At 44.5% G+C, this 72089-nt stretch overlaps 6 protein-coding genes across 6 annotated transcripts; all 6 read right to left on the minus strand.

Moving 5' to 3' along the window:
• Positions 1-8191: 8191 nt before the first annotated feature.
• Positions 8192-9487, minus strand: LOC146036806 (beta-1,4-galactosyltransferase galt-1-like). Its single transcript, XM_083160681.1, has one exon. It carries the CDS (start codon positions 9485-9487, stop codon positions 8192-8194), a length of 1296 nt encoding a protein of 431 aa, XP_083016807.1.
• A 5238-nt stretch (positions 9488-14725) lies between these two features.
• Positions 14726-16363, minus strand: LOC146036807 (beta-1,4-galactosyltransferase galt-1-like). Its single transcript, XM_083160682.1, has one exon. The coding sequence runs from the start codon at positions 16361-16363 to the stop codon at positions 15068-15070; it is 1296 nt and encodes a 431-aa protein (XP_083016808.1). The 3' UTR covers positions 14726-15067.
• Positions 16364-21444: 5081 nt separating this feature from the next.
• LOC146036523 (beta-1,4-galactosyltransferase galt-1-like) lies at positions 21445-23162 on the minus strand. The gene has a single exon (XM_083160502.1). It carries the CDS (start codon positions 23080-23082, stop codon positions 21787-21789), a length of 1296 nt encoding a protein of 431 aa, XP_083016628.1. The 5' UTR covers positions 23083-23162; the 3' UTR covers positions 21445-21786.
• A 5086-nt stretch (positions 23163-28248) lies between these two features.
• Positions 28249-30074, minus strand: LOC146036524 (beta-1,4-galactosyltransferase galt-1-like). Its single transcript, XM_083160503.1, has one exon. It carries the CDS (start codon positions 30048-30050, stop codon positions 28788-28790), a length of 1263 nt encoding a protein of 420 aa, XP_083016629.1. The 5' UTR covers positions 30051-30074; the 3' UTR covers positions 28249-28787.
• Positions 30075-36848: 6774 nt separating this feature from the next.
• LOC146036808 (beta-1,4-galactosyltransferase galt-1-like) lies at positions 36849-38601 on the minus strand. The gene has a single exon (XM_083160683.1). It carries the CDS (start codon positions 38154-38156, stop codon positions 36849-36851), a length of 1308 nt encoding a protein of 435 aa, XP_083016809.1. The 5' UTR covers positions 38157-38601.
• A 4580-nt stretch (positions 38602-43181) lies between these two features.
• LOC146036525 (beta-1,4-galactosyltransferase galt-1-like) lies at positions 43182-45268 on the minus strand. The gene has a single exon (XM_083160504.1). It carries the CDS (start codon positions 45169-45171, stop codon positions 43873-43875), a length of 1299 nt encoding a protein of 432 aa, XP_083016630.1. The 5' UTR covers positions 45172-45268; the 3' UTR covers positions 43182-43872.
• Between the last annotated feature and the right edge of the window lie 26821 nt (positions 45269-72089).

Below are 72089 nucleotides of genomic sequence, written 5' to 3' on the forward strand. Positions count from 1 at the left end.
GAGACTTCCCCTTGGTTGTGTTGATGTGTCAATGATCTGTTTTGCCTAGGGTATTGGCATGGACAATTATAACCTGTTGGGAGTAGTTTGTTTTCGTGTTGTCATTGCCTCTGGCCTGCACCATAACTGGACAGTACAGTAGGTCAGCTGGCTTCTACACTTCTTAAGTTATGCAGATCTCTGATTGTGATCTGTAACTTTGCATCTAAACATCCCCCTGCACATACCAGGATCTGTTTACATATTATGTGGCCTAACAACCAGATGACCTGTTGACTTTATTCTTTATTCTACCAGGTTCTAATTATTTATTTGCTGTGAATCAGGCATACAGTAGACATATACCTACATAAAAATCCATAACCTTGCAGTAAGACACAATTGTAGATCTATATACAGACATATAAAAACACTATCCTAAATCATATAAGCATTCACCTAATACATTTATATCTATTCCTCACTATACACTATATCTATCTATCTAGACTATTCACTATGGTTAAAATCACCTTTCATCATTAATATGGAAATGCAAACAATATCTCTGATTCTAAGTTATAATTTATGCAAACAATTACCTATCTGGCAACAGTGGGCAATGTGTTCGACAAGATAACTGCGCCAGTCAGGCATTCAGATGGGAGCTGTGCTCTGATAGATTACTGCGCCAGTCAGGCATTCAGATGGGAGCTGTGCTCTAATAGATTACTGTGCCAGTCAGGCAAGCGCTTACCTGCAGATGGGAGCTGTGCTTTAATAGATTACTGCGCCAGTCAGGCAAGCACTTACCTGCAGATGGGAGCTGTGCTCTGATAGATTACTGCACCAGTCAGGCAAGCGCTTACCTGCAGATGGGAGCTGTGCTCTGCTAGATTACTGCGCCAGTCAGGCAAGTGCTTACCTGCAGATGGGAGCTGTGCTCTAATAGATTACTGCGCCAGTCAGACAAGCACTTACCTGCAGATGGGAGCTGTGCTCTAATAGATTACTGCGCCAGTCAGGCAAGCACTTACCTGCAGATGGGAGCTGTGCTCTAGTAGATTACTGTGCCAGTCAGGCAAGCACTTACCTGCAGATGGGAGCTGTGCCCTGTAAGATTACTGCGCCAGTCAGGCAAGCACTTACCTGCAGATGGGAGCTGTGCTCTAATAGATTACTGCGCCAGTCAGGCAAGCACTTACCTGCAGATGGGAGCTGTGCTCTGATAGATTACTGCACCAGTCAGGCAAGTGCTTACCTGCAGATGGGAGCTGTGCTCTAATAGATTACTGCGCCAGTCAGGCAAGCACTTACCTGCAGATGGGAGCTGTGCTCTAATAGATTACTGTGCCAGTCAGGCATGCGCTTATCTGCAGATGGGAGCTGTGCTCTGTAAGATTACTGCGCCAGTCAGGCAAGCACTTACCTGCAGATGGGAGCTGTGCTCTGATAGATTACTGCGCCAGTCAGGCAAGCACTTACCTGCAGATGGGAGCTGTGCTCTGATAGATTACTGCGCCAGTCAGGCAAGCACTTACCTGCAGATGGGAGCTGTGCTGTAATAGATTACTGCGCCAGTCAGGCAAGTGCTTACCTGCAGATAGGAGCTGTGCTGTAATAGATTACTGTGCCAGTCAGGCATGTGCTTACCTGCAGATGGGAGCTGTGCTCTAATAGATTACTGTGCCAGTCAGGCATGTGCTTACCTGCAGATAGGAGCGGTGCTCTGTAAGATTACTGCACCAGTCAGGCAAGCACTTACCTGCAGATGGGAGCTGTGCTCTAATAGATTACTGCGCCAGTCAGGCAAGTGCTTACCTGCAGATGGGAGCTGTGCTCTGTAAGATTACTGCGCCAGTCAGGCAAGCACTTACCTGCAGATGGGAGCTGTGCTCTGATAGATAACTGTGCCAGTCAGGCATGTGCTTACCTGCAGATGGGAGCTGTGCTCTGTAAGATTACTGCGCCAGTCAGGCAAGTGCTTACCTGCAGATAGGAGCTGTGCTCTAATAGATTACTGTGCCAGTCAGGCATGTGCTTACCTGCAGATAGGAGCGGTGCTCTGTAAGATTACTGCGCCAGTCAGGCAAGCACTTACCTGCAGATGGGAGCTGTACTCTGATAGATTACTGTGCCAGTCAGGCATGTGCTTACCTGCAGATGGGAGCTGTGCTCTGTAAGATTACTATGCCAGTCAGGCAAGCACTTACCTGCAGATAGGAGCGGTGCTCTGCCTTTTACACCAAGAAATAACCCAGGTCGGACCCAGGTCAGCATTGGTGTAAAAGGGGCCAACCCAGGTCCAGTAACACTGGTCTCCTACCCAGGTCCTGACCAGGGTTGAACACTGGTTGGACCTGGGTCGTGGGCGGTGTAAATGGTCCCAACCCAGGTTGGGACATCCGGGTAGTGCGAAAGGATACCAGAAGTGCTGGACGCCTTGCCACAGTGCGCTGCAGTGGCAAAAGACAGCAGCCAGGAAGGATACGGGCAGTGCACACAGAAATCATAATTGATATAATTTATATTATTATTATTTTGGAGGGGGGGGGCTGGGGGGAGCACATGGGAGATTCCGTCTGCTGCTGCAGTGGAAGGGGCTGGGGAGAGCACATGGGTGATGCTGCACTTTTATACCGCTTTGTGTGCTTGAGCACTGAATAAAACTTTTTCGACCAAACAGATTTTACAGAGTTGTCAAGAATGTCAATCATGGTACCGTCCGCCATCTGCTGGACAAACAGATGTCACTACAACCAGAAAGATGTTATCTCTGTTATCCCTGAGGACCAATAATATATCGACATATATAATGATTTATGATGACCAACGCCTACAAACGCCTACAAATGTCTACAATGTATATATCATTAAATAAGTACGCCTTGTTTGTTAAATATTAATTAGTAGATGGCTTTGCTTTTCTTAGTGTATAAAACAGAATGATTACTGGATTAAAGCCAGATATTGAATCAGATATCTCTAAGCGCTTATATTGAATAAATACACTTTACCATCGTCTGACTCAAAGAGCCTTAAATTATTCTTATCAGAGATAAAATGCATCGGGAGGTGGTGCTCAGCTAGCTACAAGAAGTACATCAGGTATGGGAGAACGGAATTGATGCATAGCTAACACCCTGCCTGAGCGGAGGGTCTCCTGTGGTTGGTAATTTTATGTAATTTGTGTGCAGTGGGTCGTTATGAAGGTTTGAGTCATAGGGTGAGGGAAGGTCACGGTAAGGTGGCAGGCTACGGTTCTGAGAACCTAGCGTTGGCGGAAGTACCTGAGGGCCAGCCAAAGTGTGGCGCCAGGAAGCGGAGGCACCCAATAAAGGGGGTGCAGATCTCCGAAGGCCTGGTGTCGGGGTGGGGGCAAGTTGGGGACCCAGGTCGGTTACCGGTTTCAGTTGTGAGAAAGGGTCCATGGCCCCCCCCACGGTCGGCTTGATTCAGTTACGTTCGAGGGCTGGTGGACCGCAGTGCTTTCTTTGCCACCTAAGTGATTAAGATTATATTGTAATCTGATTAATAAATGTGACCTTTAATTCGCCATAAACAAATGACTCTGTTTGGTTATTCCAGGAAAAAGGGGAGCAGGTGGAAAGGGAAGGGGTGGGAGGGAGGATGTTTAAGGGGGTGGGGTTTCTGAATCTCTTTAGGGGTAAAAGTATGGCGGGAGCATCAGACGCTCAGAGGTTTATGTCAGGACTTGTTTATCTATCTTGTTACAATTAGTTTCCTAGTGGTTTCCTATAAGTAGCCGTGAGAAACCTTATATAAAGTCATACTTGCCTACTTTAAGGGGGAAATATACTAAGAATGAATGGGTACGAATGCACACATTCATACCCATTCGATCTGTTATACGGTCGGGAACCCCGCATCGGATGATTTACTATCAGCCAAATGTGGCTGAGCGTCCGTATATAATACGGCATGGTCAACCATATTCAGCTTTTTACGAATGCATACACCATCGATCGAACACGGTCGTTTTCGGCCATAATGTTCTGTCATTTGCAAATTTACTGTAGAACATATTTTTGCGGTGAGTTTTGCAGCCTGTGCGGATCAGATAGATCAGTCAGTGCAGGCTTATCAGTGTAACAATAAATAAATAAAAATAACAGCATGGGGTCCCCCCCCCTCCACCTGGCTATAACCAGCCCCGCCGCATGGCATCATTTTAGCCCCGCCCCCTCCTAAAAACCCCACAAGTTCCGGTATTTGACTGGTGGGGGGAGGGCGTTCAGGGACTGATGCGGGGGCCCTTGTGTAATGAACCGGAAAGTATATTAATTCCCGTTTCCTTTCTTCTAGCAGGTAAGTGTATTAACTGTAGGAATGGCCATGTCAATGTTTCTTTCATTTATATATCAGGTATTTTATTTTACAAGTTAAAACATTAACAGGTATATGCAATAAACATTACATTTATACCGTAACAAAGATAGTTATGATTACGACGGCCACAAAACACAGAACTATAAGACAATTTATGTATAGATATTCAACACAGATATGCTGTTACCATTTTCACATGACATCAAAATGACAATATCTAAAATACTACTTTATTATTGCACAATAATATACCTGCTGCAGCTGTAAACTGTTACTTATGCCCCTTTCACACTGCACTTGTTAAATGGTATATTGCCGTTTTTTCCCCATTTCAACACGTTTAAGGCTGCAGTGGGAAAGCGCCAGAGTTGATTTACCAGTTAAAGATAACCGGTATTTCAAAACATTTAAAAAGCAGAGTCCTACACGTTTCAGAGCCGTTTTTTATGCAGTGAGAATGCCTCTGAAACGGTATTTAGTTCAAACAACAGATTACAGACCTGTGATAGGCTGTCCCCTGCATTCTGCCTTGAAACGTGTTCAGGGGATTAAACGGGTTGACTGATGTGAATGGTACTTAAACAGTATTTAAAACGGTAATCTACTGCAATGTGAAGGCTCAGAACCGTTTTAAATACCGTTTAAAAATACCGGTTCTTAAAACGTTTTGGCAGTGTGAAAGTGGTATTAGTCTCTTTCTATTAAGTACAGTAGTCCCTATAACCAAAGCATCTATTTTTGTTTTGTAGATTGGAGTCCCGCACTGAGTATCCTGGCAATGGGCTTACTGTATTTGTAATCCACAAGTGAGAGTGAATCAGGTAATAAATGCTGGCTTTCTAACAATGTAACAACACTGTAACAACACTGTATATATCCTCTCTCCACTTTGCTTCATATCCTTTGCCTAAGCGTGTCGGTCACTGTAGCATGAAGCCAACTGTATAAAGTCTTTACACCATATTGCTTATTACAGTCACTATTTCTCCATCAAATAATATTAGTTGGGGAAAACGACTTCTCTCCTTCTGATGAGGAACCAAATAAAATTCTGCCTGTTGTACAGTTATCATCTGCGGTAAATGCAGTCTCTGTGTTAACCCTGCATTAGGTTTTTAGCGTCTTTTAACCTTCCTGGGATAGTACATTTTTTAATATATACATTTGCAGTGGCGTAACTTGGGGTCCGCAGCCCTAGCATTGGTGGGGGGGTAGCACCCTTCCCGGGGGTGCAGGGTCACAGCACATAGATCTGCGACTGCCTATGCCTGCTCCAGAAGCCACGGCGCACTGCCCGGCAAAGCGTGCACTATAAATTAGAAGCATTTTCCCCCAGGCGCCAGCAGGGGGAGCTGAGAGGATAAGCTTCTCATTAGTGGCGTGCTGCACATTTTTTCTGTGCTAGGTGAGCTAGTGCTACAGATGCTGAAAATAACGTTTAGCCGCCCTGCCAGAGTTACTGTAAGTCACTGTCATATGTAGGGGGTTGTGCATGCTGCTAAGACTGATTTGGGGGTATATGCAGTTTGTCCTGATATGGAGGTATATGCAGTTATTCAGCATGTGCTGATTGAATATTGCACATTCCTAGAGAGAGGAGAAACATGGCAGCTTTTACTGATTGGAATGGGACAACATGATTTGGTACTTGTTTCCTAGCACGGCGCCCATCGCATGACATCGCATACCCTATTTAGTGGTATGCGATGCGATCTACACGTTAAATTAACAGGAGTGCTTGTACAATGAAAAATCGCATAGGATCGCATGCCATTAAATGGCATGCAATGCGATTTTTCATTGTACAAGCACCCATGCCATGAGATGTGATGGGTGCTTACAATGAGATGTAACCCCCACTTCGATGGAAATCGTAGGCGCCGTGCTAGGAAACAACTACCCATGATTTATTTATTTATTACATGTAAGAGATGGATCATACAAAGAGATAAAAGAAAATGCACATTGGATGGTTTATGGCGGATGTTTCATTTCTTACCATAATTACATGAGAGTATAACAATGGATGGAGGGAAAGAGAGGGAGGAACAAAAGTGCCGGAGATGCGGTTAAGCCGCACAGTCAGTGCTGAGGCCTATTAGCCCCGCTTTGGGAATAGGTGAACTTGGACACATCTGTGCAGTTAAGGTATAGATGATAGATAATGGGCGGTATTCAATGAGAATACCTGCGAGGTGCAGCGAATCCTTTTTAGGATTCGCTGCACATTCGCCACGTTCCGGAGCCTCGCTGGCTCCGGTATTCAACGAGTCAGGGGCTCGCTGCCCCTGACTGGCGAATATGAGCTCCTGCGGCGATTGCCACAGGGAGCCTGAGGACGGTGCCAGGCAGAGAGATGGTAGTCTCTCTGCCTGCCCCAGAACGTTTGTGGGGGGGAGGTGGGCTCCCCGGGTGCCAGGCAGCAGGGGACCAGCAGGGGACCGCGCGTATATTCACTACACCCGATGGTAACAATCGGGTGCAGTGAATATATGAATATCTAATGAGCGGCTCGGCTCCGGCACCCCCTGCTGGCTGCTGTGTAAAAAAAAAATATATATATATTTTTTAAAATTAAATATATATTCATGTGCTTACAGCACATGAATAAAAATAGCATGCCCCTCCTCAGAATAAAATTCCTGATTTTTTTGACACCAAATGTAAAAAACAAAACACTTTATTTTAAAAGTTCACATTCCACTTCACCATAAAAAGATAGCGATTGCTACTCGGTGAATCATGGCGAAAAAAACCTTCAAATGTATTCGCCATGTGGTCATTGAATAGGGTGATTCACCGTTTTAGTCAAAAATTCGCCAAACAGCACAAATTCGCCATAAAAACATGGCGAATCAGGCTCATTGAATACCGCCCAATGTCTAGGTTGACAGTGACTAGGTCAACACCGGAAAATGGTTGACATAGCTTAGGTCGACACAAGCTTATGGTCGACATAGGCAAGGTCGACATGAGTTTTTCATGATTTATTGGTGTCTATGTCATCGTATGTTGACATGGACACTGTGTATATGTGCTACGCCCCCCCGCATGGCTCGCTGTGCTCTATGCTCAAGTATGAAAAACACTTTTTGTGTGTGTGTGAAAAAGTCACAAAAATAGTGTTGAGCTTTTGGCTGTCGACTTTACCTGTGTCGACCATACGCTTATGTCAACCTGTTGGCAGTGTCGACTAAGGTATGTCGACCCATTTTAGGTGTCGACCATTAGTGGTCCACCTAGTGACTGTCGACCTAGACATTGTTTACCCACTGACTGCATACCCATCTGTACATAGATAAAATAATTTGCTCATCGTTGATGCCCACACTGAAGGGGATGCGGTCATTTGGTCTACAGTATGATGGTTGACAGTCATTAGGTCGACACCATTAGGTCGACATTGGAAAAGGTCGACATGAGTCTAGGTCAACATAGGAAAAGGTCGACATGGTTCTAGGTGGACAGGTCATTAGTTCGACAGGTCGTTAGTTCGACACGTCATTAGTTCGACACGTCACTAGTTCGACAATGTCTAGGTCTACAGTCAAAAGGTTGACATGGGGTTTTTCACTACCTAACATACATTTATACATACTTACACACATGCACACATATATTTATATGTTTTTGGGGGGGCACCAATATTTATCTTGCCTCCGGGCAATCAGGGCGAACTTACATCACTGGCTACATGTGTAGACCCCATTAGAACTTTGTATTTGCCCTCATAGAAAACCTGAGAATGTAATGCCTGAAATCCGTTTAATTAACCCCTGATATAAATATGTGACAATGTCAAATCTGGCTGATCCCAAAAGAAAAATCTGACATTAATGACCAGTTTCTTGGGTTCTTATGACTATAATTCTATTCGGCTCAGGACCTTATTAACATTTCGAATCAATGAAGCATTATATCTCCAAATAGTTGTATCTTCTATTAGAGAGGTCTTGGGTAAATTGTTCTGGCGAGGGTCTCTGCAATGGTAAAGCAGGGCTGTCTCCGCAGAGACTTTTTTATGGCCCCCAATTAATTTTGGAACTTTGTGTACACATGTTTGATAGACCTTCCTAGGATCCATAATAATTTTAGGACTGACATAGCCCAGTTTTTCAGGCTCACGAAGAACGTGCTCCAGTATATTGATTCCTGGCAAACTCTTCCAAGATGAAACATTGGGGAAGTTTCCGTTAATGGTGACAGTTTGAGGGAAAATGAAATTTTGAATGATAAAAACCCCAACTCCTGGGTGCTGTTGCTGGAGACTTTCCATTAGGCCGTCCCATGTCTGGTGTTTGATTGGCAGAATGATTTCATCAATATCATTAAGCATCACAAACTTACTCCTATACATGTTCCGATAGATGCAGTCATTGAGCGTTGTCATTTGACCGTAATACCCAATATCCTTGGCTTCAAAGCGATAGTGCCATCCTTGTGATATGCTCAAGTAACGTTGGATTGGCCATGGTACCAGTTCTATGATACCTTCTGCTACATAGTATTGCATAACTTTTTCCACCTGGGTGCTGCAGTTATTAAGGTAGAGTGTGATCCGTTGGGCACCCAGTATCCGGTACATCTCCACCGCCTGTATGAACTGTAAGACGTTACTGTAATTCCCAAACATGGTGGAAATGCAGACCGTGAAGTTGGCGGAGAACGGTTTAATTTCCTGATTTTGTATTTGGAACAGTGGTAACTGCATCATGTTCCCCGTAGGAGACGTATGGACAGATAGGTACTTGGCATAGCAACCTGGTGGCTCCATGCAGATGAGGTACGTAGTACCATAGGGAAAGTCGAACCGATAACCAAGTATGTCTATCTGAGCCTGAGATACCTCCACTGATTTAGATAATGTACAACAAAACCAGCAGTACAGCTCCTTCACCTCTGTATGGTGAATAATGCTGATGATACGGATTGTGCGGTTATTGTGTATTCGGTGTTCGAAATATGGAGCTATGATAAATGTCCGGTTGTCTTCTAGTGGTGTAATAGAATCTGTGGTTAGTCTACGATGACAGCAGGTACATGGAGGTCTTTGGTGATCCAACAGAAGGTTCAAAGGGCCCGCGAAGAATCTCAGGAGAATGGAAGCAGTCAGTAAGACAGACATATATTTCAGGTTCTTCTTTGATATCCTGGCCATTGTATCTGGACGCTAAGGATGAAAAAAACCAAGAGAACTCATGAGAAGGTCAAGTGATAAATACATAGAACATACAGAGATTCCACATATGTGTTATTCTCAGCCAGTGAGTGGCACCACATACTACTGTAACTAGTAGATATATAGTATAGTAGGAGAGTGAGACAGCAGCACATAAAAACACACAGGGTCTTCTTATCTGTGCTGGTGTGCTCTCATCCATAGCATGCTGCTGCTAGTGACTTAGGCTATGAGTTTTTGTTAGTAATGTTTCTTTACTTAGAGTATCCAGTATTGGCGTATCTATAATAGTTGCAGCCTGTGTTGTGAACATAAGCCCTGAGTCTAAGGGGCCCCACACTGCACACCCTTGACCCATTTTTTCAATACTCATCTTCCCTGCAGTTTCCTGATGGCAGCAGCATTTCTGCAGAAATCTCTGTGTAAATGGTGCAGTAGCGATTTTGTCAGAATTTTGGAAATGCTCAGCAAGGAAATCTGCAGAAAATTGTTCCCTGCACTGCTTTATTTCCTCAGAGATTTGCGCAGTCTGTAAGAGCTAAGACTGCATTGTGCTTCCAAGTGCTAACTACAGAGGAGGGTCCCATAAGGAGGAGGTTGCACATGAGCCTTTGGTTATACGCCCCTGGTATCTGGTGTCCATAATGATTTGGCTAAGGCAATGGTATGGAATGGTGGGCCTGATTCTATTCTGATTGGTCACTATCTTAATGAGGTTGGCCCTGCCAACATAAGAAAGTCTTAGGTGTTCCCTGGATGTAGCATTCACTGCCTCTGAGATGTTGGCCCTGGACAGGTCGGAGGGGTGCTTTGGAAGGCGTATTCCCAAATAGTCTATAATACCCGATTCCCATTTAACCGGGATATGTCTGCCCCCATAGGTGCTGATTCTGTGGGTGCTCAAGGGCCTGAGCACCCATGAAAATTGATGAGCACCCACGGGTCCGAGTCCTGCTGCTGGGCCGCCATATTAACTTGGTAATTTGCGGCTGCAGCACTCGCATCGCCGGACCCGCCACCTGGCAAATAGTATGCCAGGATGGCGGGAAGAGTGTATTCCATCCGCGGAGTAATATGCGGACTGGGGCCACACAGCATGTGCATGCTCTCGGTGTACTTTGCGGCTGAGTAGGGCGTTCTGTGCGACTGAGTAGCATTTATGTACCTGCACTGTGGGGGCATTTATGTATTTGGCACTGTGGGGGGCATTTATGTAATTGGCACTGTGGGAGCATTTATGTAATTGGCATTGTGGGGGCATTTACCGTATGTACTTGGCACTATGGGGGCATTTATGTATTTGGCCGTAATGTGCAAAAAGGAGGACTCTGCTGCTGTAATGTGTAAAAAGGGGAACTCTGCTGCCGTAATTTGAATATTGGAGGCAACTGTGCTGCGTAATATAAATTGGTATTCTTTTGAGGCCGTACCCCTTCCCCATGAAGCTACTCCCCTATATTTTTTGCTTGAGCACCCACCAGCAAAAACATAAATCGGCACCTACTGTATGTCTGCCCCAATTTGGTATTAACACATGAGGGTGCAGCAATAGTCCTGAAGATTTGGATAAATTAACTGTGTAGCCCGATATCTCCCCAAAGTCATTGAGTCTGCCCAAGATTTGTTCCAGTGCCTGCTCTGGGTTTCCAATGTATAAAAGTAAGTCGTCCGCAAATGCCGACAATTTTAACTCCGACCATTATGCTCTCAAAGGATTTCCAAGATTGTAAAATCTGAAATAAGGGATCAATACATATATTAAACAACAGAGGGGAGAGAGGGCAACCTTGGCGGGTGCCTCTGAACATCTGAATTTGCTCCCCTCTCTGTCCGTTTATTAATAATGTTGTTGAAGGCATGGAATAAAAATATTCAATTACATCTACATTTACAGGAGTCATCAAAGTTTCTCTTCTCCAAAACTGCGAAGAGGTAAGGCCAGGCAACGGAATCGAAAGCTTTATTTGTGTCTAAGCTCAATAACATTCCCCTAGGGTGCGTCTTTTGAGCCTCTGCCACTACAGCTGCTATAGCCAGTCGTATGGCTTTTACTGAATGGCGACCTCTGACAAATCCAGTTTGATGAGACATGAGCAAAGCTGGTGCCAGTGACTGTCATATATTAGCTATGATTTTGGTGAGCATTTTAAAATCAATGTTCAATAGAGAAATCGGTCTATACGATTCCGCCAGCTGGGGGTCTTTGCCTGGTTTGGGGATCAGAGAAGTATACGCCTCAGTGAAAGATGGAAAGAGGGGCCTGTCTTTCAGTATAGTATTATACATTTCCAACAATGTTGGGGTGACCTCTGTCTCCAACATCCTAAAATATACTCCAGAGAACCCATCCGGGCCAGGAGCCTTGTGGGAATGTAAATCATTTATGACAGAATTAAGGGCCTTATGCTAGTTCCCTCTTTCTGACAAAATCCTTCTTAGATGGACAAAACCATATGCACTGCAGGTGGGGCAGATGTTACTTGTGCAGAGAGAGTTAGATTTGGGTGGGGTTTTACTTCAGAGTGAGATCTGTGTTGCAGTGTAAAAATAAAGCAGCCAGTATTTACCCTGCACAGAAACAAAATAACTCTCCCAAATCTAATTCTCTCTGCACGTTTTACATCTGCCCCCCTGCAGTGCACATGGTTTTGTCCATCTAAGAAGGATTTTGTCAGAAAGAGTGAACTAGAATAAGGCCCTAAGTTCTTCGCCGGTTATTTCCGTCATAAGGCTATTCCTTTGTTCCTGACTTAGGGGAGGCAGGTTAGCAGAGTTTAGGAGAGATTCCTGTTTGGCCCCCTGTACCGGGAAGTCCTTATAAAGGGATCTGTAATATTCCTCAAAGTATGATAATATTTCTTTAGTAGTAAAATAAGTCTTATAGGTGGTAGGGTCTTTAATAGAAGTGATAAAAGAATATTTTCTGTAGGGTTTAGACATAAGGGCCAATAATTTCCCCCCGACTTATTACCCCATTTCTAGTATTTTTGTTTTGAAAAATCTAATTTAAGCCGGGCCTGCGCTGTTAGAAAAGGTTCTAGTCGTTTTTTATTATTCAAGTAAACTTCTAAATTAGTTTGTGTTTGAGTGGACTGGTGCAACCTGAAAGATTGCGACACCGAGAGGTGCAATTCTCAGTGCGAAAGTTAAGGTTGCGGGGGATTGGGGGGGTTTGAATGGGAGGCGGGGTGCTACGCCGCTGCTCCATGTAGACGCATAACTCAGCCAATCAGGGCTGAGCTATGCATCTCCATGGAGACGCATCGCCCATTCACGCTCTTAGCCTCTGTCACGCTGGGACATATATATATATATACACACACACACACACACACACACACATAAAATGTATTAGAAATATTTATTGAATGTATTGATGTTCTATATAATACATTTTTGATTAGTTTATTGATTACTATGAATGACTCAAAAGAAAACGCACATTGGATGGTTTATGGGGGGATGTTTCATAGAGTATAATAATGGGTGGAGGGAAAGAGAGGGAGAAACGGAAGTGCCGGAGAATGGGTTAATCCATGCAGTAATAGTAATGGGGGGGCCCGGACTGAGGGTCAATTCGGGCCCCGTGATTCCTAGTGAGGGCCCTGACTACAGCAGGGATGCTGACCCTCCCGGAATTCCTGGGAGTCTCCCGAAAATCGGGTCCCCCACCTGGCCCCCCGGTAGGGTGGGTAACCCTCCCGGAATCTGGGGGACCCCCTGAGACCCCCGAATCGCAGCATGTAAATGCCGAAATCCAGGGGTCTCAGAGGAGGGGGCGGAGCTAAAATGGCACAATCGTGTCATTTTAGCCCCGCCCCCTCCATGGAGATAAGTAATTTCGGTACTTGTGTAGTTTCACGGCGCCAGCATGGCGCCGTGCTACTTCCGGGTTCTACGCTCGCCACAAACTATGTTAAAAAAAGTAACTTAACTCCATGCCAACATGGATAGTTCATACCCCCACTATCCATGTTGGCATGGAGTTGATTTTAAATAGCGTGGCGAGCGTAGCAAGCCACCGAGCCCGCAGCGCGGGCGAGCGAAGCGTGGGCGAGTGAAGCGAGCCCCGCAAGGGGACTCAGACGCACGGTGCCATGCTGGCGCCGTGAAACTACACAAGTACCGTTATTTCACCTATTTCCCGTAATGGGGGTGGGGCTTAATGACGTCACAGTCAAGCCCCGCCCCCGATCGGATAAGGAAATTCTCTTCTCCGGGCTTCTCCCGGAGAGGAGCATTTAAAAGTCGGCAACCCTGGACTACGGCTGTGCACCAGCTAGGTCATTTGGAAAACATGGACCGTTGGTAGATCTCGAGGACTGATTTGGCCAGCCCTGACCTAGACTGACTTTTATTACCAAAAGTGAGAGATCATTCAATGGTCAGTGTTACCTAGTCTGAATCAGGCCTAAAGCACCATCCAATCATGTGCTAGCTGCCAGGTTTCAAAAATGACATGAGCAGGTTGGTTTGTAGTTTATCTCTGTCTAATTTATCTCTCTACAAGGCATATGGAGCCTACACCAAATCTGGCCATTTTCTGATGCCCCTACATCGCTATGTCTGTAGGGGCCATAGTGATGTGTGGCCCGCATGTTTCTTGCCCGGCAATTCATATTCAGCATGCTGGATAAATCTATAATTGCCAGGTGTCAGGGCCAGTGTTCTCACCGGAGGTCGCTCAGCACACAGCGCTGTGCAGCGCTGTGTGCTGAGCATTCTAGTATCGCTCAGAATGCTCATCTACACAGATTGGCCCTTATTAGGTTCATTCGCAGCGGCCGTTCGTTCGCACGGGGACCGATGTTTTGGGTATGTGCATGCACAGCAGCATTTCTGTGCACGTGTATACACTGTGTGCCTGCGAACTTGGCTAAAGTCTGTTCCCCGGGTGCACGTTCCCAGCCGTGCGAATGTGGGGACTGAGAAGGGCATGGGGTGCAGGGCTGGACCATTAGCATATGTGAATGCCCAGCATTCCCATGAAAACACTGGGCATACACATGCTAATGCCTCCGTGACACACGTGCATGAGGCGGACAGCTGACATAACCAGGTGTCAGTTGCCCACCCAAATCCCTGGAATTCTACACGCATGTGTAATGGTGCTCTGGACCACCCTTACATATTGTGTGCCTTCACCATCATTCGATGGTCGGCGGCCATCGAAAGATGGGGGAGGTTCCCTCTGGCATGCAAATGGATGTTCATGTTAAACATCCATTCGCAAGCCTTGCGAATGAATCCCGCTTGCGAATGGGTGGCGCCGGCTAACCATTCGCAAGGCTGGGGTTAGGGTGACTTGCAAGGATGCAAATTCACATCCGACCTAGTCAACCAGAATAAGGGCCATTGTTACATGTGTATACCCCATTAGTAGATAGACCCCTTAATGGCCACAATCAGAACTTTGTATTTGCCCTCATAGAAAACCTGAGAATGTAATGCCTGAAATCCGTTTAATTAATCCCTATATAAAAAAGGTGACAATGCCAAATCTGGCTGATCCCAAAAGAAAAATCTGACTTTAATGACCAGTTTCTTGGGTTCTTATGACTATAAATCTACTTGGCTCAGGACCTTATTAACATTTCGAATCAACGAAGCATTATATCTCCAAAGAGTTGTATCTTCTATTAGAGATGTCTTGGGTAAATTTTTCTGTCGAGGGTCTCTGCAATGGTAAAGCAGGGCTGTCTCCGCAGAGACTTTTTTATGGTCCCCAATTAATATTGGAACTTTGTGTACACACGTTTGATAGACCTTCCTAGGATCCATAATAATTTTAGGACTGACATAGCCCAGTTTTTCAGGCTCATGAAGAACGTGCTCCAGTATATTGATTCCTGGCAAACTCTTCCAAGATGAAACATTGGGGAAGTTTCCGTTAATGGTGACAGTTCGAGGGAAAATGAAATTTTGAATGATAAAAACCCCAACTCCTGGGTGCTGTTGCTGGAGACTTTCCATTAGGCCGTCCCATGTCTGGTGTTTGATTGGCAGAATGATTTCATCAATATCATTAAGCATCACAAACTTACTCCTATACATGTTTCGATAGATGCAGTCATTAAGCGTTGTCATTTGACCGTAATACCCAATATCCTTGGCTTCAAAGCGATAGTGCCATCCTTGTGATATGCTCAAGTAACGTTGGATTGGCCATGGTACCAGTTCTATGATACCTTCTGCTACATAGTATTGCACAACTTTTTCCACCTGGGTACTGCAGTTATTAAGGTAGAGTGTGATCCGTTGGGCACCCAGTATCCGGTACATCTCCACCGCCTGTATGAACTGTAAGACGTTACTGTAATTCCCAAACATGGTGGAAATGCAGACCGTGAAGTTGGCGGAGAACGGTTTAATTTCCTGATTTTGGATTTGGAACAGGGGTAACTGCATCATGTTCCCCGTAGGAGACGTATGGACAGATAGGTACTTGGCATAGCAACCTGGTGGCTCCATGCAGATGAGGTACGTAGTACCATAGGGAAAGTCGAACCGATAACCAAGTATGTCTATCTGAGCCTGAGATACCTCCACTGATTTAGATAATGTACAACAAAACCAGCAGTACAGCTCCTTCACCTCTGTATGGTGAATAATGCTGATGATACGGACTGTGCGGTTATTGTGTATTCGGTGTTCGAAATATGGAGCTATGATAAATGTCCGGTTGTCTTCTAGTGGTGTAATAGAATCTGTGGTTATTCTACGATGACAGCAGGTACATGGAGGTCTCTGGTGATCCAACAGAAGGTTCAAAGGGCCTGCGAAGAATCTCAGGAGAAAGGAAGCCATCAGTAAGACAGACATATATTTCAGGTTCTTCTTTGATATCCTGCCCATTGTATCTGGAAGCTAAGGATGAAAAAAACCAAGAGAACTCATGAGAAGGTCAAGTGATAAATACATAGAACATACAGAGATTCCACATATGTGTTATTCTCAGCCAGTCAGTGGCGCCACATACTACTGTAACTAGTAGATATATAGTAGCTCCGGAGGGCCAGTAGTGTGCTCTCCATCAATGGTTGCCATCATTGGCGAGTTGGATCCTCTCATTTTACTCCCTTGTAGGAACCCCTGACAGGATAGTGAGACAGCAGCACATAATAACACACAGGGTCTTCTTATCTGTGCTGGTGTGCTCTCATCCATAGCATGCTGCTGTTAGTGAATTAGGCTATGATTTTTTGTTAGTAATGTTTCTTTAATTAGAGTATCCAGTATTGGCGTATCTATAATAGTTGCAGCCTGTGTTGTGAACATAAGCCCTGAGTCTAAGGGGCCCCACACTGCACACCCTTGACCCATTTTTTCAATACTCATCTTCCCTGCAGTTTCCTGATGGCAGCAGCATTTCTGCACAAATCTCTGTGTAAATGGTGCAGTAGCGATTTTGTCAGAATTTTGGAAATGCTCAGCAAGGAAATCTGCAGAAAATTGTTCCCTGCACTGCTTTATTTCCTCAGAGATTTGCGCAAGCACAATACAGTCTGTAAGAGCTAAGACTTCATTGTGCTTCCAAGTGCTAACTACAGAGGAGGGTCCCATAAGGAGGAGGTTGCACATGAGCCTTTGGTTATACGCCCCTGGTATCTGGTGTCCATAATGATTTGGCTAAGGCAATGGTATGGAATGGTGGGCCTGATTCTATTCTGATTGGTCACTAAGAAAGTCATAGGTGTTCCCTGGATGTAGCATTCACCGCCTCTGAGATGTTGGCCCTGGACAGGTCGGAGGGATGCTTTGGAAGGCGTATTCCCAAATAGTCTATCATACCGTATGTACTTGGCACTGTGGGGGCATTTATGTATTTGGCCGTAATGTGCAAAAAGGAGGACTCTGCTGCTGTAATGTGTAAAAAGGGGAACTCTGCTGCCGTAATTTGAATATTGGAGGCAACTGTGCTGCGTAATATAAATTGGTATTATTTTGAGGCCGCACCCCTTCCCCATGAAGCTACTCCCCTATATTTTTTGCTTGAGCACCCACCAGCAAAAAACATAAATCGGCACCTATGTCTGCCCCAATTTGGTATTAACACATGAGGGTGCAGCAATAGTCCTGAAGATTTGGATAAATTAACTGTGTAGCCCGATATCTCCCCAAAGTCATCGAGTCTGCCCAAGATTTGTTCCAGTGCCTGCTCTGGGTTTCCAATGTATAAAAGTAAGTCGTCCGCAAATGCCGACAATTTTAACTCCGACCATTATGCTCTCAAAGGATTTCCAAGATTGTAAAATCCGAAATAAGGGATCAATACATATATTAAACAACAGAGGGGAGAGAGAGCAACCTTGGCGGGTGCCTCTGAACATCTGAATTTGCTCCCCTCTCTGTCCGTTTATTATTAAGGTTGTTGAAGGCATGGAATAAAAATATTTAATTACATCTACATTTAAAGGAGTCATCAAAGTTTCTCTTCTCCAAAACTGCGAAGAGGTAAGGCCAGGCAACGGAATCGAAAGCTTTATTTGTGTCTAAGCTCAATAACATTCCCCTAGGGTGCGTCTTTTGAGCCTCTGCTATTATAGCTGCTATAGCCAGTCGTATGGCTTTTACTGAATGGCGACCTCTGACAAATCCAGTTTGATGAGACGTGAGCAAAGCTGGTGCCAGTGACTGTCATATATTAGCTATAATTTTGGTGAGCATTTTAAAATCAACGTTCAATAGAGAAATCGGTCTATACGATTCCGCCAGCTGGGGGTCTTTGCCTGGTTTGGGGATCAGAGAAGTATACGCCTCAGTGAAAGATGGAAAGAGGGGCCTGTCTTTCAGTATAGTATTATACATTTCCAACAATGTTGGGGTGACCTCTGTCTCCAACATCCTAAAATATACTCCAGAGAACCCATCCGGGCCAGGAGCCTTGTGAGAATGTAAATCTTTTATGACAGAATTAAGAGCCTTATTCTAGTTCACTCTTTCTGACAAAATCCTTTTTAGATGGACAAAACCATATGCACTGCAGGTGGGGCAGATGCTACTTGTGCAGAGAGAGTTAGATTTGGGTGGGGTTTTACTTCAGAGTGAGATCTGTGTTGCAGTGTAAAAATAAAGCAGCCAGTATTTACCCTGCACAGAAACAAAATAACTCTCCCAAATCTAATTCTCTCTGCACATTTTACATCTGCCCCCCTGCAGTGCATATGGTTTTGTCCATCTAAGAAGGATTTTGTAAGAAAGAGTGAACTAGAATAAGGCCCTAAGTTCTTCGCCGGTTATTTCCGTCATAAGGCTATTCCTTTGTTCCTGACTTAGGGGAGGCAGGTTAGCAGAGTTTAGGAGAGATTCCTGTTTGGCCCCCTGTACCGGAAAGTCCTTATAAAGGGATCTGTAATATTCCTCAAAGTATGATAATATTTCTTTAGTAGTAAAATAAGTCTTATAGGTGGTAGGGTCTTTAATAGAAGTGATAAAAGAATATTTTCTGTAGGGTTTAGACATAAGCCAATAATTTACCCCCGACTTATTACCCCATTTCTAGTATTTTTATTTTGAAAAATCTAATTTAAGCCGGGCCTGTGCTGTTAGAAAAGGTTCTAGTCGTTTTTTTATTATTCAAGTAAGCTTCTAAATTAGTTTGTGTTTGAGTGGACTGGTGCAACCTGAAAGATTGCGACACCGAGAGGTGCAATTCTCAGTGCGAAAGGTAAGGCTGCGGGGGATTGGGGGGGTTTGAATGGGCGGCGGGGTGCTACGCCGCTGCTCCATGGAGACGCATAACTCAGCCAATCAGGGCTGAGCTATGCATCTCCATGGAGACGCATCGCCCATTCACGCTCTTAGCCTCTGTCATGCTGGGACATATATATATATATATATATATATATATATATATATATATATACATATATACACACACACATAAAATGTATTAAAAATATTTATTGAATGTATTGATGTTCTATATAATACATTTTTGATTCGTTTATTGATTACTATGAATGACTCAGCCCTGCACCGACCAGCATTGTAACACAGCGAGCACGATATGTTAGTCCATATTAAATATTGCACATTTCTAGAGAGGAGAAACATGGCAGCTTCTACTGATTGGGACAACGCGATTTATTTATTTATTACATGTAAGAAATGGATCATACAAAGAGGAAAAGCCCAGATAAAAGAAAATGCACATTGGATGGTTTATGGGGGGATGTTTCATAGAGTATAATAATGGGTGGAGGGAAAGAGAGGGAGAAACGGAAGTGCCGGAGAATGGGTTAATCCATGCAGTAATAGTAATGGGGGGGCCCGGACTGAGGGTCAATTCGGGCCCCGTTATTCCTAGTGAGGGCCCTGACTACAGCAGGGATGCCGACCCTCCCGGAATTCCTGGGAGTCTCCTGAAAATCGGGTCCCCCACCTGGCCCCCCGGTAGGGTGGGTAACCCTCCCGGAATCTGGGGGACCCCCTGAGCCCCCCGAATCACGGCATGTAAATGCCGAAATACAGGGGTCTCAGAGGAGGGGACGGAGCTAAAATGGCACAATCGTGTCATTTTAGCCCCGCCCCCTCCATGGAGATAAGTAATTTCGGTACTTGTGTAGTTTCACGGCGCCAGCATGGCGCCGTGCTACTTCCGGGCTCTACGCTCGCCACAAACTATGTTAAAAAAAGTAACTTAACTCCATGCCAACATGGATAGTTCATACCCCCACTATCCATGTTGGCATGGAGTTGATTTTAAATAGGGGGGGAGCGTAGCAAGCCACGAGCCCGCAGCGTGGGCGAGCGAAGCGAGCCCCGCAAGGGGACTCAGACGCACGGTGCCATGCTGGCGCCGTGAAACTGCACAAGTACCGTTATTTCACCTATTTCCCGTAATGGGGGTGGGGCTTAATGACGTCACAGTCAAGCCCCGCCCCCGATCGGATAAGGAAAGTGTCCTCTCCGGGCTTCTCCCGGAGAGGAGCATTTAAAAGTCGGCAACCCTGGACTACAGCTGTGCACCAGCTAGGTAATTTGGAAAACATGGACCGTTGGTAGATCTCGAGGACTGATTTGGCCAGCCCTGACCTAGACTGACTTTTATTACCGAAAGTGAGAGAGATCATTCAATGGTCAGTGTTACCTGGTCTGAATCAGGCCCAAAGCACCATCCAATCATGTGCTAGCTGCCAGGTTTCAAAAATGACATGAGCAGGTTGGTTTGTAGTTTATCTCTGTCTAATTTATCTCTCTACAAGGCATATGGAGCCTACACCAAATCTGGCCATTTTCTGATGCCCCTACATCGCTATGTCTGTAGGGGCCATAGTGATGTGTGGCCCGCATTTTTTCTTGCACGGCAATTCATATCCAGCATGCAGGATTAATCTATAATTGCCGGATGTCAGGGCCAGTGTTCTCACCGGAGGTCGCTCAGCACACAGCGCTGTGCATTGCTGTGTGCTGAGCATTTTAGTATCGCTCAGAATGCTCATCTACATAGATTGGCCCTTATTAGGTTCATTCTCAGCGGCCGTTCGTTCGTACGGGACCGATGTTTTGGGTATGTGCATGCACAGCAGCATTTCTGTGCACGTGTATACACTGTGTGCCTGCGAACTTGGCTAAAGTCTGTTCCCCGGGTGCACGTTCCCAGCCGTGCGAATGTACGTTCCCAGCCGTGCGAATGTGGGGACTGAGAAGGGCATGGGGTGCAGGGCTGGACCATTAGCATATGTGAATGCCCAGCATTCCCATGAGAACACTGGGCATACACATGCTAATGCGTCCGTGACGCACGTGCATGAGGCGGACAGCTGACATAACCAGGTGTCAGTTGCCCACCCAAATCCCTGGAATTCTACACGCATGTGTAATGGTGCTCTGGACCACCCTTACATATTGTGTGCCTTCACCATCATTCGATGGTCGGCGGCCATCGAAAGATGGGGGAGGTTCCCTCTGGCATGCAAATGGATGTTCATGTTAAACATCCATTCGCAAGCCTTGCGAATGAATCCCGCTTGCGAATGGGTGGCGCCGGCTAACCATTCGCAAGGCTGGGGTTAGGGTGACTTGCAAGGATGCAAATTCACATCCGACCTAGTCAACCAGAATAAGGGCCATTGTTACATGTGTATACCCCATTAGTAGATAGACCCCTTAATGGCCACAATCAGAACTTTGTATTTGCCCTCATAGAAAACCTGAGAATGTAATGCCTGAAATCCGTTTAATTAATCCCTATATAAAAAAGGTGACAATGCCAAATCTGGCTGATCCCAAAAGAAAAATCTGACTTTAATGACCAGTTTCTTGGGTTCTTATGACTATAAATCTACTTGGCTCAGGACCTTATTAACATTTCGAATCAACGAAGCATTATATCTCCAAATAGTTGTATCTTCTATTAAAGATGTCTTGGGTAAATTTTTCTGGCGAGGGTCTCTGCAATGGTAAAGCAGGGCTGTCTCCGCAGAGACTTTTTTATGGTCCCCAATTAATATTGGAACTTTGTGTACACACGTTTGATAGACCTTCCTAGGATCCATAATAATTTTAGGACTGACATAGCCCAGTTTTTCAGGCTCATGAAGAACGTGCTCCAGTATATTGATTCCTGGCAAACTCTTCCAAGATGAAACATTGGGGAAGTTTCCGTTAATGGTGACAGTTCGAGGGAAAATGAAATTTTGAATGATAAAAACCCCAACTCCTGGGTGCTGTTGCTGGAGACTTTCCATTAGGCCGTCCCATGTCTGGTGTTTGATTGGCAAAATGATTTCATCAATATCATTAAGCATCACAAACTTACTCCTATACATGTTTCGATAGATGCAGTCATTGAGCGTTGTCATTTGACCGTAATACCCAATATCCTTGGCTTCAAAGCGATAGTGCCATCCTTGTGATATGCTCAAGTAACGTTGGATTGGCCATGGTACCAGTTCTATGATACCTTCTGCTACATAGTATTGCATAACTTTTTCCACCTGGGTACTGCAGTTATTAAGGTAGATCATGACCCGTTGGGCACCCAGTATCCGGTACATCTCCACCGCCTGTATGAACTGTAAGACGTTACTGTAATTCCCAAACATGGTGGAAATGCAGACCGTGAAGTTGGCGGAGAACGGTTTAATTTCCTGATTTTGTATTTGGAACAGTGGTAACTGCATCATGTTCCCCGTAGGAGACGTATGGACAGATAGGTACTTGGCATAGCAACCTGGTGGCTCCATGCAGATGAGGTACGTAGTACCATAGGGAAAGTCGAACCGATAACCAAGTATGTCTATCTGAGCCTGAGATACCTCCACTGATTTAGATAATGTACAACAAAACCAGCAGTACAGCTCCTTCACCTCTGTATGGTGAATAATGCTGATGATACGGATTGTGCGGTTATTGTGTATTCGGTGTTCGAAATATGGAGCTATGATAAATGTCCGGTTGTCTTCTAGTGGTGTAATAGAATCTGTGGTTAGTCTACGATGACAGCAGGTACATGGAGGTCTCTGGTGATCCAACAGAAGGTTCAAAGGGCCCGCGAAGAATCTCAGGAGAATGGAAGCAGTCAGTAAGACAGACATATATTTCAGGTTCTTCTTTGATATCCTGGCCATTGTATCTGGACGCTAAGGATGAAAAAAACCAAGAGAACTCATGAGAAGGTCAAGTGATAAATACATAGAACATACAGAGATTCCACATATGTGTTATTCTCAGCCAGTCAGTGGCACCACATACTACTGTAACTAGTAGATATATAGGAGCTCCGGAGGGCCAGTGGTGTGCTCTCCATCAATGGTTGCCATCAATGGAGAGTTGGATCCTCTCATTTTACTCCCTTGTAGGAACCCCTGACAGGATAGTGAGACAGCAGCACATAATAACACACAGGGTCTTCTTATCTGTGCTGGTGTGCTCTCATCCATAGCATGCTGCTGCTAGTGAATTAGGCTATGATTTTTTGTTAGTAATGTTTCTTTAATTAGATTATCCAGTATTGGTGTATCTATAATAGTTGCAGCCTGTGTTGTGAACATAAGCCCTGAGTCTAAGGGGCCCCACACTGCACACCCTTGACCCATTTTTTCAATACTCATCTTCCCTGCAGTTTCCTGATGGCAGCAGCATTTCTGCAGAAATCTCTGTGTAAATGGTGCAGTAGCGATTTTGTCAGAATTTTGTAAATGCTCAGCAAGGAAATCTGCAGAAAATTGTTCCCTGCACTGCTTTATTTCCTCAGAGATTTGCGCAAGCACAATACAGTCTGTAAGAGCTAAGACTGCATTGTGCTTCCAAGTGCTAACTACAGAGGAGGGTCCCATAAGGAGGAGGTTGCACATGAGCCTTTGGTTATACGCCCCTGGTATCTGGTGTCCATAATGATTTGGCTAAGGCAATGGTATGGAATGGTGGGCCTGATTCTATTCTGATTGGTCACTATCTTAATGAGGTTGGCCCTGCCAACATAAGAAAGTCATAGGTGTTCCCTGGATGTAGCATTCACCGCCTCTGAGATGTTGGCCCTGGACAGGTCGGAGGGATGCTTTGGAAGGCGTATTCCCAAATAGTCTATCATACCCGATTCCCATTTAACCGGGATATGTCTGCCCCCATAGGTGCTGATTCTGTGGGTGCTCAAGGGCCTGAGCACCCATGGAAATTGATGAGCACCCACGGGTCCCAGTCCTGCTGCTGGGCCGCCATATTAACTTGGTAATTTGCGGCTGCAGCACTCGCATCGCCGGACCCGCCACCTGGCAAATAGTATGCCAGGATGGCGGGAAGAGTGTATTCCATCCGCGGAGTAATATGCGGACTGGGGCCAGACAGCATGTGCATGCTCTGGGTGTGCTGTGCGGCTGAGTAGGGCGTTCTGTGCGACTGAGTAGCATTTATGTACCTGCACTGTGGGGGCATTTATGTATTTGGCACTGTGGGGGGCATTTATGTAATTGGCATTGTGGGGGCATTTACCGTATGTACTTGGCACTGTGGGGGCATTTATGTATTTGGCCGTAATGTGCAAAAAGGGGGACTCTGCTGCTGTAATGTGTAAAAAGGGGAACTCTGTTGCCGTAATTTGAATATTGGAGGCAACTGTGCTGCGTAATATAAATTGGTATTATTTTGAGGCCACACCCCTTCCCCATGAAGCTACTCCCCTATATTTTTTGCTTGAGCACCCACCAGCAAAAACATAAATCGGCACCTATGTCTGCCCCAATTTGGTATTAACACATGAGGGTGCAGCAATAGTCCTGAAGATTTGGATAAATTAACTGTGTAGCCCGATATCTCCCCAAAGTCATCGAGTCTGCCCAAGATTTGTTCCAGTGCCTGCTCTGGGTTTCCGCAAATGCCGACAATTTTAACTCCGACCATTATGCTCTCAAAGGATTTCCAAGATTGTAAAATCTGAAATAAGGGATCAATACATATATTAAACAACAGAGGGGAGAGAGGGCAACCTTGGCAGGTGCCTCTGAACATCTGAATTTGCTCCCCTCTCTGTCCGTTTATTATTAAGGTTGTTGAAGGCATGGAATAAAAATATTTAATTACATCTACATTTAAAGGAGTCATCAAAGTTTCTCTTCTCCAAAACTGCGAAAAGGTAAGGCCAGGCAACGGAATCGAAAGCTTTATTTGTGTCTAAGCTCAATAACATTCCCCTAGGGTGCGTCTTTTCAGCCTCTGCTATTACAGCTGCTATAGCCAGTCGTATGGCTTTTACTGAATGGCAACCTCTGACAAATCCAGTTTGATGAGACGTGAGCAAAGCTGGTGCCAGTGACTGTCATATATTAGCTATGATTTTGGTGAGCATTTTAAAATCAACGTTCAATAGAGAAATCGGTCTATACGATTCCGCCAGCTGGGGGTCTTTGCCTGGTTTGGGGATCAGAGAAGTATACACCTCAGTGAAAGATGGAAAGAGGGGCCTGTCTTTCAGTATAGTATTATACATTTCCAACAATGTTGGGGTGACCTCTGTCTCCAACATCCAAAAATATACTCCAGAGAACCCATCCGGGCCAGGAGCCTTGTGGGAATGTAAATCTTTTATGACAGAATTAAGAGCCTTATTCTAGTTCACTCTTTCTGACAAAATCCTTTTTTGATGGACAAAACAATATGCACTGCAGGTGGGGCAGATGCTACTTGTGTAGAGAGAGTTAGATTTGGGTGGGGTTTTACTTCAGAGTGAGATCTGTGTTGCTGTGTAAAAATAAAGCAGACAGTATTTACCCTGCACAGAAACAAAATAACTCTCCCAAATCTAATTCTCTCTGCACATTTTACATCTGCCCCCCTGCAGTGTATATGGTTTTGTCCATCTAAGAAGGATTTTGTAAGAAAGAGTGAACTAGAATAAGGCCCTAAGTTCTTCGCCGGTTATTTCCGTCATAAGGCTATTCCTTTGTTCCTGACTTAGGGGAGGCAGGTTAGCAGAGTTTAGGAGAGATTCCTGTTTGGCCCCCTGTACCGGAAAGTCCTTATAAAGGGATCTGTAATATTCCTCAAAGTATGATAATATTTCTTTAGTAGTAAAATAAGTCTTATAGGTGGTAGGGTCTTTAATAGAAGTGATAAAAGAATATTTTCTGTAGGGTTTAGACATAAGGGCCAATAATTTACCCCCGACTTATTACCCCATTTCTAGTATTTTTATTTTGAAAAATCTAATTTAAGCCGGGCCTGCGCTGTTAGAAAAGGTTCTAGTCGTTTTTTTATTATTCAAGTTAGCTTCTAAATTAGTTTGTGTTTGATTGGACTGGTGCAACCTGAAAGATTGCGACACCGAGAGGTGCAATTCTCAGTGCGAAAGGTAAGGCTGCGGGGGATTGGGGGGGTTTGAATGGGCGGCGGGGGGCGCCCCCACCTAATGGCGGGGGGGGCCCAAAACGTAGCTACACCGCTGCTCCATGGAGACGCATAACTCAGCCAATCAGGGCTGAGCTATGCGTCTTCATGGAGACGCATCGCCCAATCACGCTCTTAGCCTCTGTCGCGCTGGGACATATATATATATATATATATATATATATATATATATACACACATACACACACACATAAAATGTATTAAAAATATTTATTGAATGTATTGATGTTCTATATAATACATTTTTGATTAGTTTATTGATTACTATGAATGACTCAGCCCTGCACCGACCAGCATTGTAACACAGCGAGCACAATATGTTATTCCATACTGAATATTGCACATTCCTAGAGAGGAGAAACATGGCAGCTTCTACTGATTGGGACAACACGATTTATTTATTTATTACATGTAAGAAATGGATCATACAAAGAGGAAAAGACCAGATAAAAGAAAATGCACATTGGATGGTTTATGGGGGGATGTTTCATAGAGTATAATAATGGGTGGAGGGAAAGAGAGGGAGAAACGGAAGTGCCGGAGAATGGGTTAATCCATGCAGTAATAGTAATGGGGGGGCCCGGACTGATGGTCAATTCGGGCCCCGTGATTCCTAGTGGGGGCCCTGACTACAGCAGGGTTGCCGACCCTCCCGGAATTCCCGGGAGTCTCCCGAAAATCGGGTCCCCCACCCAGCCCCCCGGAAGGGTGGGCAACCCTCCCGGAATCTCGGGGACCCCCCTGAGCCCCCCGAAACGTGGCATGTAAATGTAAATCGTGTCATTTTAGCCCCGCCCCCTCCATGGAGATAAATTATTTCGGTACTTGTGTAGTTTCACGGCGCCATGCCAAGTTAAGTAACTTAACTCCATGCCAACATGGATTGTTCATACCTCCACTATCCATGTTGGCATGGAGTTGATTTTAAATAGTGTGGCGAGCGTAGCGAGCCACCGAGCCCGCAGCGTGGGCGAGCGAAGCGAGCCCCACAAGGCGCCGTGAAACTACACAAGTACCGTTATTTCTCCTATTTCCCGTAATGGGGGTAGGGCTTAATGACGTCACATTCAAGCCCCGCCCCCCAATCGGGTAAGGAAAGTCTCCTCTCCGGGCTTCTAAAAGTCAGCAACCCTGGACTACAGCTGTGCACCAGCTAGGTAATTTGGAAAACATGGACCGTTGGTAGATCTCGAGGACTGATTTGGCCAGCCCTGACCTAGACTGACTTTTATTACCGAAAGTGAGAGAGATCATTCAATGGTCAGTGTTACCTGGTCTGAATCAGGCCCAAAGCACCATCCAATCATGTGCTAGCTGCCAGGTTTAAAAAATGACAGAAGCAGGTTGGTTTGTAGTTTATCTCTGTCTAATTTATCTCTCTACAAGGCATATGGGGCCTACACCAAATCTGGCCATTTTCTGATGCCCCTACATCGCTATGTTTGTAGGGGCCATAGTGATGTGTGGCCCGCATGTTTCTTGCCCGGCAATTCATATCCAGCATGCTGGATAAATCTATAATTGCCGGATGTCAGGGCCAGTGTTCTCACCGGAGGTCGCTCAGCACACAGCGCTGTGCAGTGCTGTGTGCTGAGCATTCTAGTATCGCTCAGAATGCTCATCTACCTAGATTGGCCCTTATTAGGTTCATTCGCAGCGGCCGTTCGTTCGCACGGGACCGATGTTTTGGGTATGTGCATGCACAGCAGCATTTCTGTGCACGTGTATACACTGTGTGCCTGCGAACTTGGCTAAAGTCTGTTCCCCGGGTGCACGTTCCCAGCCGTGCGAATGTGGGGACTGAGAAGGGCATGGGGTGCAGGGCTGGACCATTAGCATATGTGAATGCCCAGCATTCCCATGAAAACACTGGGCATACACATGCTAATGCCTCCGTGACGCACGTGCATGAGGCGGACAGCTGACATAACCAGGTGTCAGTTGCCCACCCAAATCCCTGGAATTCTACACGCATGTGTAATGGTGCTCTGGACCACCCTTACATATTGTGTGCCTTCACCATCATTCGATGGTCGGTGGCCATCGAAAGATGGGGGAGGTTCCCTCTGGCATGCAAATGGATGTTCATGTTAAACATCCATTCGCAAGCCTTGCGAATGAATCCCGCTTGCGAATGGGTGGCGCCGGCTAACCATTCGCAAGGCTGGGGTTAGGGTGACTTGCAAGGATGCAAATTCACATCCGACCTAGTCAACCAGAATAAGGGCCATTGTTACATGTGTATACCCCATTAGTAGATAGACCCCTTAATGGCCACAATCAGAACTTTGTATTTGCCCTCATAGAAAACCTGAGAATGTAATGCCTGAAATCCGTTTAATTAATCCCTATATAAAAAAGGTGACAATGCCAAATCTGGCTGATCCCAAAAGAAAAATCTGACTTTAATGACCAGTTTCTTGGGTTCTTATGACTATAAATCTACTTGGCTCAGGACCTTATTAACATTTCGAATCAACGAAGCATTATATCTCCAAATAGTTGTATCTTCTATTAAAGATGTCTTGGGTAAATTTTTCTGGCGAGGGTCTCTGCAATGGTAAAGCAGGGCTGTCTCCGCAGAGACTTTTTTATGGTCCCCAATTAATATTGGAACTTTGTGTACACACGTTTGATAGACCTTCCTAGGATCCATAATAATTTTAGGACTGACATAGCCCAGTTTTTCAGGCTCATGAAGAACGTGCTCCAGTATATTGATTCCTGGCAAACTCTTCCAAGATGAAACATTGGGGAAGTTTCCGTTAATGGTGACAGTTCGAGGGAAAATGAAATTTTGAATGATAAAAACCCCAACTCCTGGGTGCTGTTGCTGGAGACTTTCCATTAGGCCGTCCCATGTCTGGTGTTTGATTGGCAGAATGATTTCATCAATATCATTAAGCATCACAAACTTACTCCTATACATGTTTCGATAGATGCAGTCATTGAGCGTTGTCATTTGACCGTAATACCCAATATCCTTGGCTTCAAAGCGATAGTGCCATCCTTGTGATATGCTCAAGTAACGTTGGATTGGCCATGGTACCAGTTCTATGATACCTTCTGCTACATAGTATTGCACAACTTTTTCCACCTGGGTACTGCAGTTATTAAGGTAGAGTGTGATCCGTTGGGCACCCAGTATCTGGTACATCTCCACCGCCTGTATGAACTGTAAGACGTTACTGTAATTCCCAAACATGGTGGAAATGCAGACCGTGAAGTTGGCGGAGAACGGTTTAATTTCCTGATTTTGTATTTGGAACAGTGGTAACTGCATCATGTTCCCCGTAGGAGACGTATGGACAGATAGGTACTTGGCATAGCAACCTGGTGGCTCCATGCAGATGAGGTACGTAGTACCATAGGGAAAGTCGAACCGATAACCAAGTATGTCTATCTGAGCCTGAGATACCTCCACTGATTTAGATAATGTACAACAAAACCAGCAGTACAGCTCCTTCACCTCTGTATGGTGAATAATGCTGATGATACGGACTGTGCGGTTATTGTGTATTCGGTGTTCGAAATATGGAGCTATGATAAATGTCCGGTTGTCTTCTAGTGGTGTAATAGAATCTGTGGTTAGTCTACGATGACAGCAGGTACATGGAGGTCTCTGGTGATCCAACAGAAGGTTCAAAGGGCCCGCGAAGAATCTCAGGAGAATGGAAGCAGTCAGTAAGACAGACATATATTTCAGGTTCTTCTTTGATATCCTGGCCATTGTATCTGGACGCTAAGGATGAAAAAAACCAAGAGAACTCATGAGAAGGTCAAGTGATAAATACATAGAACTTACAGAGATTCCACATATGTGTTATTCTCAGCCAGTGAGTGGCACCACATACTACTGTAACTAGTAGATATATAGGAGCTCCGGAGGGCCAGTGGTGTGCTCTCCATCAATGGTTGCCATCAATGGCGAGTTGGATCCTCTCATTTTACTCCCTTGTAGGAACCCCTGACAGGATAGTGAGACAGCAGCACATAATAACACACAGGGTCTTCTTATCTGTGCTGGTGTGCTCTCATCCATAGCATGCTGCTGCTAGTGAATTAGGCTATGATTTTTTGTTAGTAATGTTTCTTTAATTAGAGTATCCAGTATTGGCGTATCTATAATAGTTGCAGCCTGTGTTGTGAACATAAGCCCTGAGTCTAAGGGGCCCCACACTGCACACCCTTGACCCATTTTTTCAATACTCATCTTCCCTGCAGTTTCCTGATGGCAGCAGCATTTCTGCAGAAATCTCTGTGTAAATGGTGCAGTAGCGATTTTGTCAGAATTTTGTAAATGCTCAGCAAGGAAATCTGCAGAAAATTGTTCCCTGCACTGCTTTATTTCCTCAGAGATTTGCGCTAGCACAATACAGTCTGTAAGAGCTAAGACTGCATTGTGCTTCCAAGTGCTAACTACAGAGGAGGGTCCCATAAGGAGGAGGTTGCACATGAGCCTTTGGTTATACGCCCCTGGTATCTGGTGTCCATAATGATTTGGCTAAGGCAATGGTATGGAATGGTGGGCCTGATTCTATTCTGATTGGTCACTATCTTAATGAGGTTGGCCCTGCCAACATAAGAAAGTCATAGGTGTTCCCTGGATGTAGCATTCACCGCCTCTGAGATGTTGGCCCTGGACAGGTCGGAGGGGTGCTTTGGAAGGCGTATTCCCAAATAGTCTATCTTACCCGATTCCCATTTAACCGGGATATGTCTGCCCCCATAGGTGCTGATTCTGTGGGTGCTCAAGGGCCTGAGCACCCATGGAAATTGATGAGCACCCACGGGTCCGAGTCCTGCTGCTGGGCCGCCATATTAACTTGGTAATTTGCGGCTGCAGCACTCGCATCGCTGGACCCGCCACCTGGCAAATAGTATGCCAGGATGGCGGGAAGAGTGTATTCCATCCGCGGAGTAATATGCGGACTGGGGCCACACAGCATGTGCATGCTCTGGGTGAGCTGTGTGGCTGAGTAGGGCGTTCTGTGCGACTGAGTAGCATTTATGTACCTGCACTGTGGGGGCATTTATGTATTTGGCACTGTGGGGGGCATTTATGTATTTGGCACTGTGGGAGCATTTATGTATTTGGCACTGTGGGAGCATTTATGTAATTGGCATTGTGGGGGCATTTACCGTATGTACTTGGCACTGTGGGGGCATTTATGTATTTGGCACTGTGGGGGGCATTTATGTATTTGGCACTGTGGGGGGCATTTATGTATTTGGCACTGTGGGAGCATTTATGTAATTGGCATTGTGGGGGCATTTACCGTATGTACTTGGCACTGTGGGGGCATTTATGTATTTGGCCGTAATGTGCAAAAAGGGGAACTCTGCTGCCGTAATTTGAATATTGGAGGCAACTGTGCTGCGTAATATGAATTGGTATTATTTTGAGGCCGCACCCCTTCCCCATGAAGCTACTCCCCTATATTTTTTGCTTGAGCACCCACCAGCAAAAACATAAATCGGCACCTATGTCTGCCCCAATTTGGTATTGACACATGAGGGTGCAGCAATAGTCCTGAAGATTTGGATAAATTAACTGTGTAGCCCGATATCTCCCCAAAGTCATCGAGTCTGCCCAAGATTTGTTCCAGTGCCTGCTCTGGGTTTCCAATGTATAAAAGTAAATCGTCCGCAAATGCCGACAATTTTAACTCCGACCATTATGCTCTCAAAGGATGTCCAAGATTGTAAAATCCGAAATAAGGGATCAATACATATATTAAACAACAGAGGGGAGAGAGGGCAACCTTGGCGGGTGCCTCTGAACATCTGAATTTGCTCCCCTCTCTCTCCGTTTATTAATAATGTTGTTGAAGGCATGGAATAAAAATATTTAATTACATCTACATTTAAAGGAGTCATCAAAGTTTCTCTTGTCCAAAACTGCGAAGAGGTAAGGCCAGGCAACGGAATCGAAAGCTTTATTTGTCTCTAAGCTCAATAACATTCCCCTAGGGTGCGTCTTTTGAGCCTCTGCTACTACAGCTGCTATAGCCAGTCGTATGGCTTTTACTGAATGGCGACCTCTGACAAATCCAGTTTGATGAGACATGAGCAAAGCTGGTGCCAGTGACTGTCATATATTAGCTATGATTTTGGTGAGCATTTTAAAATCAATGTTCAATAGAGAAATCGGTCTATACGATTCCGCCAGCTGGGGGTCTTTGCCTCGTTTGGGGATCAGAGAAGTATACGCCTCAGTGAAAGATGGAAAGAGGGGCCTGTCTTTCAGTATAGTATTATACATTTCCAACAATGTTGGGGTGACCTCTGTCTCCAACATCCTAAAATATACTCCAGAGAACCCATCCGGGCCAGGAGCCTTGTGGGAATGTAAATCATTTATGACAGAATTAAGGGCCTTATGCTAGTTCACTCTTTCTGACAAAATTCTTCTTAGATGGACAAAACCATATGCACTGCAGGTGGGGCAGATGTTACTTGTGCAGAGAGAGTTAGATTTGGGTGGGGTTTTACTTCAGAGTGAGATCTGTGTTGCAGTGTAAAAATAAAGCAGCCAGTATTTACCCTGCACAGAAACAAAATAACTCTCCCAAATCTAATTCTCTCTGCACGTTTTACATCTGCCCCCCTGCAGTGCACATGGTTTTGTCCATCTAAGAAGGATTTTGTAAGAAAGAGTGAACTAGAATAAGGCCCTAAGTTCTTCGCCGGTTATTTCCGTCATAAGGCTATTCCTTTGTTCCTGACTTGGGGAGGCAGGTTAACAGAGTTTAGGAGAGATTCCTGTTTGGCCCACTGTACCGAGAAGTCCTTATAAAGGGACTGTAATATTCCTCAAAGTATGATAATATTTCTTTAGTAGTAAAATAAGTCTTATAGGTGGTAGGGTCTTTAATAGAAGTGATAAAAGAATATTTTCTGTAGGGTTTAGACATAAGGGCCAATAATTTACCCCCGACTTATTACCCCATTTCTAGTATTTTTGTTTTAAAAAATCTAATTTAAGCCGGGCCTGCGCTGTTAGAAAAGGTTCTAGTAGTTTTTTATTATTCAAGTAAGCTTCTAAATTAGTTTGTGTTTGAGTGGACTGGTGCAACCTGAAAGATTGCGACACCGAGAGGTGCAATTCTCAGTGCGAAAGGTAAGGCTGCGGGGGATTGGGGGGGTTTGAATGGGCGGCGGGGGGCGCCCCCACCTAATGGCGGGGGGGCGCCCAAAACGTAGCTACACCGCTGCTCCATGGAGACGCATAACTCAGTCAATCAGGGCTGAGCTATGCGTCTCCATGGAGACGCATCGCCCAATCACGCTCTTAGCCTCTGTCGCGCTGGGACATATATATATATATATATATACACACACACACACACACACATAAAATGTATTAAAATATTTTTTTAATGTATTGATGTTCTATATAATACATTTTTGATTAGTTTATTGATTACTATGAATGACTCAGCCCTGCACCGACCAGCATTGTAACACAGCGAGCACAATATGTTATTCCATATTGAATATTGCACATTCCTAGAGAGGAGAAACATGGCAGCTTCTACTGATTGGGACAACACGATTTATTTATTTATTACATGTAAGAAATGGATCATACAAAGAGGAAAAGCCCAGATAAAAGAAAACGCACATTGGATGGTTTATGGGGGGATGTTTCATAGAGTATAATAATGGGTGGAGGGAAAGAGAGGGAGAAACGGAAGTGCCGGAGAATGGGTTAATCCATGCAGTAATAGTAATGGGGGGGGCCCGGACTGATGGTCAATTCGGGCCCCGTGATTCCTAGTGGGGGCCCTGACTACAGCAGGGATGCCGACCCTCCCGGAATTCCTGGGAGTCTCCCGAAAATCGGGTCCCCCACCTGGCCCCCCGGTAGGGTGGGTAACCCTCCCGGAATCTGGGGGACCCCCTGAGCCCCCCGAATCGCGGCATGTAAATGCCGAAATCCAGGGGTCTCAGAGGAGGGGGCGGAGCTAAAATGGCACAATCGTGTCCTTTTAGCCCCGCCCCCTCTGTTGTCGGTTGAAAGTAATAACTCAAGCGACCAGGTTCTAGGATACAATGTGTTAAATATGGAGACTGACACAGGACATTTAAAAAACAAAGATAAACATTTATTTAAGTTACAATAATAAAAACATGCAAATAAGTAACAAGTTAATACTCAGCTTTTATCTCAGATGTTTTAAGATCTGTCCCGGATGCTTGTCATCAGTAGTTTAAAGAATAAAAGTCCAGTCGTCCTCAGAATCCCTCTTTAAGTAACTCTACTGAGTTCTTACACTGAGGTGATTTAGAAATCTATGTCCGCTGCAGACAGACCTAGCTTCAGGAACCTTCTGCTATGTAAAAGTCTCTAGCCTTTAAATACCCATCCTGCAGCAAATATCCTAGTATTGTAAGATATTGCTTTCTGGATGTAGCAGTCTGTTCACATGATATAAATTATCCCAAAATGACACGATTCCCGTTCACATAGTTAGGGACACAATAGCCCATACAGCTTACTAGACAGTTCCGATCAGACATACTGATAACAGGAACATATATTACTTACTGTCAGTTTGCCTAAACATTGGCTACTCTTCCCACTCACTATATCTTCCACACTAGGTCAAAGGAAAAAGGCAGCTGACACTTAGAATGGAACTATATTTCTAGCTGGTGCCTATATGTCTGTAAAAAGCACTAATCCTAATAAAAAGTACATATATATATCAATGAAGTTATACAGATACAAAATGGAGGTTATACATAACAAAATGGCGTCTAAAAAGTACATAAAAATATCACCCTATACACCCTCCATGGAGATAGGTAATTTCGGTACTTGTGTAGTTTCACGACGCCAGCATGGCGCCGTGCTACTTCCGGGTTCTACGCTCGCCACAAACTATGTTAAAAAAAGTAACTTAACTCCATGCCAACATGGATAGTTCATACCCCCACTATCCATGTTGGCATGGAGTTGATTTTAAATAGCGTGGCAAGCCACCGAGCCCGCAGCGTGGGCGAGCGAAGCGAGCCCCGCAAGGGGACTCAGACGCACGGTGCCATGCTGGCGCCGTGAAACTACACAAGTACCGTTATTTCACCTATTTCCCGTAATGGGGGTGGGGCTTAATGACGTCACAGTCAAGCCCCGCCCCCGATCGGATAAGGAAAGTCTCCTCACCGGGCTTAAAAGTCGGCAACCCTGGACTACAGCTGTGCACCAGCTAGGTAATTTGGAAAACATGGACCGTTGGTAGATCTCGAGGACTGATTTGGCCAGCCCTGATCTAGACTGACTTTTATTACCGAAAGTGAGAGATCATTCAATGGTCAGTGTTACCTGGTCTGAATCAGGCCCAAAGCACCATCCAATCATGTGCTAGCTGCCAGGTTTCAAAAATGACATGAGCAGGTTGGTTTGTAGTTTATCTCTGTCTAATTTATCTCTCTACAAGGCATATGGGGCCTACACCAAATCTGGCCATTTTCTGATGCCCCTACATCGCTATGTCTGTAGGGGCCATAGTGATGTGTGGCCCGCATGTTTCTTGCCCGGCAATTCATATCCAGCATGCTGGATAAATCTATAATTGCCGGATGTCAGGGCCAGTGTTCTCACCGGAGGTCGCTCAGCACACAGCGCTGTGCAGTGCTGTGTGCTGAGCATTCTAGTATCGCTCAGAATGCTCATCTACCTAGATTGGCCCTTATTAGGTTCATTCTCAGCGGACGTTCGTTCGCACGGGGACCGATGTTTTGGGTATGTGCATGCACAGCAGCATTTCTGTGCACGTGTATACGCTGGGTGCCTGCGAACTTGGCTAAAGTCTGTTCCCCGGGTGCACGTTCCCAGCCGTGCGAATGTGGGGACTGAGAAGGGCATGGGGTGCAGGGCTGGACCATTAGCATATGTGAATGCCCAGCATTCCCATGAAAACACTGGGCATACACATGCTAATGCCTCCGTGACGCACGTGCATGAGGCGGACAGCTGACATAACCAGGTGTCAGTTGCCCACCCAAATCCCTGGAATTCTACACGCATGTGTAATGGTGCTCTGGACCACCCTTACATATTGTGTGCCTTCACCATCATTCGATGGTCGGCGGCCATCGAAAGATGGTGGAGGTTCCCTCTGGCATGCAAATGGAGGTTCATGTTAAACATCCATTCGCAAGCCTTGCGAATGAATCCCGCTTGCGAATGGGTGGCGCCGGCTAACCATTCGCAAGGCTGGGGTTAGGGTGACTTGCAAGGATGCAAATTCACATCCGACCTAGTCAACCAGAATAAGGGCCATTGTTACATGTGTATGCCCCATTAGTAGATAGACCCCTTAATGGCCACAATCAGAACTTTGTATTTGCCCTCATAGAAAACCTGAGAATGTAATGCCTGAAATCCGTTTAATTAATCCCTATATAAAAAAGGTGACAATGCCAAATCTGGCTGATCCCAAAAGAAAAATCTGACTTTAATGACCAGTTTCTTGGGTTCTTATAATTATAAATCTACTTGGCTCAGGACCTTATTAACATTTCGAATCAACGAAGCATTATATCTCCAAAGAGTTGTATCTTCTATTAGAGATGGAGTGGGTCTCTTTTTTTTTTTTTTCCTTTGTGGGTCTCTGCAATGGTAAAGCAGGGCTGTCTCCGCAGAGACTTTGTTACGGCCCCCAATCAATTTTAGAACGTTGTGTACAGACGTTTGATAGACCTTCCTAGGATCCATAATAATTTTATCGGGACTGAAATAGCCCAGTTTTTCAGGCTCACGGAGAACGTGCTCCAGTATATTGATTCCTGGCAAACTCTTCCAAGATGAAATGTTGGAGAAGTTTCCGTTAATGGTGACAGTTCGAGGGAAAATGAAATTTTGAATGATAAAAACCCCAACTCCTGGGTGCTGTTGCTGGAGACTTTCCATTAGGCCGTCCCATGTCTGGTGTTTGATTGGCAGAATGATTTCATCAATATCATTAAGCATCACAAACTTACTCCTGTACATGTTCCGATAGATGCAGTCATTGAGCGTTGTCATTTGACCGTAATACCCAATATCCTTGGCTTCAAAGCGATAGTGCCATCCTTGTGATATGCTCAAGTAACGTTGGATTGGCCATGGTACCAGTTCTATGATACCTTCTGCTACATAGTATTGCACAACTTTTTCCACCTGGGTGCTGCAGTTATTAAGGTAGATCATGACCCGTTGGGCACCCAGAATCCGGTACATCTCCACCGCCTGTATGAACTGTAAGACGTTACTGTAATTCCCAAACATGGTGGAAATGCAGACCGTGAAGTTGGCGGAGAACGGTTTAATTTCCTGATTTTGTATTTGGAACAGGGGTAACTGCATCATGTTCCCCGTAGGAGACGTATGAACAGATAGGTACTTGGCATAGCAACCTGGTGGCTCCATGCAGACAAGGTTCGTAGTACCATAGGGAAAGCCGAACCGATCACCAAGTATGTCTATCTGAGCCTGGGATACCTCCACCGATTTAGATAATGTACAACAAAACCAGCAGTACAGCTCCTTCACCTCTGTATGGTGAATAATGCTGATGATACGGATTGTGCGGTTATTGTGTATTCGGTGTTCGAAATATGGAGCTATGATAAATGTCCGGTTGCCTTCTAGTGGTGTAATAGAATCTGTGGTTAGTCTACGATGACAGCAGGTACATGGAGGTCTCTGGTGATCCAACAGAAGGTTCAAAGGGCCCGCGAAGAATCTCAGGAGAATGGAAGCAGTCAGTAAGACAGACATATATTTCAGGTTCTTCTTTGATATCCTGGCCATTGTATCTGGACGCTAAGGATGAAAAAAACCAAGAGAACTCATGAGAAGGTCAAGTGATAAATACATAGAACATACAGAGATTCCACATATGTGTTATTCTCAGCCAGTCAGTGGCGCCACATACTACTGTAACTAGTAGATATATAGTAGCTCCGGAGGGCCAGTGGTGTGCTCTCCATCAATGGTTGCCATCAATGGCGAGTTGGATCCTCTCATTTTACTCCCTTGTAGGAACCCCTGACAGGATAGTGAGACAGCAGCACATAATAACACACAGGGTCTTCTTATCTGTGCTGGTGTGCTCTCATCCATAGCATGCTGCTGCTAGTGACTTAAGCTATGAGTTTTTGTTAGTAATGTTTCTTTAATTAGAGTATCCAGTATTGGCGTATCTATAATAGTTGCAGCCTGTGTTGTGAACATAAGCCCTGAGTCTAAGGGGCCCCACACTGCACACCCTTGACCCATTTTTTCAATACTCATCTTCCCTGCAGTTTCCTGATGGCAGCAGCATTTCTGCACAAATCTCTGTGTAAATGGTGCAGTAGCGATTTTGTCAGAATTTTGTAAATGCTCAGCAAGGAAATCTGCAGAAAATTGTTCCCTGCACTGCTTTATTTCCTCAGAGATTTGCGCAAGCACAATACAGTCTGTAAGAGCTAAGACTGCATTGTGCTTCCAAGTGCTAACTACAGAGGAGGGTCCCATAAGTAGAAGGTTGCACATGAGCCTTTGGTTATACGCCCCTGGTATCTGGTGTCCATAATGATTTGGCTAAGGCAATGGTATGGAATGGTGGGCCTGATTCTATTCTGATTGGTCACTATCTTAATGAGGTTGGCCCTGCCAACATAAGAAAGTCTTAGGTGTTCCCTGGATGTAGCATTCACCGCCTCTGAGATGTTGGCCCTGGACAGGTCGGAGGGATGCTTTGGAAGGCGTATTCCCAAATAGTCTATCATACCCGATTCCCATTTAACCGGGATATGTCTGCCCTCATAGCTGCTGGGCCGCCATATTAACTTGGTAATTTGTGGCTGCAGCACTCGCATCGCCGGACCCGCCACCTGGCAAATAGTATGCCAGGATGGCGGGAAGAGTGTATTCCATCCGCGGAGTAATATGCGGACTGGGGCCAGACAGCATGTGCATGCTCTGGGTGTACTGTGCGGCTGAGTAGGGCGTTCTGTGCGACTGAGTAGCATTTATGCACCTGCACTGTGGGGGGCATTTATGTAATTGGCACTGTGGGAGCATTTATGTAATTGGCATTGTGGGGGCATTTACTGTATGTACTTGGCACTGTGGGGGCATTTATGTATTTGGCACTGTGGGAGCATTTATGTAATTGGCACTGTGGGGGCATTTACCGTATGTACTTGGCACTGTGGGGGCATTTATTTATTTGGCCGTAATGTGCAAAAAGGGGGACTCTGCTGCTGTAATGTGTAAAAAGGGGAACTCTGCTGCCGTAATTTGAATATTGGAGGCAACTGTGCTGCGTAATATAAATTGGTATTCTTTTGAGGCCGCACCCCTTCCCCATGAAGCTACTCCCCTATATTTTTTGCTTGAGCACCCACCAGCAAAAACATAAATCGGCACCTATGTCTGCCCCAATTTGGTATTGACACATGAGGGTGCAGCAATAGTCCTGAAGATTTGGATAAATTAACTGTGTAGCCCGATATCTCCCCAAAGTCATCGAGTCTGCCCAAGATTTGTTCCAGTGCCTGCTCTGGGTTTCCAATGTATAAAAGTAAATCGTCCGCAAATGCCGACAATTTTAACTCCGACCATTATGCTCTCAAAGGATTTCCAAGATTGTAAAATCTGAAATAAGGGATCAATACATATATTAAACAACAGAGGGGAGAGAGAGCAACCTTGGCGGGTGCCTCTGAACATCTGAATTTGCTCCCCTCTCTGTCCGTTTATTATTAAGGTTGTTGAAGGCATGGAATAAAAATATTTAATTACATCTACATTTAAAGGAGTCATCAAAGTTTCTCTTCTCCAAAACTGCGAAGAGGTAAGGCCAGGCAACGGAATCGAAAGCTTTATTTGTGTCTAAGCTCAATAACATTCCCCTAGGGTGCGTCTTTTGAGCCTCTGCTATTATAGCTGCTATAGCCAGTCGTATGGCTTTTACTGAATGGCGACCTCTGACAAATCCAGTTTGATGAGACGTGAGCAAAGCTGGTGCCAGTGACTGTCATATATTAGCTATAATTTTGGTGAGCATTTTAAAATCAACGTTCAATAGAGAAATCGGTCTATACGATTCCGCCAGCTGGGGGTCTTTGCCTGGTTTGGGGATCAGAGAAGTATACGCCTCAGTGAAAGATGGAAAGAGGGGCCTGTCTTTCAGTATAGTATTATACATTTCCAACAATGTTGGGGTGACCTCTGTCTCCAACATCCTAAAATATACTCCAGAGAACCCATCCGGGCCAGGAGCCTTGTGGGAATGTAAATCATTTATGACAGAATTAAGGGCCTTATGCTAGTTCACTCTTTCTGACAAAATCCTTCTTAGATGGACAAAACCATATGCACTGCAGGTGGGGCAGATGCTACTTGTGCAGAGAGAGTTAGATTTGGGTGGGGTTTTACTTCAGAGTGAGATCTGTGTTGCAGTGTAAAAATAAAGCAGCCAGTATTTACCCTGCACAGAAACAAAATAACTCTCCCAAATCTAATTCTCTCTGCACGTTTTACATCTGCCCCCCTGCAGTGCATATGGTTTTGTCCATCTAAGAAGGATTTTGTCAGAAAGAGTGAACTAGAATAAGTTCTTCGCCGGTTATTTACGTCATAAGGCTATTCCTTTGTTCCTGACTTAGGGGAGGCAGGTTAGCAGAGTTTAGGAGAGATTCTTGTTTGGCCCCCTGTACCGGGAAGTCCTTATAAAGGGATCTGTAATATTCCTCAAAGTATGATAATATTTCTTTAGTAGTAAAATAAGTCTTATAGGTGGTAGGGTCTTTAATAGAAGTGATAAAAGAATATTTTCTGTAGGGTTTAGACATAAGGGCCAATAATTTACCCCCGACTTATTACCCCATTTCTAGTATTTTTGTTTTGAAAAATCTAATTTAAGCCGGACCTGCGCTGTTAGAAAAGGTTCTAGTAGTTTTTTATTATTCAAGTAAGCTTCTAAATTAGTTTGTGTTTGAGTGGACTGGTGCAACCTGAAAGATTGCGACACCGAGAGGTGCAATTCTCAGTGCGAAAGGTAAGGCTGCGGGGGATTGGGGGGGTTTGAATGGGCGGCGCTCCATGGAGACGCATAACTCAGCCAATCAGGGCTGAGCTATGCATCTCCATGGAGACGCATCGCCCATTCACGCTCTTAGCCTCTGTCGCGCTGGGACATATATATATATATATACACACACATACACACACACACATAAAATGTATTAAAAATATTTATTGAATGTATTGATGTTCTATATAATACATTTTTGATTAGTTTATTGATTACTATGAATGACTCAGCCCTGCACCGACCAGCATTGTAACACAGCGAGCACAATATGTTATTCCATATTGAATATTGCACATTCCTAGAGAGGAGAAACATGGCAGCTTCTACTGATTGGGACAACACGATTTATTTATTTATTACATGTAAGAAATGGATCATACAAAGAGGAAAAGCCCAGATAAAAGAAAATGCTCATTGGATGGTTTATGGGGGGATGTTTCATAGAGTATAATAATGGGTGGAGGGAAAGAGAGGGGGGCCCGGACTGAGGGTCAATTCGGGCCCCGTGATTCCTAGTGAGGGCCCTGACTACAGCAGGGATGCCGACCCTCCCGGAATTCCTGGGAGTCTCCTGAAAATCGGGTCCCCCACCTGGCCCCCCGGTAGGGTGGGTAACCCTCCCGGAATCTGAGGGACCCCCTGAGCCCCCCGAATCGCGGCATGTAAATGCCGAAATCCAGGGGTCTCAGAGGAGGGGGCGGAGCTAAAATGGCACAATCGTGTCATTTTAGCCCCGCCCCCTCCATGGAGATAAGTAATTTCAGTACTTGTGTAGTTTCACGGCGCCAGGGTTCTACGCTCGCCACAAACTATGTTAAAAAAAGTAACTTAACTCCATGCCAACATGGATAGTTCATACCCCCACTATCCATGTTGGCATGGAGTTGATTTTAAATAGCGTGGCGAGCGTAGCAAGCCACCGAGCCCGCAGCGTGGGCGAGCGAAGCGAGCAACGCAAGGGGACTTAGACGCATGGTGCCATGCTGGCGCCGTGAAACTACACAAGTACCGTTATTTGACCTATTTCCCGTAATGGGGGTGGGGCTTAATGACGTCACAGTCAAGCCCCGCCCCTGATCGGATAAGGAAAGTCTCCTCTCCGGGCTTCTCCCGGAGAGGAGCATTTAAAAGTCGGCAACCCTGGACTACAGCTGTGCACCAGCTAGGTAATTTGGAAAACATGGACCGTTGGTAGATCTCGAGGACTGATTTGGCCAGCCCTGACCTAGACTGACTTTTATTACCGAAAGTGAGAGATCATTCAATGGTCAGTGTTACCTGGTCTGAATCAGGCCCAAAGCACCATCCAATCATGTGCTAGCTGCCAGGTTTCAAAAATGACATGAGCAGGTTGGTTTGTAGTTTATCTCTGTCTAATTTATCTCTCTACAAGGCATATGGAGCCTACACCAAATCTGGCCATTTTCTGATGCCCCTACATCGCTATGTCTGTAGGGGCCATAGTGATGTGTGGCCCGCATGTTTCTTGCCCGGCAATTCATATCCAGCATGCTGGATAAATCTATAATTGCCGGATGTCAGGGCCAATGTTCTCACCGGAGGTCGCTCAGCACACAGCGCTGTGCAGTGCTGTGTGCTGAGCATTCTAGTATCGCTCAGAATGCTCATCTACATAGATTGGCCCTTATTAGGTTCATTCTCAGCGGCCGTTCGTTCGCACGGGGACCGATGTTTTGGGTATGTGCATGCACAGCAGCATTTCTGTGCACGTGTATACACTGTGTGCCTGCGAACTTGGCTAAAGTTTGTTCCCCGGGTGCACGTTCCCAGCCGTGCGAATGTGGGGACTGAGAAGGGCATGGGGTGCAGGGCTGGACCATTAGCATATGTGAATGCCCAGCATTCCCATGAAAACACTGGGAATACACATGCTAATGCCTCCGTGACGCACGTGCATGAGGCGGACAGCTGACATAACCAGGTGTCAGTTGCCCACCCAAATCCCTGGAATTCTACACGCATGTGTAATGGTGCTCTGGACCACCCTTACATATTGTGTGCCTTCACCATCATTCAATGGTCGGCGGCCATCGAAAGATGGGGGAGGTTCCCTCTGGCATGCAAATGGATGTTCATGTTAAACATCCATTCGCAAGCCTTGCGAATGAATCCCGCTTGCGAATGGGTGGCGCCGGCTAACCATTCGCAAGGCTGGGGTTAGGGTGACTTGCAAGGATGCAAATTCACATCCGACCTAGTCAACCAGAATAAGGGCCATTGTTACATGTGTATACCCCATTAGTAGATAGACCCCTTAATGGCCACAATCAGAACTTTGTATTTGCCCTCATAGAAAACCTGAGAATGTAATGCCTGAAATCCGTTTAATTAATCCCTATATAAAAAAGGTGACAATGCCAAATCTGGATGATCCCAAAAGAAAAATCTGACTTTAATGACCAGTTTCTTGGGTTCTTATGACTATAAATCTACTTGGCTCAGGACCTTATTAACATTTCGAATCAACGAAGCATTATATCTCCAAAGAGTTGTATCTTCTATTAGAGATGTCTTGGGTACATTTTTCTGGTGTGGGTCTCTGCAATGGTAAAGCAGGGCTGTCTCCGCAGAGACTTTGTTATGGCCCCCAATCAATTTTAGAACGTGGTGTACAGACGTTTGATAGACCTTCCTAGGATCCATAATAATTTTATCGGGACTCAAATAGCCCAGTTTTTCAGGCTCACGAAGAACGTGCTCCAGTATATTGATTCCTGGCAAACTCTTCCAAGATGAAATGTTGGAGAAGTTTCCGTTAATGGTGACAGTTCGAGGGAAAATTAAATTTTGAATGATAAAAACCCCAACTCCTGGGTGCTGTTCCTGGAGACTTTCCATTAGGCCGTCCCATGTCTGGTGTTTGATTGGCAGAATGATTTCATCAATATCATTAAGCATCACAAACTTACTCCTGTACATGTTCCGATAGATGCAGTCATTGAGTGTTGTCATTTGACCGTAATACCCAATATCCTTGGCTTCAAAAATATAATGCCATCTTTTTGATATGTTCAAGTAACGTTGGATTGGCCATGGTACCAGTTCTATGAGACCTTCTGCTACATAGTATTGCACAACTTTTTCAACATGGGTGCTGCAGTTATTAAGGTAGATCATGACCCGTTGGGCACCCAGTATCCGGTACATCTCCACCGCCTGTATGAACTGTAAGACGTTACTGTAATTCCCAAACATGGTGGAAATGCAGACCGTGAAGTTGGCGGAGAACGGTTTAATTTCCTGATTTTGTATTTGGAACAGGGGTAACTGCATCATGTTCCCCGTAGGAGACGTATGGACAGATAGGTACTTGGCATAGCAACCTGGTGGCTCCATGCAGACAAGGTTCGTAGTACCATAGGGAAAGCCGAACCGATCACCAAGTATGTCTATCTGAGCCTGGGATACCTCCACCGATTTAGATAATGTACAACAAAACCAGCAGTACAGCTCCTTCACCTCTGTATGGTGAATAATGCTGATGATACGGACTGCGCGGTTATCCTGTATTCGGTGTTCGAAATACGGAGCTATGATAAATGTCCGGTTGTCTTCTAGTGGTGTAATAGAATCTGTGGTTAGTCTACGATGACAGCAGGTACATGGAGTTCTCTGGCGATCCGCCTGAAGGTACAAAGGGCCCGCTAGGAATCTCAGGAGAAAGGAAGCCATCAGTAAGACAGACATATATTTCAGGTTCTTCTTTGATATCCTGCCCATTGTATCTGGAAGCTAAGGATGAAAAAAACCAAGATAACTCATGAGAAGGTCAAGTGATAAATACTTAGAACATACAGAGATTCCACATATGTGTTATTCTCAGCCAGTGAGTGGCACCACATACTACTGTAACTAGTAGATATATAGTATAGTAGGAGAGTGAGACAGCAGCACATAATAACACACAGGGTCTTCTTATCTGTGCTGGTGTGCTCTCATCCATAGCATGCTGCTGCTAGTGACTTAGGCTATGAGTTTTTGTTAGCAATTTTTCTTTAATTAGAGTATCCGGAATTGGCGTATCTATAATAAATGCAGCGTGTGTTGTGAACATAAGCCCCTGAGTCTAAGGGGGCCCACACTGCACACCCTTGACCCATTTTTTTCTTTTTTTTGAACATTACATTTTTATTGCAAGAAATTTTGTCTGAAAGACATTTTGTATGGGGGGGGGGGGGGTTACAGAAAGGAAAAAGGGAGGGAAGGGTACATGTACAAAAGAGAGATACAGAGAGCAGTTGCATCGAACTGCCTATCTAATAACAGTCATAATTGCACGAATGGATATCTCTGATATAGAAAAACGGAAGCATACCAGTATTTAAATCAGTTGGTGTACAGTCTGATTCTAGATGTATATAGGGTAACACTATATAATATAAGTCTAAGACTAAGGCCCTTATTCTGATTGATGCGGACTTTACCGCGTACTTACGGATCGCGTCTTTATGACGTCTGCGCATGCGTGGAGAACGCTACGCGCATGTGCCACGCCTTGACTCGGTACCAGTTCGGCCAAATCCCGTCCAAAACTGTTCACCGCTATCAGTCGGGAAATAGGGGCGTATTATGGGCGTCATGCGGAATGACACATGGGCGTAGTTTCAAAGTGGGCAAAACGGGGCGGAAACATGGGCGGACACGGGGGAGTACACTTATGTTGGGGGGCGTACATTCGGAAACCACTCCGAATGCACGCGATGAAAAAAGGGCAGAAATGTGCGGTGTCCACAAGTGTACTATTGCTTTGCGGACACCACTCGTTCATGCGGTAGGCGAACGTACGCCTAATGACTACAACCATTAACACCTGAACCCAATAGAATCTACTCCTTTACTCATTACTCACTAATAGGACGCTTGTCAGTGCTTTAATTGAAACCATTGCTGCTTCAAGGAACCCGTACTAAACACCCACATATGCTGTACTTGTCAGACACTTTCAAACTGCTAACAATGGACATGACAGAATATTAATACTAGCAATACACATGTGTATTTGACATGTACTCATGAAACCACACATTTTGGGTAAAGTAAACACATTTATTTATATTCATGTCACCTCCTGCGAGCAGAGCACCATCTCCGGCTCCTTCAAGCCGACTTGCAGGACCTAAAAGACCTGCTCATTTAATGTTTCCTTTTTTTTTTTTTTCATTATGTTAAATAGATATTTTAATAAATTCTTTATGCAAGTTCACAGTTGTTGGTTTTATTAGCACTTTAAATAGTATATGTGTAGAATGTTTATAATGTTTGACACAGGGTGTAATAGAAACCATTGCACTTACATTGCTGTAAGGGTTAATGTGTGCTATGCATGTGTTAGGCATGCTTGTAAGGATATATTGGAATCTAATTGATTCCAATTACAAATAAGCTGTTTTTTATGAGGGTAGGTAATTGAATAAGTGGGTCATGTGATGTATTGCAGAAGATACTTCATAGTGGGTTGTTTGGCGGAAATCCTCCGCTTACGTGCGGTAGCACCGCTTGGCTCCCGTTCGGATGCGGTATTCCCGAGCATACTCTGTAATACTCTGTAATACCGTGCCGAATCGGAGTGTTTCTCCCGCACACGCATGATTTGTATGTCGTCCGTAAACACGCCCTGTTCTTAAAGAGTGAGTCCGTCCGAATGCGGAGGACACGTGGGCGTTTCTACGGACGATGGCCGCATGCGGAAAAACACCGTGGCGTGCGGACCGCTCCGTAAGAATGCGGGAATTTCCGCACAGATCAGAATAAGGGCCTAAGAGCCATCAGAGGATGAGGTTAGAGTTGAAGCCTCAGAAGAATCACTTAACAAGTTTGTGACGCCCACTTTGTCACAGTAGAGGGACCATCCAAACCATTTCATCAGGATTGAGTTTGGTGCAGAGGAGTATTTTGCTCCGGTAGTTTCAAAAGTGTAATGTTTGTGGATTTTTTTACGAATGGAGTCTACTGTCGGGATGACATCTGATTTCCACAGTTTAGCGATCATGGCTTTGGTGGCCATCAACACATGTCCAACTAAATATTTGTCCGCAGCACAGAAATAGGGTTGAAAAATGTGAAGCAGTGCAAATGCTGGGTCCGGGGCAATGGGGTGGGTAAGTATAATGCCTATCAGGAGAAATACCTCAGCCCAGAGAGGCCGCAAAACCGGGCACTCCCAGAAGACGTGGATAAGGTTTCCAACCAAACCACATCCTCTCCAACAGAGGTTCGAGGTGGATGGCCAGATCCTATGCAACCTCTCCGGGGTGAAGTAGGCTCTGTGGATGAGTTTAAAAAACATTTCAGAGTGGTGCAAGCACCGTGAGATCTTAAAACACGACTTGAAAATATCATCCCAGTCCTCCTCAGAGAGGGACACTTTTAGGTCTTTTTCCCACTGTGTTTGGGAAGGTGTTTTATGCCCATCTGAGGCTGAGAGGAGCTGGGTATACCATTTAGAAATTCCTCCCTTGTTGGAAGGAACACTCGCTAAATTTTTAAGATATGTAGGGAGGAAGGGAGATTGGTTTGATGCTGGTAGGTGTGCTTGGAGCCAGCTTCTTAATTGTAAATAAATAAAGAAGTCCTGCTTTGGAATATTAAAATTATTCTGTAAATCAGTGAACGACCTGAGGTGTCCTCCTATGTAGAGATCGCCCACTGAGGATATGCCCTGAATAACCCATCTATTCAGCTGAGGTATAGGGATTAGAGACTTAAGGGTCTTAAGTGACAAAGGAGGGGCTGGTAGGGTTGCCTTATCTGTAGATTCTACCACTTTATGCCAAGCATCAAGTGATATTTGGATAGATTTACACTGTGCTGCAAGTTTACGTGATATCGCAGGGGGAAGCCACAACAAGTCTACCAATGGAATCGGGTGGGAATAGGAGCTTTCCAGGACTACCCAGGGTTTGACAGGTGACATCCAGTCCCTAATTTGATTTAGGATACAAGAAGCAAGGTAGCGCTCTAAATCAGGGAACGCCACACCACACCACCATTTGTTTTGGGTTTTATTAGAGTTTTCTTTGCTATCTTCGGTCTAGCCCCTTTCCAGACATATTTAGTTACAAGTTGGTTAAATCTTTGAAGAACGGACCTAGAGGGAAGTCTTGGGATAGACCTGAATAGGTACATTAATTTTGGTAGAAGAACCATTTTGGCAGCCGAAATTCTCCCCAGCCACGAAACATCGTGCATCATCCAGTCTCTAGTTAAATCCAAGAATACCCTTAATAAGGGGTTGTAATTACAATCAATGATATGTTTTCCGGGAGCCAATTGAATTCCTAAGTATTTTAAAGAGCAAGGCTGCCAAGAGTAGTTGTAGTTTTCTCTCAACTTGATGACCAGGTGTGGCGGGAGGCCTAACGGAAGGGCCTCCGTCTTACTAGTATTGAGTTTATAGTATGAAACTTCGGAATATTCTCGCAGTACCTTATGTAGAGCAGGAAGGGAGTTTATGGGATCTAGGATACATAATAGAACATCGTAGGCAAATAAACTGATCTTATGGGAAAGATTGCCAATTATCGGACCTAAAATGGAGTCATCGCATCTAATGCGTTCAGCTAGTGGCTCAATTGCGAGAGCAAATATTAAGGGGGATAGGGGACACCCTTGGCGAGTGCCATTGGTGATTTGGAAGCTTAGTGATGTACAGCCATTGGTGAATACTTTAGCGGAGGGTTGAGAGTAAAGGGCCAAAATAGAATCTAATATACGTCCCTGGAAGCCAAACCTCTCCAAGGCTAATTGCATAAAGCCCCAGTGGAGCCTATAGAATGCCTTCTCTGCGTCCAACGATAGGACCAATAGGGGGATCTTCTCTGCTGAGCATTGTTCAATAACGTCTATTACCCTGCGCGTGTTATCAGGGGCCTGCCTATTTAAGACAAATCCCACCTGGTCGTTTTTAATGAGGGAAGGGAGGAGAGGGCTTATTCGATTTGCAACAAGTTTAGCATAGAGCTTCAGGTCCGAATTGAGAAGCGCAATGGGTCTATAGTTTTGGACCGAGGTAGGAGGCTTACCTGGTTTAGGTATAGTGACTATGCAGGATTCAAGCATTTCTGTGGGGAAACACTTAGTTTCAGAGGCCTCGTTGAAAACTTTGACAAGTATAGGGGATAGTTGGGATTTAAATGTCTTATAAAAATTGCATGGGAAGCCGTCCGGTCCAGGGGCCTTGTCATTTGGAAGGGAGTCAATGGCGCACTGGACCTCCTCCGAAGTCCAAGGGGCATTAAGGGATAAACGAGCTTCCGGGGACAAAGTAGGGAGAGTGATTTTGTCGAAGAAATTCCCCATTCCCCCAGCGTCAGGCTGGGGAAATTCCCCATTCCCCCGCAAATTGTAAAGTTTAGAGTAGTATGTCAAGAAAACATTGGCTATCTCGTTCGGATCGTATACATTCGCTCCGTGTTCTGAGTAAATCAGGTGGATCTTTTCTTTGGCTCTCTTGCCCCTCAACTTTCTAGCCAACATTCTACCTGCTCTGTCGCCGAGGAGGTAGTATTTTTGGTTCAGCCTATCGATATTGCGGTGTACAGTGGCTAGATAGTGACCATTAACCTTGTCTCTGGTTTCGTTTTGTTAATGTGTATTTTATAACAAACCGGTGGAGAATGCAATTGATACACTATATTCGTTACTTTTATAAAACATACACTTGGTTACCCCTAACAACGGCAAGTTGCAACTGTTTGGGCAATCAATAGCTCAGTGAAGCCTCTCCATTCACTGACAATGTCCCTGGCTGTAAAACACATTAGCATATGAATAGATGTTCTTGGATCCATTGTAAAGTGACCACCACAAGTATAACCTGTTTTAACCCTTCTACTGCTGTATAAGGAATTAAAGCTATACCCTTTATAATGTCTAATGCAGCTATACCAATCAATATACAAACTGCTTATGGTTGGACCTGATGTTGCATCTAAAACGCTGATACCATGATGAAGAAATAATACACTCAGACATTGGTTATGTGGAGATCACGGATCTGACCGCGTGCATTATATTATTGATGTCCATAGTGAACACAAAGGGGGTTACAGAGTAAAACACAATACATATGGGAAGCGGTCATCTGTCAGAATGAACTTAGGTCTACAGTCATTAGGTCGACCCCACTAGGTCAACTGACAGGAAGGTCGACCTGACTTAAGGTCGACATGGGCCAAGGTCAACATGACTTAAGGTCGAATTTGCATAAAGGTCGACATGAGGAAGGTCGACTGGTCATAAGGTCGACATGGGTTTTTCATTGTTTTTTGAGCCGACATGTGCCGACAGGCGGTATTTCATGCCCTACCATCCACTAGGGCGTGGTGGGAGAATAAAATAGTGTGCCGAGCGCAGCGAGGCACCGTGCCCGAAGCATTGCGAGCGAAGCGAGCGATGCGAGGGTCCGATTCTCATTGCCAACTGTGTCCATGTCGACTGTGTCGACATTCGGATAAAAAAACAGTGAAAAACCCATGTCGACCTTATGACCAGTCGACCTTCCTCATGTTGACCTTTATGCAAATTCGACCTTAAGTCATGTCGACCATTGCCCATGTCGACCTTAAGTCAGGTCGACCTAGTGGGGTCGACCTAATGACTGTAGACCTAAGTTCATTCTGACAGATGTACCGCTTCCATACATATATGTATAAACTATAGAATAGTACAGTACAGCTTTTACATGGAATAGAAACATTACTACAATAGATATAAATGCAGATACGGCTAACACACACACAGACTGGCACAGCTAAGGAACAGATATTACCGTCAAGGGGAGCAAACACCATAAGCGGACAGGGGTTTCCCGAATTGTGCTCTGAAATAGATCACAATTTCTCTCAGATCCTAACACCACATTTTATACTAAAAAGGGGAGTGGGGACAGGCTGGGATATTATTGGATGCAGAAAGTTGACTGGGCATCTCTTCATTGGACTCCACATCATGGGTACGATTTCAGGTATTTGGACAGAGCCTAGGAAACCAGTTTGAAGTAGATGTTTGGTCATTGGTTTCACTACACACAAAGGTTCATCTGATTACATTGATTTAGGTATCTGGGAGGGCAGTGAATTGCCCCTGGGCAATAATCAGGCGCTGCGTATGTCCTCCTCTTACAAATCAAGCAGCAGTTAAATTTCGGGATTGTCAGTCCCAATGTGAAAAACAAGAAAGAAGGTAAAACCTGCGCTATTTGAGGAACTAAATCAACAATCAATTGATGAATAATATAAATTTAATTTACATAGATTTTTATACATAAAATAATACAATGTTAATAAATGAATAAATGATGGTTGAAATCACATGAAGTGTACACTTAATGGCCAGTTGGATGTTAAATCTGTGCATATATGGCACTTAGCGTCTCCACTTGTGTGGTGGGCCCTTGTTTCTCCACTTTTTCTACCTATAGATGGATACGGTTAGCTTACTCCTCGGACAGTAATGCAAGGTCGATTCTCGAATATGTACTGTGGGGGTGTGAAAAGAAAGTGTAGTCCCTCACCGTTGGATTTTTAACCCGCCATAAGTCAAATAGGTCGTATTCTATGAGTAGCTGCTTGATACTCTTCGCGGGGGGGGAGGGAATGGCTACGGGACGTGGAACGAGTTCGTGAACTATCTATTGATGGGTCTGGTACTAAATTAAAGTCTCCTAGCAGTAGTAGGGCCCCTTTAGCTAATTGCTGGATCTTGGTGAAGAGTTTTCTGCAGAATGCAATTTGTTTAGTGTTGGGGGCATAAATAGATACTATAGTCACTTCCTTATTATCTAAGAGGCCCGTTAAAATAAAAAATCTGCCTTCAGGGTCAGAGAATTGGGAAGTGAGGGAGAAAGGGCATTGGGAGATCAAAATTGCAACCCCTGCCCTCTTGGCTGGGCCATTGGCTGTATAACAGTAAGGGAAGTGTCTATCATGGAACATCGGAGGGGCAGAGGCCATAAAATGAGTTTCTTGTACAGCCACAACATTGGCCCTATGCTTGTGGAAGTATTCCAGCGCTAGCCTCCTCTTATTTGGTGAATTGAGGCCCTTGGCATTAATAGAGAGACAGTTAACCATAATCAAAATATAGGTACATAATATAAGATACCATAGTCAGATATAAAGGCGAAGATAGCTGGTATGTGGTGCGAATGACAGGGGAGCGAGGTAGAAGGGAGATAAAGTAGAGGGGTTGGGTGGGATAGAAACCCCCTGAAGGGGGGATGGTAGGATGCCAAACCATGGCAACTCGGAACATTAGTGAGGGGGTAGTGGGTGAGCAGGCGGGGAACCACCACACCTGGACATTTGATCAGAGTCTAGAAAATGGATGGAAAAGAAGAGAGAGAGAACATGGAAAAACAATAACCTGTCTGAAATGAAGACACTTTCAACATTGAAGATATATGGTGAGTAATGAGTCTCTGGGCCACCCAGGTTTCAGCACTAAATACTGCGAGGTATCGTCAGACCGTATGTCTGGCGGCAATATCTTGTCCTACAGGGAGGCCCCATCAACATTTTTATGTAAATAAACTAATAGAACTAACTTTACTAGATAAATTCCAGTTCTATATCTAGCGGCAACAAGCCCATGAGGACCTTAGGAAGAAACATAACATAAGATAACACTTCTAGTGATCCGTGCCCGGGGCAGACCAGTCCAGCTGAAGTCCACTCCCAGACGGATGGCCTGGCGATGATCCAGCAGGGTTCAAGGTTGATAGAAAGTGCCTCCCTTCTTCAATAGTTGAGAGAACTACTGTAGAGCCGCCTCTATTAATCAGCAGTTTGGTAGGGTAGCCCCATCCGTAGAGGATGTTTTCTTTTCTAAGAGCAGCAGTGATAGGATAAAAGGAACGTCTTTTGGCCAGCATATCTCGGGAGAGATCCCCGAAGATTTGTAGGGAACCTAGGACTTTGGTCGATTCCTCCGAAGGTCGTGCTGCCTTGAGAATTGCTTCCTTTATGTGAAAGAAGTGGATCCTCATGAGGACGTCGCGAGGGGCTTCAGACGGGGCACCCTTGTTTTTGGGCAGTCTATGGATCCAATTAATCAGTAGATCTGAGGATGAGGTGTTTGGAAGGAGTTTCCGGAAAATATCCGTAGCAAAATCGATCAAGCTGCTATTGGAAATTGTTTCCGGAACTCCTCGGAGTTTAATGTTGTTTCGACGAGACCTGTCCTCCAGATCTGAGAGCTTATCTCGCAGGGAAGCGACCTCGGCCTTCAATGCTTTGTGGGAAGAGATCAGGACATTGTGTGAAGAGGCAAACTCACCCATTTTGGATTCCATACAGGGGCGGATCCAGGATAAAATGACAGGGGGGGGCACCATGATAAAAGAGGGTTAAGGTGGGGGAGGGGCGGTGTTAGTGGTGCCAGTGTACATGCTAAGAGAGCGGCAGAGAGAGGGTGGGAATGGGATTAAAAATAGGCCCTGGAATTTAAAGTATGCAGGCCCACCATGGCGACAAAAGTGAAGGACGTAGTTGTGCGCGCGCCGAAGGCGCGCTCCGGAAAAGGGGGTGTGGCCACTCAACAGGGGGAATGTCCTTGAGTGTAGTGTACAACACCATATACAACTTCTACAGATTATGCAACAAAATACTAGACTCCATTATACTTGCCCCTTACATATGATGCCGAATGGAATGAGCCAAAATTCACATAATGCCACATGGATTGAGCCAAAAATCAAATAATGCCACATGGATTGTGTCAAAATTCACATAATAACACACTGATTGAGCCAAAATTCACATAATGCCAAATGGATTGAGCCAAAATTCACATAATGCCACATGGATCGTGTCAAAATTCACATAATGCCACACGGATTGAGCCAAATTCATAAAATGCCACATGCATTGAGACAAAATTCACATAATGCCACACGGATTGAGACAAAATTTACATAATAACACACGGATTGAGCCAAAATTCACAAAATGCCAAATGGATTGAGCCAAAATTCACATAATGCCACATGGATTGTGTCAAAATTCACATAATGCCACACGGATTGAGCCAAATTCATAAAATGCCACATGCATTGAGACAAAATTCACATAATGCCACACGGATTGAGACAAAATTCACATAATGCCACATGGATTAAGCCAAAATTCACAATCCCTCCTACATTTTGACTGTCTGTAAATACCGTTTTGTTGTATCACTGTCCCCTTTGTAAAGCGCAACGGAATATGCTACGCTATATAAGAAACTGTTAATAAATAAATAATGTCCATTACACGTTAAGTTACACGCCATTATGTCCATTATGTATTATGCCAAACACCATAATGCCTATTAAAAATTATGCTACATAAGTGCTGCTTATCTACATGCTCATTGGCAAGGGTTCCATGCTCATTGTCAGAGGTTCCATGCCCGTTGCCACGTGGGATTACATGCTCATTGCCAAGGGGGAATACATGCTCATGGTAAATGGGGGACAGCCGCCAGGCAGAAGTGATTGCCACTGACAGTGGCAGAGCCTGGCTGTATTCAGAGCACTGCAGGTCCCGGTTATTTGAAATAATACCCAGGTTGGCCCCTTTTACACCAGCCTAGTCCCTGCATTTTCTGGTGTGAGGGGGAGAGAAAACCACCCTTCCCCCCCTTTAACCAGTTATCTCATTTAACCGGCTATATCTTCGGAACCAACTAACCCATTTACATAAGACAAGTATCATATTGCAGAACTTTTGAGTGGGCTTTGAATGATTTTGGTCCAGTGAAACTGGAATGTTTGGTTCCAGAGTAATCTGCCCTCAAAGAACATGAACAGCCATGAAATTACATTTTAAAAATAAAAAAATCGGTTTACACGCAATATCTCTAGAACCAATTGACCGATATGGACCAGCCTGGTATCATATTGAAGGTCCAGCGATTTGGAATTGAATGAGATCAAACACAAGCTTCTGTGATGCCAGGGGGTGAACTGGCAGCCATCGGAACAGGGTGGGGGTCGGAATTGACGGGTCCCATATTATCCTATGGGGAAAAACGTTACAGCTTTGCCAGGCGATATCTCCGGTTCCCGGGGGGCTAGAGACACGGGGCTGGGCTTGTTGGAAAGCCCTGGTCCTCAGCTACAAAATGAAATGACAGGGGGGCACGTGCCTAGGTGCCCCCCCCCTGAATCCGCCACTGATTCCATATGATCCGTACGGTCCCCCAAGTCATCAATCGATTTCTGGCATTCTTGTAAAGTGATCTTAAATTCCTCCGACACGTCTTTCTTAAATTGAGATAAAAGAAGCTTCATGGTGCCTACTGTAAGGGCTTGGTTGTCATCTAAGGCATTTGCATCTGAAGGAGAGTGATCCATCGGTGACGAGGTGGGCTGCGCAGAGGAGGAAGAATAAGGTTTAGGTGAATGTGACCTTGTCTCACTTGCTTTCTTAGTGCCCAGGGAGGGGGACTTAAAGAAGGCCACTTGTGGCACCGGTTTGGGTGTCTTGCAGCGTTTGCTAGGCATTCTTGAGGCCGACAGCGCTTCCCCAGCTGGGTTGGGGAAAGATCAGGATCTAGTAGATAGAGGCGGGTAGAATAGAAGTGACAGGTGTTGGTTCACATAGAGGGCATATCCAGGTGTACAGATATCCGCCTAGGGCATAGCTTCTAGAAAGGCATTCAGTTTATAAATCGCAATCATGTCCAGCACCTCTAGGTGGCGCCCCAGCCCAAGGGATCCCTGAGTCAGTGATATAGTAATAGTAACAATGCGGCAGTATGGAGGTTTGTTGAATAAAAGAAGATTCAATGGAGGTGAGGAACACTAACCTGGTAAGATGCAAGCACCTCACTGAGTTCAGATATGATCTAGGTGAAATGAGCCAGTATAAGTCACTGGAGTACTGCAGAGATTAATGGAGGGCCCTGGGGGGGCTATGAGTGCATCCTGAGTAGAAGTACCTGGATGCTTGCAGGGCTCCTGGCAAGATGAGGTCTTGTGTGTCTCCCCAGGAAGTTAGGTACGTGCCAGGGGTCCCCACAGGTCTGGGCAGGTGTCCGCTGGGCCTGGGGAGTAATGTGAAGGCTTGGGGTCTCCCTCCAGCCTCCCTGGGATGGTGGAGCTCACGCGGCGGCTGCGGCTGTAAATCCAGGCCCCGACTTCAGCCCCGAAGTAGGCCTCCGTCTCCGGACTTCCGCCGGACAGCGCCCGATCCCCCAGCGCCCTTCCTCACACTCCGGAGGGCACGGGGGTGGTCAGTAGAAGTCCCCAGAGGTGGCGGGGAGCCCCAGTGGGGAGAGCCGTATTGGCGAGAACGGCCGAATCTAAGATGGCCGACCGCGGCTTGTGATGAAGGAGGGCGCCTCCGCACCTCCTGTCCACGGAGCTCTCACGCCGGCACAGCAGCAAGGAGGCGGCGGGGACTCCCACCGCTCACCGCCCCCAGAAGAGTCCGCCCGACAGGTAGCCCCGGGAGCCCGTTTATTACTGCGATGAGGGTGTGGAGCCTCTCCTCCAGGCGCAGAGTCCCACCCTAGGCCGCGGCTTCAAGGCAGATGAGGGCCGCAACCCGCAGGGAGAGATTCCCCCCCCCCCCCGGCTCCCGCAGCTCCGTCAGTTGTTTATCAGAGGCTGTCTGGGGTAACTCCGGGCTGCAGGTGGTGGAATATTCAGGTATGCTGGGCAACAAAGGGCACTTTTTTGGGTATATTTGCAGGAGCTCACTGTATAGGCGCCCTGTCTCTTACACAGCTAGGCCACGCCCCCTGACCCATTTTTTTCAATACTCATCTTCCCTGCAGTTTCCTGATGGCAGCAGCATCTCTGCAGAAATCTCTGTGTAAATGGTGCAGTAGCGATTTTGTCAGAATTTTGTAAATGCTCAGCAAGGAAATCTGCAGAAAATTGTTCCCCGCACTGCTTTATTTGTTCAGAGATTTGCGCAAGCTCAATACAGTCTGTGCCGCTCTAGAGCTAAGACTGTATTGTGCTTCCAAGTGCTGACTACAGAGGAGGGGGCCCATATGGAGGAGGTTGCATGTGAGCCTTTGGTTATACGCCCCTGGTATCTGATGTCCATAATGATTTGGCTAAGGCAATGGTATGGAATGATGGGCCTGATTCTATTCTGATTGGTTCCCGGCGTATTCGCACTGGGGACCGATGTTTGCATTCTGTGCATGCGCATATTCACATTTGCAGAGCTGCCCATGTGGATTCCTTCAACAACTTGCACAATCGAGGAGGTGTTCACACAGGGGGGGGGGGGGGGAGGGGGGAATGGAGACAATGCAGGGAACATTCGCATGGGATGCCCTGCATTTCCTGGGCGTTCCAACAAAAACAGTAGGCGCGCCCAGGAAAACGCTGGGTGTCCGGCGGGCGGCGTTAGATAGCCTGCTAAGCAGCAAATTTACGCCGCTTAGGGACCCAATCAGAATCTCTCCCGATATGGAAAAAGAGCGCAGCCAGTAAATATAGTTAATCCCTTCAAGTTGCAGAAAGTCCAATGTTCACTATAAAATAACCTTTAATACACCAAAAACATAGACCTGTATAAATGCTTATGGATACATTCACACAAGGTAAAATTGCATTTGGAATTTATTGCATAGGCATCACATTAATCATGTATAGTGAGAAGAAAATAAATACCACAACGAATATATAGCTGCCAACAAGAATCCCCTTATTGCAGGCAGCAATGTTAGCATAAATACTTGCAAAACTTCCCAAAATATATTGTTACTAATGTTATATAGAAATACCTCGCAACAGCAAGCATTTACCAATAGACACGTCCATATGTAGCGTGCCATCATCAAGGTAAGCTTTACTGTATGTCCATGGGCATAGAATACAACAAAAGTTCTTTGTAAATCCACTGGCGAGTTTTCACACAAGACAAATGTAAAACCACTTACACAATGGTAAATACACTCTATGATGGAGTTTCCTTAGATCCAGGGGCTGGCTGGCAACTTTTAGCCTGGGGGGCAAGTCTAGAGCACTGGCCCATAAGTAGCGCATAAGTGGCCCATAAGTAGCGCATTGTTAAATGCAGGTTTTTAATTAAAAAAATTAAAAGCCTAATATATGATGCAGGGGGACTAGTGACACTACCCCCTGGCCTAGCACATTATTGTCATGTGGCTCCAGGTTAACTGAGATTTTGCGCAAGTGCAGAAGCTCCGATTGTGGCAGCCGAGGTTTTGTATGTATCAGCCTGGCTTAGTAGGAGAATGGCCACTGAGAGGGGTGCGGGACATGGCACACTGAAAATTTGCCTGGCTTCCCACCATCCCACTCCGCCCCTGCCACAGGCTGCTCACCTGCATAAAAAATAGAAGAGGACACCACTGGCTGTTCTCCTGCATAAATAATGATCTGGACACCACAGGCTGCTCTCCTGCATAAATAAATAACAGGACACCACAGGCTGCTCTCCTGCATAAATAAATAACAGGACACCACAGGCTGCTCTCCTGCATATGAAAAGAACAGGACACCACAGTCTGCTCTCCTGCATAAATAAATAATAGGACACCACAGGCTGCTCTCCTGCATATATAAAGAACAGGACACCACAGGCTGCTCTACTGCATAAATAAAGAACAGGACACCACAGGCTGCACCCCTGCGTAAAAGACAGGACACCACAGGCTGCACCCCTGCGTAAAAGACAGGACACCACAGGCTGCACCCCTGCGTAAAAGACAGGACACCACAGGCTGCTCCCCCTGTATAATAATAATGCCATGATGCCACATGCTGCTCCCCCTATATAATAATTTGTGTCATGGCATTACTATATTATACAGAGGGAGCAGCCTGTGGTGTCATGGCATTATTATTATTATACAGAGGGAGCAGCCTGTGGTGTCATGCCATTATTATTATACAGAGGGAGCAGCCTGTGGTGTCATGGCATAATGCCATGACACCACAGGCTGCTCCCCCTGTACAATAATAATTATGACACCACAGGTTGCTCCCCCTGTATAATATAAAAGTAATGCCATGACACCACTGGCTGCTCCCTCTGTATAATAATAATGCAATGACACCACATGCTGCTCCCACTGTATAATAATAATGCAATGACACCACAGGCTGCTCCCGCTGTATAATAATAATGCAATGACACCACAGGCTGCTCCCGCTGTATAATATAACAATTGTAATGCCATGACACAAATTATTATACAGGGGGAGCAGCCTGTGGTGTCATGGCATTACTTTTATATTATACAGGGGGAGCAGCCTGTGGTGTCATGGCGTTATTATTATACAGAGGGAGCAGCCTGTGGTGTCATGGCATAATGCAATGACACCACAGGCTGCTCCCGCTGTATAATAATAATGCAATGACACCACTGGCTGCTCCCTCTGTATAATAATAATGCAATGACACCACAGGCTGCTCCCGCTGTATAATAATAATGCAATGACACCACAGGCTGCTCCCGCTGTATAATAATAATGCAATGACACCACAGGCTGCTCCCGCTGTATAATATAATAATAGTAATGCCATGACACAAATTATTATACAGGGGGAGCAGCCTGTGGCGTCATTGCATTATTATTATACAGAGGGAGCAGCCTGTGGTGTCATGGCATTACTTTTATATTATACAGGGGGAGCAGCCTGTGGTGTCATGGCATTATTATTATGCAGAGGGAGCAGCCTGTGGTGTCATGGCATAATGCCATAACACCACAGGCTGCTCCCCCTGTACAATAATAATGACACCACAGGCTGCTCCCCCTGTATAATATAAAAGTAATGCCATGACACCACAGGCTGCTCCCCCTGTATAATAATTTGTGTCATGGCATTATTAATATTAATAGTAATGCCATGACACAAATTATTATACAGGTGGAGCAGCCTGTAGTGTCATTGCATTATTATTAATATACATGAAACAGCACAGCAGATATGTCGTTTTAGATGTTAACTTACTACTGCTGTGTTTTATCCTCGACCAGGCTCCTCCTGTCCTGCTGCGGCTCCACAAATTTCCCCTCTCTGCGGCCTCTGTCCTGAAGCGTCCCCCACGAGTTGTTCTTCGGGCGACCCCGGCCTTCCTCCAGTCTCTGAGTGCAGACGCGTGGGTGGGAGGCGTCAACGTCATGACGTCCCCACCGCACCCAGCGTCTGCCGACTGCCACCGATGATAAGATGGAACAGGCTGCCGGCCGGAGCCCTCCTCCACGTAGCCGTGGAGGCCGGCGGCCATGTTCCTGTGGTCGCAGCCATCATTTAAAAAACCACAGGAACATGGCCGCTGGCAGTGAAAAAAAAAAAAACGGCAATGCGGCCTCGTACACGGCGGCGCGGCCCGCAGCACACCTGTCAGAGCGGCCTGGGGGGCAGATGGCACCCTGCCCCCTGGCCCTGCCCGCCCCTGCTTAGATCTAATAGAAAACTCAAACAAAGAAAAAAACCATAGGGCAGCAATATTTAAACGTAAGAAAATGGTGCTGTTTATTCAGGTCACTCACATTCCATAGGAATAAATGCGCATATCAATAGGTCTTTATCTCTTTGTCAATCCAACATGGTCCTTCAAATATACGTTCCCTAGGGACTCGATAAAAAGGCATATAGTGCAACACCGTCTTTTAAAATTTAAAATAACATTTATTGGTTAAACTCACATGTGATCGATAAAAACAAGCAAAATACCCCTCAGGGTGACAGGATCCAAACACTGTGCCGTGGAGATCACGCAAAGCCCTCTGGGTAGCCGACCAGCGGTCCTCAGTGGGGATGTAGCTCCTTCCAATGGCCTCAGGATAGGGTCCGTTCGGTAGTGTTCATTCAGCTTAAGCGCGCTTTCGGGCAGGAATTGCCCTTCATCAGAAGCGTGCATGTCCATGGGCAGCCTGAGCCCTCGCAACAGGATGGGAAAGATGGAAATTTTACCTTGTGCAGCAGTGCCCCCGGCTGGTTCCGATCGCAACTCGTCGGCTCGTGTTATAGCTTGGATACGTCCAGGGAGCTACAGCCGACACTGGGGCAGATGTATGAACGTTCGTTATGGGGGAGAAGGGGTATCAGCGCATGTTATGTGCACTAATACCGCTTCTTCCCCATGTATGAAGGCTATGCGCCCCTGTCCATATCGGCACTGCTATCTAAATGATAGCAGACGAATGTATGAATGTCAGCTTCGCTGACCATTCCGCCCGATGCCGGTTCTGGCTTTGCCAGCAGCAGGCTGGCGAAGCCTTATCTAAACAGCAGGGACAGCGCTGTCCCTGCTGTTAGCTCTGAGCTGCGCTGGGGATCTCGCGTGAGCAGCGAGATCCCGCACATGCCCAGTCGAGCCGGCCGGGGGACAGGAGACAGCGCATCAGTGTAAAGTGATGCACTATCTCCTGGAGGGGACATCGCCGGAGCGGGGAGTTAGCGCTCCCCCACTTCGGCAGACAAGATGTTAATAATATATCTTGTCGATGTCCCTTCCTGCTTCGCCTCACTAATGAGGCAAAGCAGGAAGTATTATAGCGGCGCGATAATACATCTGCCCCACTACTAGCTAACGGCTCTCTTCTTTCACCTGAGAGCTGCCACCTTTCTTCCCTGTGGTTTGTCATACTAAGAGGAACAGTGCTCTTTGTGAATAATCACTGTGGAACTCCACAGTAAAGCCTGTCAGCTACAGTATATCATACTTGCCTACTTTTGAAAACTAGTTTCAGGGAGATTATAGTTAGTAATAGAATTTTGCACAGCGCCCCATTGAGGGGGCGTGTCATGCTCCACCCAAAGGGCGTGTCTAGTTCCACATATGGAGAGACTGTGAAAAGAGATTGTGAACGTGGCACCTAGAAGCGTGGGTGTGCACTGCTACACCTGAGAGGAATCTTTTAAAATGACTTATATCCAAATGTAGGTGATCCCTAAAGCAGTTAGTAAGATCTACTATACTTGGTAAAGTGCTGGGAAATGGCGCTGATGATTCAATGTAAATGTATCTGTCTCTTATTCCTTTTTTCCCCAAAAATGTAACAGTGTAATGTGGGCTAGGTGACATGAGGGAGATTGCTAGACTAATGAGGGGGAGAGGGAGATTGCTGCTATGTCAGGGAGTCTCCTGCAGAATGCAGGAGGGGAGGTAACTATGGTGTAACAGTGTAATGTGGGCTAGGTGAAATGAGGGAGATTGCTAGACTAATGAGGGAGAGAGGGAGATTGCTGCTATTTCAGGGAGTCTCCTGCAGAATGCAGGAGGGTAGGTAACTATGCAGTATATGTGAAAAACTGGAGTGTTAAAATTAATCCAGAGCGGTGTTAATAATTACTGCACCTGCCTGAATAAAATCACAAATACTAATCAAGTGGACTACTCCTACAAAAGGAGAACTTGACACGTTGGGGGAAATTTACTTAGAATACGAATGCAAAAAATAGGAATTTGGTACTCACCGATAATTCCGTTTCTCCTAATCCGCAGGGGACACTGCCTTATACCTTGGGGATTGGGATGTGGTCTGGAGGAGCCGGCACTTTAAGAAAATCTGTCCTGCTGGCTACTTCCCATTCCCCCTCAGACTCCAGTCTTAAGGAAAAAACTGTGTCCGAGAGGAGAGGAGACCTGGAACCTCAGAGAGGAATAACCAACAGTTAAATCTTAACCAAACAAAAACCGTCACCAGTGAACGCATTTATTCATACAGTATTTACTGGCCAAGACAAAATTAACAAAAAAGAAACTATAGTAGAACAGAAGCGCTGGGAGGGCGCACAGTGTCCCCTGCGTTTTAGGAGAAACAGAATTATCGGTGAGTTCCTATTTTCTCCCACATCCAGCAGGGGACACTGCATTATACCATGGGGATATACCAAAGCTACCCCCACGGGAGGGTCAGCGCTATTCTCCCTGTAACACGGCCCTGCCAAAATTGGCTACTGGCCGTGCAAAAGTGTCGAATTTGTAAGATCTGACAAAAGTATTTGACCCTGACCAAGTAGCCGCCCGACATACTTGGCATAATAAAACTCCTCTAGCTGAAGCCCAAGAAGTCCCCACTGATCTAGTGGACTGGGCTGTCAGCCCTGTTGGAACAGGCTGTGAAGAAGAAGAATAAGCTTCCTTAATGGTAAGACAAATCCAGCGAGCTAATGTCGCCTTTGATGCTGGAGATCCTCTTCTTGCTGCATCATACAGAATGAACAGAGAATCCGTCTTCCTGATAGACTCTGTACGATTAACGTAACATCTTAATGCCCGAACGACATCTAACGATGCTGATTCTCCTGAAAGAGATGGCACTACAATGGGTTCATTAATATGAAAGGCCGTCACAACTTTCGGCAAGAAATCTTGGCGAGTCCTAAGTTCTGCCCGATCTGGATGAAAAATTAGAAAAGGTGAACGACAAGATAGTGCACCCAGATCTGAGACTCTTCTAGCTGACGCCAATGCCAACAGCATAAGGGTCTTCCAGGTCAAGTATCGTAAATCCAATGACTCTAAGGTTCGAACATTTCTGACCGTAAAAACCTCAGAACTAAACCAAGGTCCCATGGTTCTGTCGGTGCTGCAAAAGGTGGTCTTAACCTCAGTACTCCCTTCAAGAATGTTTTAACCTCTGGAATATGAGCCAACCTTCTATGAAAGAAGACAGACAAGGCCGAAATCTGGACCTTCAAAGAGCTCAGACTCAACCCAGAAGAAAAACCTGCTTGTAAAAATTGAAGAAATCTTGCCAAGGAAAATACTGCCTTTGGGAACTGGTGGTTTTCACATCATGTTATGTACGCTTTCCAGATCCTGTGATAATGAGCCGACGTGACCTCTTTCCTTGCTTTTACCATCGTAGGAATTACTGCAGATGGAATGCCACGTCTTTTTAATAATTCGGCCTCAACAGCCAGGCCGTTAAATGAAGCTGACGTAAGCCTGGGTAAATGCACGGCCCTTGCATTAGCAGGTCTTCTCTCAACGGCAGTACCCATGGATCATCCACCAACAGACGACGGAGGTCTGTGTACCACGATCTCTTCAGCCAATCCGGCGCGATCAGGATGACCATGGCTGATTCCTTCTTGATTTTCTTCAGTAGCTGAGGCAGAAGTGGAAATGGCGGGAATACATAGGCTAGATTGAACCCCCACTGAACGGAGAATACGTCCGTTGCCAGTTGTTACCATATAGGCATATAGATATTGTTTTATACCATCATTAATGTAATGTGATTTTAACCATAGTATATATTATGTATGTGTATATAAAAATAGGAATAGCTTAATAATTAGGACATCAGAGTTTAATGTTTAGACATCGTAGTATAGCTTTTGGGTTCACTAAATAATATGAATGACCACTTTGTAATAGATCAAATGCAACTGAATTAATTTAGGAGACAAAATGTCTAAGGCATACTATTAAGCAGATAGAGTGTTGTTACCCTCACCAGATATATCTATATTTAAAAATTAAGCAATATTATATAGACACTATCGGCCAGACTCCAGCCATCTGGTTTCCTTTCTAGACAATGTAGACTGCTAGTAGATCATCCAAGTTACATTGCAGGACAGACAGGACACTATTGTATTTTGACAACAGGAGTGTAAAATAGATTGATGCACAGGGAGAGACCAGAACAGGAGATCTCGCAAAGGAGATTACCACTAGAGTCCAGACAAGCAGGAGACCCTGTCACCATTAGCATCCATAAATTCAATAACGTCATGAGAACAGGGAACTTCAATTCATGTATTTGTGATATAAGGAGAGAGATAGAATAGACATTCACACACAGACACACAGACACTCACAGACACACGGACAGTCAGCAAGAAACCCATTCAGTGAGTCAGGAGGAGAGATGTGAGCCACGAGCAGGAGAGAGGAACGGAACCTAGAAGCGATGGGCTGGAGTGAGAGGTTGTCAGTAAACATGGTAGATATGAATGTTCAATTGTTGGTAAAGTTATGGAATACTGAAGTCTATAATTTATGTCAGTATCGTAGCAGTCTAAGTCTGTCCATTGTTTAATGTAATTTTATGTAATATAAGCAAGGAGGCGTATATAAATATATATATAATAGCATATACATCAATTACTGTGTTAAAATTATTCTGTATGGTTTGTTTTGCCTATAAATAAAATCCTCCAATTGGAGCTAAAATTACAAGTCTCGAACTCTCATATTTGGGGAATCAAAATATGACAAGTACTCTGCATATTGTATTGTAAAGTCTATTAGAATATAATTGCAGATGTCAAATATATATGTTATTATATCAATACCAGATATAATAAATATATTTTATATAATATTTCAATCTCAATAACCATTATTGGGATAAGAGAGATATATGATCCCTAAAATAAAACTCTACAATGGCGACCGCAGCAGGACTTGTACATTTTGGTATCTGATTGTATGATTATAATATTTATAAGGAGTAGCAGATGCGTGAAGCTGGCTACCTAACCTACAGAATCACAGTGAGGATGTATCTAGGAAAACGTAATACTATTGTGTATTTTTATCTTGCATTGTTTGTAGACCTAGAATAACGTATTGGTGAAACAGAACTGATATTCCATTGTTACCATTATCTGGGAGTGCACGCTTAGATATTGATAATATGGCATTATTCAGAAACATTTTTAACTAATACTACTGTATATTTACTAGGCTCAGCACAAGGGCATGTTAGCCTGCTGACACATTGCAAGATCACAATGGGGTATGTTACTAAATAGGCACTTCATAATTGTAAAGGCCTAGAATAAATAAACAGTGGAAATGAGCATTTCCAAATAAATTAAAATTAGTACCAGATATTAGAGTTAACTTTGAGAATCCGGACACTCTCATTGGGAGGATATCTTGTGTACAAAAGTATAAATACAGCATTGTAAAATAAGTGCAATGTTGAAAATGCAAAGAGTTGCTGTAACATTTAGGAAAATGCACAGAGCAGCGACTTTAGAAGTTAAGCAGGAATGTAAAGAGAAATCAGGTTCACGTCTTAAGAGGGCATGCCTGAAAATGAATGCAAAGGTGCATTCCTTCTTAAAATCCCTAAAGGTTAAGAAGTGTACTCAGAAGAATTCTGAGACAAAAGTAAATTTTCTGGCAGATTGTGAACAAACTGTCCAGATCTCTCATGAAGGGATCACAGAAGCACCCAGCAAAGGTGTTAGGAGCAGGGATGAGACCACAGAGGGGCTCATTCACAAACAGACTACAAAGTCTGAAATGGTCACAGATGCTAATCAGGGCTCTGTAATAGAGAGAGAACGTAATATTACTACAAATAAGGCAGGAGCAATGAGAGATGTCCCCTGCACTGTTTTGATTAAGGGGGGAGATCAGTACAATAAGGAGAGTGATTCTGCAGAATCCACTCTCATAGTCCCTATTGTGACAAAAGAAATTGTGTTGCCCTCAGGGAAAGGGGAACAGACAATAACCTTGGATACACACACTCCAATTGTAGGTAAAGTTGTCACAGAATTAAATGAGCAAATGTATTCAGCCACAAATATGCCTGAGCTGAGCAATGGCATGAATTTGAGCATGCATGATCACACAAAAGGTTCCACCATCTCTGTAACCCCCACACAGCAGTTAGAGACATCTAGTGGTGGAGCAAATGTCCACAGTCTCTTAGAGAGACCACATGCAGAGTGTCAATCTGTGAACACCACACAGAAGTACAGGAATGCTAAAAAGCATCACCAGGATGAGAAGGTTTATATGTCCTGGAGTCCTAACCATTTTATTTTAGGTTTGGTCAAACATGAAGCCCCCGAGTCATACCAAGCATATTTAACCAGTTTTTCGCCACACAAGTATATTTTTCAGAAGCTCCAAGTTTCCAGACTGAAGAAACTCGCAGGACCACCAAAAGCAAATCGAGAAAAGATGCATCCTGGCAATGACAACAGGGAGTATTGTTCATTTACTTTATAGATTAAATCTAGTTATTGGGTGGTGTAAGGAACTGCCACATGTTTAAATGGATACAAGATCCAGATTAACTGCATCATACCTGCAGCAAAGTTTATGTTGTCAGTAACACCTCCTATTACATAGAGGAGAGAAATGGCACAGACCAGAAAACATGGCCAGCAATGTTGGACCAGTAGATAGCAAAAAAGATATAGCAGCATTGTCACACCAGTTTGTAAATAGCAATAATAGTAATTGTATTTCTTTTTGTTTCAATTTTAGGTTACAAGTTCTACACAGCAGCCTTATTACTGATGGACGCAAAGTTTTAAAGAAAGCCCCAAGTCGCAACAACAACCTCTACTAAACCTTTTATTGCTGCAATTATGCAAAGAGCCAGTACCTTGCACAGCTTGTGTTTGTCATCCAAGGAGAATCCACAGTAGCTCTAAAAAAACTGTCACATGGACAAAAATCAAAGGACTTTTTTTTTAATTTTATTTTTCTTTCTTAAGTCCTTCAGAGAAGGAAAAGGTTTAAATACAGCAACTATTATTTGTTTTCTGGACACATGGACAAAATCCCCTTTTCTCTTCTTCAGGAGAAGTTCATTAACCCCCTCACTACAGCAATCATTGTGTGTTTGTTTGTCAGGACACTGTGACACATGGACATTCCATTTACAGTGTGCTTTATTCTAACCACCAAGTATGCAGAATCCTTTTGTACATACATTTTTAATTGCCGATCAATTCACACATATGATCTTCATTCTTATGTCATTGTATATACCTTGTAAATATTTTATTTTTTCTTCATATTCTTCATATGAGTATATGCTGATTATATATACGCTTCCTTCTTAAAAAGCTTCAAACTAATTTAAATATCAGACAAAGAATGGTATGCCTTACATCAAATTGTAAAAGAAAAACGTTTTGTTAGTTGTTGAGATGGACCAATCTCTTAATACAGACTTAACCAAGTCTAAGAGAATGAATAATAGCATAGATAGAATATTGTAGTTATTGTATATGCACATGGCTGCATATCACACAACACTGGAAGGAATCAGATATAGCCAAACCCATTCTTAACAGATATTTGGTATTACTTTGAAGCAAAATCGTAGTCAAAATATGTATTGATAGGATGTTGTCATAGATATGTCAAATCAAAATATCATTGTTAGTTATAGGATTTAGCTGGTGTATGGGTTTTTTAGTTTAAGATAAGATAGTATATAGGACAGGATAGGTAAGAGATCAGAGACTGAATGGTAAATTATTATTCAGTGAGGAAATTTAGTATAAATGGAGTGGATCCTTTAGAATCTACCCCAGACATTTACCTGCCAATGCCTGAAGACAAATGTTCTTATCAACAAGTAAAGCAAAAATACTTGGTTAAAGTTTCAACTGCTGTATTCAACATCACAAACTGTTTTGTTAACACAACGAGGTTGGGGTTAAAGAGAGACATGGACACTTATGATTGCAGCGCGATAATCTTAAAGGACGCACAAGGACACTTGTCACGATCACAGCGATAATCTTAAAGGACGCACAAGGACACTTGTCACGATCACAGCGATAATCGTAAAGGACATACAAAGCAAACTCGCTAAGGACTGCATTAATGAGGCTTATCGAAGGCCCCGTGTTTTGCAAAACTGTGGTGAAGAAATTTATCAAGACCACAGCACTCCAAGGGCCACACAAGTAAAACAACATTTCAAGCAAGTCAACAGCCTCTATACATGTAAAGCAACATTTCAAGCAAGTCAACAGCCTCTATGAAGAATTCTACTTCTATGTCCACCATACTGCAAATGTAAAGTGTCTCCAAGAACTACAACCCACACAGGTGACAGCCCTCCGCCAGGAAATCACTGTGAGCAACAGTTCAAGGAAAGTGTCCTCACTCATCGACCAAACAAGATCTACAAGGCAAGCTGTGGCGTGGCATATAACTGTCTGTAGCAATGAAAATATTTTCCTCATGAATACTGAATATAAATAACCTCTGTCCCTGGTCAAATTTAGTTATTATAGGGTAAAATAGGTTAATTAAATGAAGGATATTTCATACCAATGGTTAATTTATGTTTAGGATAGTTTGAAAAAGAAAGTTTGGAAATATATATGAAGCAAGTATGGTATTTTTCTGTGTGACCAATCAAAATAATTTCTCATGGTCACAAGCGGGGGACTGTTACCATATAGGCATATAGATATTGTTTTATACCATCATTAATGTAATGTGATTTTAACCATAGTATATATTATGTATGTGTATATAAAAATAGGAATAGCTTAATAATTAGGACATCAGAGTTTAATGTTTAGACATCGTAGTATAGCTTTTGGGTTCACTAAATAATATGAATGACCACTTTGTAATAGATCAAATGCAACTGAATTAATTTAGGAGACAAAATGTCTAAGGCATACTATTAAGCAGATAGAGTGTTGTTACCCTCACCAGATATATCTATATTTAAAAATTAAGCAATATTATATAGACACTATCGGCCAGACTCCAGCCATCTGGTTTCCTTTCTAGACAATGTAGACTGCTAGTAGATCATCCAAGTTACATTGCAGGACAGACAGGACACTATTGTATTTTGACAACAGGAGTGTAAAATAGATTGATGCACAGGGAGAGACCAGAACAGGAGATCTCGCAAAGGAGATTACCACTAGAGTCCAGACAAGCAGGAGACCCTGTCACCATTAGCATCCATAAATTCAATAACGTCATGAGAACAGGGAACTTCAATTCATGTATTTGTGATATAAGGAGAGAGATAGAATAGACATTCACACACAGACACACAGACACTCACAGACACACGGACAGTCAGCAAGAAACCCATTCAGTGAGTCAGGAGGAGAGATGTGAGCCACGAGCAGGAGAGAGGAACGGAACCTAGAAGCGATGGGCTGGAGTGAGAGGTTGTCAGTAAACATGGTAGATATGAATGTTCAATTGTTGGTAAAGTTATGGAATACTGAAGTCTATAATTTATGTCAGTATCGTAGCAGTCTAAGTCTGTCCATTGTTTAATGTAATTTTATGTAATATAAGCAAGGAGGCGTATATAAATATATATATAATAGCATATACATCAATTACTGTGTTAAAATTATTCTGTATGGTTTGTTTTGCCTATAAATAAAATCCTCCAATTGGAGCTAAAATTACAAGTCTCGAACTCTCATATTTGGGGAATCAAAATATGACAAGTACTCTGCATATTGTTTTTTTTTTTTAATTTTCTCTTTAATTGCTTTTCAAAAAGGTACATAATATAAAAATTTCTTTTACAGTACTTTTTCACATACAAAAATAACAAACACAAAGTTACATAACATACAAACAGCATTTGGTGAATTGCTACCCCTCCCTGCTAAGATCCTATGCCCCCCTGGACCCCTTTATCTTCAAACCCCTTATAGCTGCCTATTACAGATAATTCGAGTGGCCCACCTTTCATCTCCCACCCTATATCCCCTTCCCGGATCCTTGTACCTTGTTTCACTTCTCAACCCAATAACTGGGGAGTTTTAAATCTATCATTAATATTGATTTTAATTTATATTTACTAGTGTTACAAAAATTCTATCAGGTAGTGCTATTATTCATATTATTAGGTTAACCTAAGTTAATCTAATTATTTTGTATCATTGTGCTAAAAATTATACGCCTGAGTGCATTCGTGAAGTCCGTCTGTTCGTAGTGACTTTTTATAAGTAAAGAAGAAAACTTTTTTTTTTTTTTTTTTTTTTTTTTTTATATCAAAACGGAGTGATAACATCCCCTTTTTAGCGTGTTAAATAAGATCTGAAACTCTTTTAGAGTATAAGGAAAAGTACCATTTATCCCATATTGCGTGAAATTTACCAATATTATTTCTAGATAGATACGCAGCTCTCTCTTGTTCAAACGTATAATTAACCAACCTAACCCAGTCATTAGTGTCCGGTGCTTTTTCTGCCATCCACATTCTGGCGATACAGGTCTTGGCAAGTGCTCCGAGGTTAATGGCCAGTTGCCTTAAGTCGGATGCCACCCCAGACCTAGACCATACCCCCAGTATTAATGCCTTGAGGCATATTTCCCCTGGAGGGAGACCTAAGTTTATCAGCACTTCCGTCACTTCCTTCCAAAATTTTTGTAAAGTTGGGCAAAGCCACATTAGGTGCCAAAAGTCACCACCTGCCGCTCTACATTTTGGACAGAATTCGTTTTTATCCGTTGCAAACTTTTTTATTTTAGTCGGAGTAATATAGGTGCGGTGCAGTATATTAAATTGGATTTGTTGAGTCCTAAGGGAAGTAGTAGCTAAATTGGGTATGGCCAAAGCCCTATCCCAATCGTCTGATGTGAGGTCAGGAATTTCCTTAGACCACTTTGTCATAAGGTCATGTAGGCCAGGGGTCATCAGTATGGATGAACTATACTTATAACATTTGGATACACCTTTATTCGGTCCCAAGTTCCGTAAGAATATTTTAACTGGGTGATCTTTTATGATACTAGAGGATACGTGCAAATGTTCTTCCATTGCACTTCTGAGCTGCAAGAAGCGAAAGAACATGCTATTTGGGATTTGAAATTCCTCTTGAAGTTGGGCAAATGTTTTAACCCCATCCTGCATAACCACATGGCCGACATTAGTTATACCAAACTGGGACCAAGCTGCCATTCCCTGATGTATTCTAATATTCTTAAAA

Source organism: Crinia signifera, chromosome 9 (assembly GCF_055691185.1).
Source record: "Crinia signifera chromosome 9, ASM5569118v1, whole genome shotgun sequence".
In the NCBI taxonomy this organism is placed as follows: domain Eukaryota; kingdom Metazoa; phylum Chordata; class Amphibia; order Anura; family Myobatrachidae; genus Crinia; species Crinia signifera.

Bases quoted from the DNA above. Each gene is read 5' to 3' on its own strand.
- LOC146036806 (XM_083160681.1), bottom strand. From the start codon at position 9,487: ATGGCCAGGATATCAAAGAAGAACCTGAAATATATGTCTGTCTTACTG.
- LOC146036807 (XM_083160682.1), bottom strand. From the start codon at position 16,363: ATGGGCAGGATATCAAAGAAGAACCTGAAATATATGTCTGTCTTACTG.
- LOC146036523 (XM_083160502.1), bottom strand. From the start codon at position 23,082: ATGGCCAGGATATCAAAGAAGAACCTGAAATATATGTCTGTCTTACTG.
- LOC146036524 (XM_083160503.1), bottom strand. From the start codon at position 30,050: ATGTCTGTCTTACTGACTGCTTCCATTCTCCTGAGATTCTTCGCGGGC.
- LOC146036808 (XM_083160683.1), bottom strand. From the start codon at position 38,156: ATGGCCAGGATATCAAAGAAGAACCTGAAATATATGTCTGTCTTACTG.
- LOC146036525 (XM_083160504.1), bottom strand. From the start codon at position 45,171: ATGGGCAGGATATCAAAGAAGAACCTGAAATATATGTCTGTCTTACTG.